This window comes from Neoarius graeffei, chromosome 1, assembly GCF_027579695.1.
Source record: "Neoarius graeffei isolate fNeoGra1 chromosome 1, fNeoGra1.pri, whole genome shotgun sequence".
In the NCBI taxonomy this organism is placed as follows: Eukaryota; Metazoa; Chordata; class Actinopteri; order Siluriformes; family Ariidae; genus Neoarius; species Neoarius graeffei.
This window is the reverse complement of record NC_083569.1, coordinates 124,070,292-124,142,380: the sequence shown is the minus strand read 5'-3', so window position 1 is coordinate 124,142,380 and position 72,089 is coordinate 124,070,292. Positions and strand designations below refer to the sequence as shown.

The window sequence follows — 72,089 nt, the reverse complement described above, 5'->3', positions numbered from 1 at the left end:
GTTGTTGTCTTGCTGCATGACCCACTTTCTCCTGAGAATCAGTTCATGGACAGATGTCCTGACATTTTCCTTTAGAATTCACTGGTATAATTCAGAATTCATTGTTCCATCAATGATGGCAAGCCGTCCTGGCCCAGATGCAGCAAAACAGGCCCAAACCATGATACTACCACCACCATGTTTCACAGATGGGATTAGGTTCTTATGCTGGAATGCAGTGTTTTCCTTTCTCCAAACATAACGCTTCTCATTTAAACCAAAAGGTTCTATTTTGGTCTCATCCATCCACAAAACTTTTTTCCAATAGCCTTCTGGCTTGTCCACATGATCTTTAGCAAACTGCAGATGAGCAGCAATGTTCTTTTTGGAGAGCAGTGGCTTTCTCCTTGCAACCCTGCCATGCACACCATTGTTGTTCAGTGTTCTCCTGATGATGGACTCATGAACATTAACATTAGCCAGTGTGAGAGAGGCCTTCAGTTGCTTAGAAGTTACCCTGGGGTCCTTTGTGACCTCGCCAACTATTACATGCCTTGCTCTTAGAGTGATCTTTGTTGGTCAACCACTCCTGGGGAGGGTAACAATGGTCTTGAATTTCCTCCATTTGTACACAATCTGTCTGACTGTGGATTGGTGGAGTCCAAACTCTTTAGAGATGGTTTTGTAACCTTTTCCAGCCTGATGAGCATCAACAATGCTTTTTCTGAGGTCCTCAGAAATCTCCTTTGTTCATGCCATGATACACTTCCACAAACATGTGTTGTGAAGATCAGACTTTGATAGATCCCTGTTCTTTAAATAAAACAGGGTGCCCACTCACACCTGATTGTCATCCCATTGATTGAAAACACCTGACTCTAATTTCACCTTCAAATTAACTGCTAATCCTAGAGGTTCACATACTTTTGCCACTCATAGATATGTAATATTGGATCATTTTCCTCAATAAATAAATGACCAAGTATAATATTTTTGTCTCATTTGTTTAACTGGGTTCTCTTTATCTACTTTAGGACTTTTGTGAAAATCTGATGATGTTTTAGGTCATATTTATGCAGAAATATAGAAAATTATAAAGGGTTCACAAACTTTCACGCACCACTGTAGATAGATAGATAGATAGATAGATAGAGAGAGAGAGAGAGAGAGAGAGAGAGTGTTTGTGTGTACTGAGTGATGGGGTGGTGTGGATTATTTTCCTATAACAGCATGTCCCCAAGTGTTTTCTTTTTCTTATCCACGCAATTACAACAGTTACACGAACATCATCATTTTTATCCACTTATAGTTACAACCTATAATAGTTGGAATTATACTAAAACAAGTTCATAAATATAAAACCATGATTTGAGCTGCTCATCTCATCTCATTATCTCTAGCCGCTTTATCCTTCTACAGGGTCGCAGGCAAGCTGGAGCCTATCCCAGCTGACTACGGGCGAAAGGCGGGGTACACCCTGGACAAGTCGCCAGGTCATCACAGGGCTGACACATAGACACAGACAACCATTCACACTCACATTCACACCTACGCTCAATTTAGAGTCACCAGTTAAGCTAACCTGCATGTCTTTGGACTGTGGGGGAAACCGGAGCACCCGGAGGAAACCCACGCGGACACGGGGAGAACATGCAAACTCCGCACAGAAAGGCCCTCACCGGCCACAGGGCTCGAACCCAGGACCTTCTTGCTGTGAGGCGACGGCGCTAACCACTACACCACCGTGCCGCCCGATTTGAGCTGCTGTTATACAAAAATAATCAACAACTTCTGATCACTCAGAATCCAGATCACAACAGCACTAAGACCTTAATGAATCATGATTAATGTGATCATATTAAACTCCTTTCCTCGTGTTACTGTTTGTGTCGGGTGTTTATATACAAGTAAATACCACAGGTGGCTAAAAGTATGTGCATCCCATGACCATTGCACTCATATGTTCTTGTTGAACGTCTCATTCCAGATTTATTCCCCTTTCCTGTTATAATAAGCCCCACTCTTCCAGGAAGGCTTTCCACTAGATTTCGGCTGTAGGGATTTGTGTTCATTCAGCTACAAGAGTATTAGTGAGATCAGACCCTGATGTTGAATGAGGAGGTCTGGGGTGCAATCGGTGTTCCAGTTCATCCCGAAGGTGTTCAGTGGGGTTGAGTTCAGTCAGGGCTCTGTGTAAGACACTCAAGTTCTTCACTCCAACCTTCAGACACGAGCTTGCTTGATAATTAAAAAAAAAATAACTCTCTCTCTCTCAGTCCAGGACACAGGGACCAAAATATAAAATATGGTCCAATAGCAGCTCAATCAGGCCAAAGTCAGTGGTGTTACTTGACTGAGCAGTGGGGAGAATCCTGCACATTTACCACAATCTGGTGTTTCTCAACAGTACAGTTCTTTATGCTCAGTGCATTTTATGGCATAAAATGTGAGAATAAATACAAACTAGAAGGGCACTCAGACTGTAGACCTCCTCCAAGGGCAATAATCAACTCTTCTATATTATGCAAATCTGCAACCACATCCACTGTATATGTCTTAATATATTCCCAATGGTGGTGTCATATTTCTACATTGGTTGTCACTATTGAACTTTACTGCCATCTACTGGATTTTAATATGTATGGTATTGTTGAGCGCAGACTTCCACCAAAGCCAATTGCTTTATCTCACAACATGAGCAAAAGACAAACTAAAGTTGTGGATCCACTCCGTGACTCTGATCCACTCCAAAATGTGATGGGTTCTTCCTTGGCCCATGCAACACCCTGCCTCCAAGTGTCATGGAAATCAGGTCAGTAGGTTTTGTACAATCCCAAACAAACTGTCCCAGAAACATAACCCCCTCGGCAGAGGTAATGAGCAAAACTAAAATAATGATGAGCAGCATGCTATAGATGCACAATGGTGTAACATAGGGAAAAAAAATAAAAATTCAGGTTTTGATTTTATGTAGGCGGCACGGTGGTGTAGTGGTTAGCGCTGTCGCCTCACAGCAAGAAGGTCCTGGGTTCGAGCCCCGGGGCCGGCGAGGGCCTTTCTGTGCGGAGTTTGCGTGTTCTCCCCGTGTCCGCGTGGGTTTCCTCCGGGTGCTCCGGTTTCCCCCACAGTCCAAAGACATGCAGGTTAGGTTAACTGGTGACTCTAAATTGACCGTAGGTGTGAATGTGAGTGTGAATGGTTGTCTGTGTCTATGTGTCAGCCCTGTGATGACCTGGCGACTTGTCCAGGGTGTACCCCGCCTTTCGCCCGTAGTCAGCTGGGATAGGCTCCAGCTTGCCTGCGACCCTGTAGAAGGATAAAGCGGCTAGAGATAATGAATGAATGAATGAATGAATGATTTTATGTACTGAAATAACTATTAGGCACAATTTTTACAATATCTAAATAAATTAGTTGTTTTTACCCATTTTAACCTTGAAATCAGCATTTTAATGATTACCCATAATGCATTGTTTATCGCGCTGAAACAAGCAAAAACGTCATAAGACAATGGAAATACTACCTTTACTACCTTCACGTGGCGTCTTTCTCGATCGCACGTGCCTAGAAGCGTACCTTCTAGAACATTCCTGGGTGGTCACGGACTGTCACGTAGCCTAGTTCGGTTGTGAAAGTCGCTAGGATGGAGTATTTTCACGAGTTTAGTGGCAAACTTTTGCGCCGCAATTTCTCTATTCTCGAAATTTGTAACCTGAAACCCTACAAGAAATGTTTCATAATGTTTGGGATTTTGAAAAATGCTTCTAGCAAGTTTATTTCGCTGTATTTTTCCGTGAAACTTGGCATAAATCATCCTTATGTGAGGAGCGTGACATTGTTATTTTGGTATGGGTCACGGAGTTAGTTGGAAGCGGGAGAAATGAGAGTTTCTCAACTACAGCAGCACTTCTCACCATAGATGGCTGGCGTGTTTCACAGCGTTTGGGATTTACTAAATCGACTAAATCTCTAGATCTACTGAAGCTACGAGGATATAAATCACCAGGATTCTAATTTACTGGCTGAGAAGTATTATATATATTTTTTGAAAGGTTTATTCGCATTACAAGTCCATGAAAGTTGGAATTGTTCGTGAAGGGGTTAGTTAGATTTTGGTAGCGTGACGCGCACAACAAGCAAAAGAAAAAACAAATTTTCTTCCGAATTTCCTTGCTTTATCAAAATTATTTTTTGATACATTAAAAGACTGTGTGTTTATAATATTTAAGCGATTTTTTTATTATAGAGAATATTTGATCAAAACTTTCAAAACAGCATTCAAAGTGATTTTTCATGGGTGTAAATGTTACGTGTGACGTCCATAATTACGTTAAATTTTAAGAACAAAAATTCTGTTAAAAATTCTAGATTTGTGCTATCATTCTGGGGTTTTGCTGAATAATACTTTAGGGAGTTCTCTTACAATGCTGAAAATTCAATGAGTTTTGGTGAAATTCTAGAAAAGTTATTTACATTTTAACGGTCCTGATAGCAATTGTGCTCACACAGCGTGCTACTCATAACTATGGTTCCAGTACATTCACTGCATGGACCTGAAATTATTACTATAAAGAGGAAACATTTAAGGTTTGTTCACTTCCAGAGAATTTGAATAAATCATAATTCTTAAGCAAAACACATGAAAAAAAACAAACAAACACGACAGCAAAAAAACATGGACATGAAATTAGTTCTCTCGATTACGTTCATTATGTCTTATATTAGATATGGTTAGTTTTTTTCTTTTTTATCAGACATCTAGTTTTAGGTTTGTTTACCTGACATGTTTCGACGTACGTAACTGTCGTCTTCCTCAGAGTGTCACCGGATGCTGTTGGTGACGCATCTTATCAGCTGATGTTTCCGAAGGCGTGACCTTCCTATCTGGTTTGACAGGTCGCTCACGTCTTCTGCTGTTCGTTCGTCCCCTGCAAGATGGCACTCCAGGTATGGGAGAGCATGTATGCTCCCTCATCCCGGTTGATGGTCCTCGGGCTTCGCTTTCGGATCTCCATGGCCTCCCTGATCCAGCGCTGATGTTTGTTATCTTCTGTGCGGATGACTCTGGCATTCCCCCAGTCCATAATGTGATTTTCTCTTTTGCAGTGGTCTGTTATGGCTGACTTGTAATTTTCCTGTTGTGCCTTTTCTTTTATTGTTCGGGTTTGTCTTATAGCTGTCTCCTTTTCGCACTCTTTCTTATGTTCATTTTTCCTTCTGGTGAAGCTCCTCCCTGTCTCCCCGATGTAGGTTTTATTGCATGATTGGCATGGAATCTGGACTTCCAAACACCCCATAATGCACAAATTGTCAGTAGTCAGAACATTACATGAACGCGCAACAATAATCACAGATCCACAGGACAAAGAACAGGAGGAACAACACATACAACACGCACTGAAGGCATGTCAATATCCACAGTGGGCAATATCCAAAGGGGCAGAACAAGTCAAGAACAACAAAACACAGAAGAAAGAGAAAAAACAAAGCAAAAAACAAGAACACAGGGGAGTAGTAATATTGCCATACATCAGAGGAATAACGGAACGCATCCAAAGAGTAATGAGGAAACACAACATCAACACACCTGTCAAACCACACACAACACTCCGTCAGATTCTGGTTCATCCCAAAGACAGAATACATCCGGAAAACAAACCATATATGAGATTCCATGCCAATCATGCAATAAAACCTACATCCGGGAGACAGGAAGGAGTTTCAACACAAGGAAAAATGAACATAAGAAAGAGTGCGAAAAGGAGACAGCTACAAGACAAACCTGAACAATAAAAGAAAAGGCACAACAGGAAAATTACAAGTCAGCCATAACAGACCACTGCAAAAGAGAAAATCACATTATGGACTGGGGGAATGCCAGAGTCATCCGCACAGAAGATAACAAACATCAGCGCTGGATCAGGGAGGCCATGGAGATCCGAAAGCGAAGCCCGAGGACCATCAACCGGGATGAGGGAGCATACATGCTCTCCCATACCTGGAGTGCCATCTTGCAGGGGACGAACGGACAGCAGAAGACGTGACTGACCTGTCAAACCAGACAGGAAGATCACGCCTTTGGAAACATCAGCTGATAAGATGCGTCACCAACAACATCCGGTGACACTCTGAGGAAGACGACAGTTACGTACGTCAAAACATGTCAGGTAAACAAACCTAAAACTAGATGTCTGATAAAAAAAAAAATAAATAACCATATGAAATTAGCGTTATTCAGTCAGCGACATTTCTGAGCAATTGTGGGGTGGAACTGAGATATGGGTTTACAGAGTCACTGCAGGAGAATAAACTGCACTGTGGACAGAAGTTCCACCCAGGTCAGGGGCAAGACTCGTGACTTGGACTGTCTGATGTTTTTCAGGAAGCTTTGTGCTGTCAGATAAAGTGAAGCACGTACAACAGATTTACAGAGTCTTAAACATCTGATGAATAATAGTGGAATTAACAGGCTTCAAAATTCATCAATTTATTTAATAAAAAATACAAATAATGTGATCAGGGATTAAGGAACTAGATAAAACACTCTCAGGAGAAAACTTCTACCTGGAAATGTGTATGAGTGCACCTTTAAAGTGACTGATATAAGAGAGATAAATAAGGGACAGAAATAAAGGTTTAAAGGAACATCAGGTAAAAGATACACACTAAAGGTGAGCAAATTAACGATAAGAAAATTAATGACAAGAAGTTAATACAGGAAGTAGAATTCTGGGAATAAATAAATAAAGTCCGCCCAACACACATGCACACTTTAATAGCGGTACATATTTTAGTATCTAAACATGTTTAATTTCTCTTTTTAATCATTCATCATTAATAATAAAGCTTAGTGACTTACACACTGTGCACCAGCATACAGTTTCTTTCCTGCAGAAAAACCTTTGATTGTTAAAAAAAATCAAAGCAGTTTTAATCTATTTTCTCTATAAATGCACCACAGGGAGCCTGAGGTTAACAGTATTTAAATGCACTGTACACTCATACATGGACATTGAACAATAATGCCGCTTTTCCACTACCAACGCGGCTGAGTCGGGCTGAGCCGTGCTGTGCTGAGTTGGGCTGAGTCGAGCTGAGTGGGGCTGTTGGCGTTGCATTTCGACTACAACCGCGCTGAACCGTGCTGGCTGGAAGTGGGTGGACACATTGGGTGGAGTTAGCGAAAGTGGGTGGACGTCACGTGATGTCGTTAGGCGGCGCAAACAGTGACATCAGTGATCTTTTAAGCGGTAGTCTCACGACCCGGATAGTAAACAATAAACATGGAGTTGTTAGTGTTGCTGGTCTTGGTGCTGTGGCTTGTTGTCACCGACAACGCCAACAGATACTGGCAAGAGCGTATAGATGAGGCGAGGCGCATAAGGCTTCAGAAATTCTCGTAATTCGTAATTATTCTTCTTCCGGGTTTACGGTGTTTACAGATCCCAGCGTGCTCGCGGGGCGTGTGGGCATGTGAGGACACTCCTCCTCACCAATCAGTGCACAGGGGAGTGTCTCCTCACGCCCCTAGCCCCACTCAGCTCGGTTTGGCTCGCTTCAGCCCCACTCCAAAACCGTGCGAGTTTTGGGTGCTGAGTAAGGCTGAAGCGAGCTGAATCGTGCTGCTCTGAGATAGTCGAAACGCGAGCCGTGTCGGGCTGAAGTGAGCTGGAAAAGGGCCATAACACTCTTTTAAACTCTGGTTGTGAAAGGAGTGCTCAGGGACTGTTTACAAAGTGTAACACTGAAAATAAATGCTACAAAACATCCAATAAGTTCACTTTTTAAGACAAATTGTGCTTTCAGCCACAGGATCAAGCTCCAGCACAGCATCTGGAGGTAATACCATAAAAGGAGCTTCCACAGCAGGGGTGGTGTAGTGGTTAGCACTGTTGCCTCCAGCAAGAAGGTTCTGGGCTCGAGCCCAGTGGCAGACTTTCTGTGTGGAGTTTGCATGTTCTCCCCGTGTCTGCGTGGGTTTCCTCCAGGTGCTCCAGTTTCCCACACAGTCCAAAGACATGTAGGTTAGGATAAGTGGTGGCTCTGAGAGCATGAATTGTTGTTTGTCTCTATGGGTGTTTTCACACCTGGTCCCCTTTAAAGGAACCAGACTCGGTCCTCTTTAATAAGTGGACCAAAAAGTGGACCAACAGAAAAAGAACTCAGTTCTTTTTGTGTTCACACTGTGAATTTATTACAAAGAGGACTGGGTTCTCTTTCTGGTCCAGTTAAGCTTTGATGGGGCCTCAGTCCTCTTTCTGTTCACACCAGGTCCTCTAGAGCCCTCAGACCCCCAGTGCATGGAATTCTGGGTAATTTTCTCTTGAATCAAAATGTCTGCTGCCATGCTTGCCCTGATGTATTCTTTGATCAAAATAGTGCGGATTAAGGAAAATACATTATATATATATATATATATATATATATATATATATATATATATATATATATATATTTTTTTTTTTTTAAGTTCGTTTCTTAGAGAAGGATTTTTTAAACTTGTTACCTTGTTAACAGTTTCGGCGAGAATCTTCCGCCTTCTTCAGAAACAGTCACCAGATGTCGAGTGGTGACGTGCCTTATCAGCTGATGTTGCGTTACGGAGGCGTGAACGTCCCGCCCAATTTGACAGGTAGTTCACGCCTCCTGCTGTCAGGTCGCTCCTCCAGGACGGTGCTCCAGGTGTGTGACAGCGCGTACGCTCCCTCGTCCCGGTTCATCGTCCTCTGCGCCCGCTTGCGTATCTCCACTGCTTCTAAAATCCAACGCTGGTATCTATTCTCTTCAGCGCGAATGACTCTGGCCTCTTCCCAATTCATTATATGATTCTGTCGTTTGCAGTGGTCTGAAATGGCTGATTTTAAGTTTTCTTGGCTTGCTTTTTCTTTTTTGGATCTTGTGAGTCTTTTTGTTGTTTCTTTTTCACACTCTATTTGGTGTTCTTTCCTTCGAGTATGGAAGCATCTGCCCATTTCACCAATATAGACTTTATTGCATGAACGGCAAGGGATTTCATAGATGACGTTGCTTTTATTGTCCAGGTGTATTTTATCTTTGGGGTGAACTAGCAGCTGTCGGAGGTTCTTGTATGGTTTGACCGGGGTTGATGTGGTATTTCCTCATGGATCGTTGGATGCGTTCTGTAACTCCTTTTATGTACGGTAGTGTGACAAAGCCCCGGTTTGTTTTTTCGGTGTCTTTTCTTGTTTGTTTGTTTTTTTCCTTTATTTGTGTTTGTAATTTCCCTTTTCGAATTGCCCACGGTGGATATTGGCAGTTTTTTAATGCCTGTTGGATGTGTTGTTCCTCCTCCTGTCTGTCTTTCTCCTCTGTGATGCTCTGTGCTCGGTCGTATAGTGTTCTGATTACTGACATTTTGTGTGCGATGGGATGTTCAGATGTCCAGAGAAGATATTGGTCGGTGTGTGTAGGTTTTCTGTATGTTGTAATTCTGATGTTCCCTTCTTCTGTGTGGTGTATTTTTAAGTCCAAAAAAGCTATTGTCTTGTCCGTTTCCTCTTCGTGTGTGAATTTGATGTTGCCTGTCTTGTCTATGGAGTTTAAATGATCCGTGAGTTGTTGTGTGTGGCCTGTTTTGGTTATTTCGAGAATGTCATCAACGTATCGTTTCCAGAAAATGGGTTTGCAGTCGCCCGGTGCTGTTTCTATGGCTCGGGTTGCCAGATCCTCCATAAAAAAGTTACATAGACTGGCAGATAGCAGGTCCCCCATTGCAAATCCCTCTTTTTGTCTGTAGATTATGCCTCTAAATTGGAAATATGTAGAAGTTGAAATGAAATGTAATAGTTTTGTTATGTCCTGTGCTGTAAGTTTTGTGCGTTTTTTCAGGGTTCTGTCTGCTTTTAACCGGTTTTCTACTATGTTGAGAGTGTTTGTGACCGGTGTTTTTGTAAAGAGGGATATGATGTCATGCGATACAAAAATTTCATCCTTTTTTATCTTGATTTCCTTTAGTTCTTTCGCCAGTTGTTTTGAGTTTTTGCAGTGGTATTCCGTAAGTCCAAGGAGTGGTTTGATTATGTCTGCCAGCGTCTTGGAAAGGTTGTAAGTAACCGATCCTATACTGTCTACTATGGGTCTTAGTGGTGCTCCGGGTTTATGACTTTTCGGTGTGCCGTATATCCGGGGGGTGATGTCTGCTGTGGGGATGAGGTGGTTGTATGTTTGTTTATCAATTTTGTTGTCGTCCAGTAACGGTTTGAGTAATAGCTTTAGTCTTTTTTTCTTTTCCTCCGTCGGGTCTTTTTTTAATACTTCATATGTGTTTGGGTCCGTGAGCATTTCATTCATTTGTTTTTCATATTGATTAGTGTCCAGGATAACCGTGGTCCTCCCTTTATCAGCCGGTAGTATTGTTATTTTCTTGTTCTCTGTGAGTGTTCTGATGGCTTCCATTTCCTGTTTAGTTGTGTTTCTGGGTGGCGGTTTAGCTGAGGTGAGGATGCCTGCTATTTCATTCCTTAATGCAGCCTTCTGTCCTTGGTCCTGTATCATATTGCACGCTAGTTCCGTGGCTAATATGAATTCTTCATGCGGGATTTTATTTGGTGTGATGGCATAGTTTAGTCCCCGTGAGAGTATAGTGCGTTCTGCTGTTGTTAGTGTGTGTTTAGACAGGTTGCAAATCCATTTTTCGTTTGTTTGCTTGTCCTTGCATTTATTTTGTTTCTTATTGATAAGTCTGTTCAGTTTTTTAATATGGCGTGTTTTTGTTTTTGAGAACTCTTGTTCTTGTATTGCATTCAGATGTTCTTCCATATTTTTTTCCATGTCACTGCTGAATTTGAACCGGCGTTTGAAATCTTGTGTTCTTTGTGCTATTTCTGTGTTTAAATTGTTGATTTTGTTAGTCGTGCATCTGATTCGTTCTCTTACCAGAGTCATTCGCGCTTTTTCGATGGTCCTTTCTGCGTTTCTTGTTGGAATTGGATTTTTAATGTAGAGTCTTGCTGGGATGATGCCTTCATCTCGGCAGCGGAGATTGAAATGGAGATGGTTTCTTTGTCGCGCCAATTTTTTCCCTAGCTTTTCTAGGTAGCGTACCTCTTTGGCACAATCTTCTCCATAACTTATTTTTAATATGTAGTGGAAGTTCATTATGTCTATCTATTATAGGGGAGAGCGGGGTAAGATGAGCCAGGGGGTAAGGCTACGTTTACATTAGACCGTATCTGTCTCGTTTTCTTCGCGGACGCACTGTCCGTTTACATTAACCCCCCTGAAAAAGCGGGGAAACGGGAATCCGCCAGCGTCCACGTATTCAATCTAGATCGTATCAGCTCCGGTGCTGTGTAAACATTGAGAATACGCGAATACGCTGTGCTGAGCTCTAGCTGGCGTCTCATTGGACAACGTCACTGTGACATCCACCTTCCTGATTCGCTGGCGTTGGTCATGTGACACGACTGCTGAAAAACGGCGCAGACTTCCGCCTTGTATCACCTTTCATTAAAGAGTATAAAAGTATGAAAATACTGCAAATACTGATGCAAATACTGCCCATTGTGTAGTTATGATTGTCTTTAGGCTTGCCATCCTTCCACTTGCAAGTAATAAGTGATCTGCGCTGGGATCACACACACAGCGGCTCAGTCCCGAATCGTGGCTTGTTCACTTCACTCGCGCGCTCTGTGAGCTGCGCAGGGCCGGAGTGCGCACCCTCCAGAGGGCACTCGCTGTTCAGGGCGGAGTGATTTGGAGCGCAGGATGCCTGCGGAGCCGAGCGTATCCGCGTATTGGTGTTGCTGTGTGCACGGCTAACGGTTTTAGTGTCAACGCGAATCGTTTTAAGAACGTTAATCTGATGATCCGCTGATTCGACGTAATGTAAACGTAGCCTAAGATGAGCCACCCCCTGTTTCTAAGAAACAGTAAACAAATGTGACCATGTGACCACATTCAAAGGGGGGCGGGACCATTTACTTACACTTGTGGAGAGGAGCACCACATGTCAAACTAGGTGAGGGACATATTTATAAAAATGTGTTTTTGTGCTTTCTAAGTCAATTCCATGTTTGTCCACAGTGAAGGTGATTTAGAGAAGACAAAAGTAGAATAATATTTAGACACATTAGGGTTAAGTTAGTGGCTTTCTAAGCTATGATATGAATGCTAATAAAAATAATTTTGATTAGCCTAATCCCCTTTATTAGCATTTTTCTACAAAATGGTGGCCACGGGGTAAGATGAGCCATTAGATGTGGGGCAAGTTGAGCCACTGGCTCAACTTACCCCATTGGTGGCTGAGCTTACCCAATATGGATGACACTTAAGTTTTCACATTTGCTGGTCATATATGACAACAACAACAAATAAACAAACAAATAAATAACATGTTAATATAAATAATATGTTTAAAACGTTTTTAATAAATAAAATAATGCCCTCTGTTATTACAGATGTGCATGATGCCACACTCATACAAAAGAAAAACAGACAGGGCCGCACAGTCCCGTGCAGTTTTGGAGAGAGCCGCAGAGGAAGTCAGGAAAGGCAGGCCTGTTCGGGATATGCATTTGGACAGGATGACTCTGACTAGGTTCATTGAAAAGATAAAGAATGGAGAGGTAGAGACAGGTTATACCAAGTTGGTGAAAGTGCATTTCTTCATTGGCCAGATAATCAAATTGGATGTCTTCGAAATAGAGGCAAGATTTCTCAAAAGAAGCCGGTCATGCCATGGCTCTGCAAGAAAGCCAACCTTTGTCTTCAAAGAGAAAGATGAGGCTGTCCTGTCAAGACAGGATATTGTGAAAAAATTGCCCCGCCCCTTTACTGTTGGGGGGACAGCACGGAGGGAGAGGCAAATGGTGTTCCCTTGCAATTTGAACGCTTGGAACAATGAATAATGATGAAATGATTGATGGAATGATTGCTGCATATTTTAGCAATGTTTTAACCTACTGAAAGAAATAAGATTTTTTGGCACTGTTCTACTGTTTTAGTAATTTCTATAATATAGTATATCTCTCATTCCCTCTCTAACCATCCCTCTTTCTATCTATCTACGCATATCTCTCTCTCTATCCATCTATCTATCCCTCCCTATCCCATCTTGTTCTATCACCTCTCTCTTCATCTCCCCTTCTCTATGCAACGGCCCTATCCCCCACTTGATTGACTTGACTTGATTCATTGATTGCATTTCTAATAATAAAAGTTGTTTACTTTGTTAACCTAACATGTTTTGTGTTGGCTCAGTTTACCCCACACAGTGGCTCATCTTACCCCGTGCATGGGGTAAGTTGAGCCACTTGACATTTTTTTTCAAGAGGTAATATCACTCTAACCATAAGAGCTTATCAATTGTTTTTTGCTCAGATAGTAACAGTACACTTTGAAATTTGGTATGGTGTGTAGACTGGAAGCAAAAATGGCTTTAACATGTAGTTATGATGAAAAATGTAAAAAGTGGCTCATCTTACCCCGCTCTCCCCTATATATATTTTTAAGTTCGTTTCTTAGAGAAAGATTTTTTAAACTTGTTACCTTGTTGACAGTTTCGGAGAGAATCTTCCGCCTTCTTCAGAAACAGTCACCAGATGTCGAGTGGTGACGTGCCTTATCAGCTGATGTTGCGGTACGGAGGCGTGAACGTCCCGCTCAATTTGACAGGTAGTTCACGCCTCCTGCTCTCAGGTCGCTCCTCCAGGACGGCGCTGAAGAGAATAGATACCAGCGTTGGATTTTAGAGGCAGTGGAGATACGCAAGTGGGCGCAGAGGACGATGAACCGGGATGAGGGAGCGTACGCGCTGTCGCACACCTGGAGCGCCGTCCTGGAGGAGCGACCTGACAGCAGGTTGTTGTTGTTGTTGTTGTTGTGGGATTTAGGGTCGCTCCCATCAAGTGATGCTATGGCGACCTGTAACAAAAATACTGAGGTCAAGACCTCACTAAGTGTTTCTATATACATTTGCAATATATAGTACTTATAGGTACTATCTGTATCAGTTATTTACACCACAAGTGTATTGAAACCAAACCCAACATAATATGGACCTCCATTAATGATTTCCCTATAATACAACTTTAACACCCTAATCTAAAAGTGCTTATCCTGAAATGGAAAATTGAAAAGTCCCAATCACCTTTTACTCTGGGCCGATTCAGAGTGAAACCAAGACAAAGTGGGCCTGTTAGTAAAGTAAGGCGAAATTGTGCACCTAAATCTAAATAAATTTTTTAGTTCCTAGCACATATTTCCATATTTTGTCATAATGACTTTTATTTCCTAATAGAGAAGTACTGTCGACTTTTAAAGATTTTGACATAAGCATATTAACAAGTTCCTCCTGCAAGTGCTGGAATTCAATACACTCTAGCAGGTAGTGCTGGACATTTTCTGGGAATTGACAGAAATCACAATTTCCATCAGGGTGCTTGCCTATTAAGCATCTTGTAGAATTTAACCAGCAATGACCAAACCTGATTCGAGTCATACACACCTCCTTCCTTCGGTTGGAGTCTGTATACTTCACCTTAAGAGACACTTTATTTTCAGACTTGAAATAAAATCTTCCCTTAACATCTTTATTCCAGCGATCCTGCCATAACCTCATGATAACCCCCTTCATGTCCTTTAAAATATCTGCCATTTCTGGGGAAATTGTCAATTCAACATTTTCATGAGAAAGAGCTTCTTTTGCCAACTGATCAGCAACCTCATTTCCTCTTAGACCCACATGACCAGGAATCCAAGCAAATTCCACATTGATACCTTTATTTTGCAGCATAAATATTTGATACCTAATCTCACAAACCAACTTACTTAATTTATCTCCTTCAATAGCTTGTAGAGCAGATAAGGAATCTGATAAAATTACAAACTGAAAAGGAGGATTCTCTGCTAACCAAGAAATGGCTAACAGAATAGCCACCAACTCAGATTCACACACACTTGTATTATCAGTTAATCTCATGCATTTTTTAAAGCCCATTTCTGGAACATAGAATGCACAACCTGTTTTATTCTCACTTTTAGAACCATCGGTGTATACCTTTACATGATTATTCCACTTTTGCAAATACTCCTTACTATGTGCTAAATTTATAACTGGAATATCCTTTTTAGAGATATTATTAGCTAAATCTAAGCAAACTTTTATGTCTCCACATTCCCAATAAGGAATATTATCAACTATTATTTCCTGACCCTCAATATTGAGATCTTTAGTGTACTCATTTACTTTATTAAATATACTGTTGAAAGAATCCTGGTATTTACCATCATAAGCTTCTTTAAAGCATGCACTAGTAGGATGATTAGGATTAAATTTATATTTAACCGCTAGTTTACATTGCAACCACAACCTTCGTAGATCTAAAGGCATATCACCACACTCAACCTGTAGTGCATTAATAGGTGTTGTCATTAATGCTCCACAGCATATTCTTAAACATTGAGCCTGAATTTTGTCCAACTTATTTTTATGAGTTTTAACTGAAGTGTCATAAACTTCACTCCCATAATCAATAACAGACCTAATTAGACCTTTATATACAGATGACAATACTTCTTTACTTGCACCCCACTTTGAACCAGAGATCACCTTTAGCAGATTTATCCTCTTTTTACATTTCTTAACTACATAGTCAATGTGATCTTTCCAAGTAAGTTTTTGATCAAAAATTAACCCTAAAAATTTAACTTGTTTTTCTTGCTCTAGCTTAGTACCTTGAAAATAAATATCTATAGGCTCTTTACACTTTTTCCTATGAAATAAAATCACTTTTGTTTTGGCCTTCGAAACCTTAAAGCCCCATTGATCACACCATGTTTCTAGATCATTGATAGCTCTCTGAACCTGTCTTTTTATATATTTAATGTTTCTTCCTGCTTTCCATATTGCAGTATCATCAGCAAATGTGGACACTTGCATACCACTTAAATTTAAATCATTGATAGCAATCAGAAAGAGAATAGGACTAATTACACTTCCTTGAGGAACACCATTTTGTACATTAAACTCATCTGATATTGCATCCCCAACCTTTACTTGTAAGACTCTATTATGTAGAAAACCATTTATCCAGTTAAACATATTACCATCTATACCTAGTTTATCTAGTTTGTATAGTAAACCTTTCTTCCAAATCATGTCATATGCTTTCTCAGTGTCCAGAAAGACACCTAAAACCACAGATTTATTAGCAATACTTTTTACAATATCATCACTTAACTTTATAAGCTGATCGATTGTAGACCTACGTTTTCTAAAACCAGATTGATTAACATTGAACAGATCATGTTTTTCCATAAACCAATTTAATCTATTAGTGATCATTCTCTCCATTAATTTACAAATATTAGATGTTAAAGCTATTGGTCTATACGAAAGAGTATCACTTTTAGCTTTACCTGGTTTAAGTAAGGGAATTATTAAAGCATGCCTCCAAGAACTAGGCACATACCCAGTACTCCATACCAAGTTATAAACCTTTAATATTACTTTACAACTTGTTTCAGACATATGCTTGAACATTTCATAACAAATCTGATCTTTTCCTGGAGATGTGTTTTTACATTTTTTTAAAGCTTTCTTAAATTCACTCATTTTAAAGGTTGCATTTAAAATAGAATCATTACTAGCCCTTTTATTAAACAAATTGTTATTGTTATTTTCAAATGACTCCTTATGCTTACTAAACTTTTCAGAATAGTTGGCATCACTACTCACTTTTGCAAAGGATTTACCTAACAGGTTTGCCTTATCTATATTTTCAGTAGCTACAATATCACCACTTTTAATAGTTGTTATTTTTTCACCAGAGTATGCATTATTCATCTTTTTAACTACTCTCCAGACAGAACTTAGGTTTGAGTTTCTATTTAGTGTAGAACAATAATCACGCCATTTTCTCCTTTTAGTAGATTTTATAACTTTAACAGCTATTGCCCTGTATTTTTTATACTCAATCCAATCTTTTGGGTCCCTAGTTCTTCTAACTTTATTTCGACACCTTTCCCTATTTTTAACTGCTATTTCACATTCCTCATTCCAAAATAAACCATTCTTTTTAACAGTTTTACCACCTTTAGACCTGGGAATATATTTTGAAGCTATATTAAATATACCATCAGATATGTAACTATTGACCTCCTCTAAATCAACCTCAAAGTTAACATTATCTAATACAGTATCACATTCCCTAGAGAAATTTTCCCAATCTGCTTTTTTAAAAGACCATCTTCCTAAATTCTCTTCTTCATATGCGGCTATAGATTGAATTTTAGTTATAATAACAGCATGATCACTCCCAAATGTATTATCAACCACATCCCAACTAGAAAGGGCTGCATACCTTGGAGATGTAAATGAGAGATCTATTGCACTTTCACCACCAGAATACATGTGTGCTTTTAGACCAGTATTTAATATAACCACATCATTAGTCTCTAATATATTTTCAATCATCTTTCCTCTGCTGTCAGTTTTACTATTGCCCCACAACTCACTTTTGGCATTAAAATCTCCACATACAAAAATATTATTTTTAGATAAAATGTCACTTAACTCATTTTCACTTACTATTACACTAGGAGATAAATACAAGTTAAAGATTTCTAAATCACCTATATTGGTTGTAACTTTTAGAGAGATTCCTTCTAAATTTTGTAATATATTAACATCTTTGTATTTTATACCTTTTTTGACAAAAACTGCATCACCACCTCTTCCATTCAAACCCTCCTTTCTAATAACTTCATAACCACTAAGACTATACTTAAGATCTGGTTTTAAATAGGTTTCCTGCACACAAATAACATCTGGTTGGCTTTCTAACTGAGATATGTAATTTTTAAATTCTAAACCATGAGCAATAATACTATTAGCATTCCACTGTACAATACACAATCCTAACCATAGTGACCTATTCATGAACTGTTGTATCCTTGGCCTTCATGTTAGTAGGAAGCTTTTTAAAAATTTGCTCTGCATTCAGCTCTTTTCCCACTATAGTCTCGATTTCTCTGGTTAGTATATGCACAATGTTTGACATTGTTTGCCCTTTAAACCTGTCAGAGGTTGCATAGAACCATAGCCTAATCATGAGTTCTGCCAGACTTTGGATATCCACATAAACTTTATCTGTATTTCCCTTTTCGCTATCCGTACTAGTACTTTGAGAAGGAGCTTCACTAATGTCTATTTTAGACCTTACCTCCTTGACTGCCTCAGAATAACTAAGCTTGTTTTGCACCTTTACAACCATGATTTCCCTTGCCTCAGTAAACTTTGGGCATTGTGTAAATGCTGCCGAGTGCTTACCACCACAGTTACAGCACACTGGATCCTCATGCTTAGAACACTCCTCATAATCATGATTTTCCCCACATGAAGGGCACCTCTTATTCCCATTACAAGATGTTGCAATATGTCCAAAACGTTGACACTTATAGCATCTGATTGGCCTGGGAATGAATAACTTTACTGTGTAACAATTGAAACCTATGTATACCCTTTCGGGCATGATTTCCCCCACAAAGGTCAATACTACAGACTCAGTCTTTTTGACTCCCCCTAGACGCTTAACATCTGAAATCTTTATCCCATTTTGTGTTTTAACATTGGCTAGAATAGACTGGTCGGATAAATCAGTACCTACCCCATGAATGATTCCTTTTGTGGACACATCTTTTCCTAGTCGCTTGGTTCTCAATTCTACACCTTGAAATTTTTTGGCTCTTGCCAATTGTTTTGCTTGATCTTTAGCACAATGAATTTGAATTCCCCCATCAAACAAAGGGACCACTTTCTCAACACTTTCTACAAATTTCTGTATTTCTTGTGCAACAATAATTGGGTTTGTTTTAGCAAGATTTATTGAGTCACACCTCCACACTACTATCTCAAGATCACCTTTTGTCCTTTTTTGACTACTATTGGGTTGTTCATATTCCCCAGAATTAGACCTTTTCCTACCACCTCCCTCACTATCCTTCCCCATTTCTCAACATTAACAGGTATAAAATATAGATAAGTATTAAAGATATGTAAATATATTGGAAATTATATAGAAACACTTAGCTTTATCAGAATACCGCCAACAATGCACCACACCTCCTTCTCCCTTCACCTCCCCTCGGCCTACGCCACCTCCCACCTTCCTAGATCACCTGACAGCAGGAGGTGTGAACTACCTGTCAAATTGGGCGGGACGTTCACGCCTCCGTAATGCAACATCAGCTGATAAGGCACGTCACCACCTGACATCTGGTGACTGTTTCTGAAGAAGGCGGAAGATTCTCGCCGAAACTGTCAACAAGGTAACAAGTTTAAAAAATCCTTCTCTAAGAAACAAACTTAAAAAATATCTATAATAGATAGACATAATGAACTTCCACTACATATAAACATATATATATACACACAATATTAATATATTTATATATATGTTTATATATATGTTTATTTATATATATATATATATATATATATATATATATATATATATATATATATATATATATATATTAATTATATAGTTATATTATTGTGGCCGACTCACCAGTCAGTAAGTTCAGAGAACTGTAAAGCGGCTGTGGTAAGTTCCAAAAGGAAGTTGAGTTTCCCTGCTACAGTCACGTGACCAACTACGGCAAACGAAGAAGGTTAAACTACAGTGAAAAAGCCGAAGTGAACCCGGTGCGCTTTTTGTTCACAATGCGCAGATTAGGTAGCCTGGGAAATCCCATGCTGCTTTGCACAATCGTTCCGATCTGAAAAGACAGCATGGAAACTATGGTCTAAAGACTCGCCTGAGTTAGGGAGCCAATCAGAGAGTGGGGAGGGGTGGAAAGACGGTGACGCATACTACTCGACAAACAGAAGCTTGTAGTTTATTTGTAGTTTATTTGCCTGAATATTGGCAAGTCTTTTTCAAGCCTGCTAATAACCGAGGAGCAATGCTGACAACACCTATTCGATTGCCCCAACTCCGGGACTACAATCACACCTCCTAACAGCGCTAACCTCTCGGATATGCTCGTTGGTTTTTTGGTCAAAAACATGTCTGTTGAATGTCCAAATACGGAGGGTCCAGCTTCTCTCATATTTGCTTGCACAAACGGCAGTAATAGTTCGGTGCCATTGTTTTCCTATTTTTGTTTTGCCTTCTCTGCCTCTTTCCTTCTCTTCTTCGCCTCTTCGTCTTCTTCGTCGCTCTAACTACGTCACTGGGTACAACTGCCATGATTGGCCATGGGCTACGTATACGCCAAATGATAGACATTCGCAACGTCCAATAAACGGCCGTTGACAATCGTAAACCACACCTCCCCTACGAGAAATTCAATAGGCGGATTCCAGACCATATTTCACTTGTGATATGGTCTGGTGTTAACCAGACTACAGATTAGGTGAACCGTACCGTTGATTTTTAGCGAACCATACTGAGACCACCTCCTGAGGTGGTCTCAGTTCGGTTCACTTTAAAGGGGTCTGGGTACGGTTGGAGTGTTCAAATATGCGCAAAAAATGCTGAGTCATCGATCTGAGTTTGGTTAGATGGCTGAAAGGGACCAAGTGTGAAAACACCCTGTGTGTCAGCCCTGTGATGATCTGGCGACTTGTCTAGGCTGTACCCTGTTTCTCACCCATAGTCAGCTGGGAGAGGCTCCAGCTTGCCCATGACCCTGCACAGGATAAGCGGTTATGGATAATGGACAGATTATTAATCACATGCTTTTTAAGTAAGTGATTACACATCTAAATAATAATAATAATAATAATAATAATAATAATAATAATAATAATAATTTATTTCTTAAAAAAAAATCATCATGCCACATGACACCCAGGACTAATCTTAACAACTACAGCAAAATGATTGTGATAATCAAGAAATTTTATATCTACTTTTTCTGTAAACAAATAGAAATAAAACTCAACTATTTTATTCACTCTATATAATATGTCAGAAAAGGCAGGCACTTATGGAAACAGATGCAGGGAACAACAGGTGCATTGCAAACTGGTTGTCAAATCCAAATCGTAATCCTATTAATAGTCAAAGGGATGCAAGGGGTTGAGCGAGATGCAGTCAGAATGTCACAGTCGAGGTGTGGAATCAAAGTCAAAAAGAAATGGAATAAAGGTCAGAGTCACAGTGTCACTGAGGGGCCGCTCCTCTCTCTCTTGCCGCTTTTCCACTACAAACGCGGCTGAGCCGTGCCGTGCTGAGTCGAGCTGAGTCGAGCTGAGCGGGGCTATTGAAGTTGCATTTCGACTACAACCGCGCTGAACTGTGCTGGCTGGAAGTGGGTGGACACATTGGGTGGAGTTAGCGAAAGTGGGTGGACGTCACGTGATGTCGTTAAGCAGCGCAAACAGTGACATCAGTGACAGTGGCGGAACAAGTCAGAGCCGGGCCGGGGGCGGGGCAAATGACCGGGCCCTTTATTAAAGCTTATCATAACATCATTTTAGGCTACAAAATGTCCGCAACTGCGGTGTTTACCAATTTCAACACTACCGGGTGCAACTATGTTATTTAGTACATCAAGTCCTTCAAACGAACATGTAACTCAGAAACAAAAAACATTAGGATACTGTACATGGCTCATAATAAAACATCAATAGCCTATACTGCGCACATTATTTGAAGGGCATACGAATGAGCGCTCAGAGGTTGCAACGGTGACAGGAAGAGTCAGAAATAAAAGGAGGGCGGTGCAAACCTCACTGAATGCACTGTTTACCAATTTCAACACTCCGGGGTGCAACTATGTTATTTTGTACATTAAGTCCTTCAAACGAACATGTAACTCAAACAAAAAAACATTCGGCGACATACTGTACATGGCTCATAATAAAACATCAATAGCCTACTGCGCGCATTATTTGAAGGGCATACGACGAGCCTTGCGCTCCGCGAACTCGTCCACGATGCTCTGTATGTCACTGATTCAGTGAGCTTTTAAGTGGTAGTCTCACGACCCGAATAGTAAACAATAAACATCGAGGACATGGAGTCGTTAGTGTTGCTGGTCTTGGTGCTGTGGCTTGTTGTCACCGACAACGCGGACAGATACTGGCAAGAGCGTATAGATGAGGCGAGGTGCATAAGGCTTCAGAAATTCTCGTAATTCGTAATTCTTCTTCTTCCGGGTTTGCGGTGTTTACAGATCCCAGCGCGCTCGCGGGGCGTGTGTGGGCATGTGAGGACACTCCTCCTCACCAATCAGTGCACAGGGGAGTGTCTGCTCACGCCCCCAACCTCAGTCGGCACGGCTTGGCTCGCTTCAGCCCCACTCCAAAACGGTGCGAGTTTTAGGGGCTAAGCAGGGCTGAAACGAGCTGAGTCGTGCTGGTTTTTGGTAGTCGAAACGCGAGCCGTGTCGGGCTGAAGTGAGCTGAAGCGAGCTGAAGTGAGCTGAAAAAGGGTAGTGGAAAAGGGCCATCTGTGTGTCAGGATTTGGGACTTTTCTCATGTTGCTGTACCTCTCTTCTACCACTAGATGGACTCATTTTAACCATTTGTGTTTATTTTGCTATTGCTTACACCTGTGTCTTGTTAGCATGGAGGTATATATTGTGTGCCTAGCTTGGTGCTCTTTGCTGAGTTCTACAGTCTGCTGTGCTCCTGAGAATGTAAGCCTCAAGTTTGTGGTCGGTTGTCTGCTATTTTTTGACACTATGCCTAAATTTTTTAGTGTTCCTTTTTCCTGCTATCAGTTTTTTTGGGAAACTCTTCTAGATCATTTTTTGGACCATCTGTGTTTTACCTTGGACCTGTTTTTGCCCTGGTTTTTGCTTTTTGAACTGTTTTCTTGCTGCCTATTTGGACTTCCTTTTGTGAACTCTCTGTTACTGAGACCTTGTATAGAACCTGTTTATTGCAAAACTTGCATCATTTGGAATTTGCCAGATCTAAAGTAAAGTTCTGCAGCTACTTTCTCGTTGTTGTGTGTCTCTGCACTTGGGGACAGTTCATCCATTTTGGTGGCTCATGGAATCTTACACCATCTCTCCATCTGGCAACCTGGGTTCAAATCCCCATCCACCTGACAGAAGAACTCTGCTATCATGGACCCAGCAGAGAGCCCAAGCCCTCTTGAGCACAGTTACTCATCTTGGACTGTCTGACCAGATTAAAGATGAGTTAATTTCTTGAGAAGAGAGGATTTGAAGACTTTGATAGCCCAGGCCATTCATCTGGACAATTGTCTTCATCATCTTCAGGAGAGGTCCCTAGCTAAGGGCTTCAAAAGGACCAGTCCTCAGGTTCCCCTAGATCTGGCTGCCTTTATGGTGGAAAATGGCCCTGAGCCAATGCAAGTGTGTGTGTGTGTGTGTGTGTGTGTTGGGGGGGGGGGACTTGGCTTTCCCAGACTGAATGTGACAGATGGATGAGGGAACGTTGCTGCCTCTATTGCAGTGCACCAGACCATTTCTGAAGTTCCTGCCCAGAGTTAGTGGGAAAAGCCAAATCTCATCCAGCTTCAGGAGGGCTGTGATGGGGGTGACCTCCTCTACTGATCTACCTGTTGCTGGTCTCTTCCTTACAATTTCTATTGCCTGGCATGGTTAGGAGCACTCTCTTAGAGCTTTTGTGGATTCAGGGGCAACAAGTAATTTTATGGACTTTTCTCTTGCTGAGCATCTGTCAATCCTTACCACCAGCCTGGATTATCCCCTTCCTGTAGCAACCTTGGATGGTTGACCCCTGGGTGATGGCTGTTTGTCAGAGAACTGTTTCATTAAGAGTCCTGATTGATAATCATTGTGAAGAGATGTCCTTCCACCTCATCATGTCCCCAGAGTATCCAGTGTTAGGATTTCCTTGGTTAAAACTCCATAACCCACACCTAGACTGGTCTACATGTTCTGTAATTGAGTGGGGCCCTGCTTGTCACACTTCCTGCCTCTTGCGTCAACCTTTTCAGTGCTCCAAACCTTTGCCACCTCCCAAGTTATCCTGAGTTCCCCCTCAGTACCATGACTTGCAAGAAGAGAACTACGGCCCTCCCACCCCATAGGCCCTATGACTGTGTCATTGATCTGCTGCTAGGTACCTCCCTTCCTAGAGACCACATCTTTTCTTTGTCTGCCCCTGAGTGACAGGCTATGGACAGTTACATCAAGGAGGCTCTGGCGTCAGGTTTTATCCATCTCCCATCTTCACCTGCTGGGGCTGGCTTCTTTTTTGTAGGGAAGAAAGATGGAGATCTTCAGCCTTGCATAGATTATTGAGGTCTAAACAAGATCACTATCTGGAACTGATACCCACTATCCCTCATGGCCTCTGCTTTTGAACTTCTTGAAGGTGCCACTATCTTTACAAATTTGGACTTGCATAACACCTACCATCTGGTATGAATCTGACAAAGCGACTAGTGGAAGACAGCCTTTAACACACCTACTGGGCACTACGAATACCAGCTAATGCCCTTTGGCCTCACCAATGCACCAGCTGTCATCATTAAATCAGTATGTCTTTGTGTACCTTGATGACATTTTGATCTTTTCCAAGAACTTACACAAGCATGTCCAACATGTTCACCAGGTCTTGAGCCACTTATTGAATGGTCTATTTGTAAAGCCAGAGAAATGTGACTTTCCTGTCAAGGAGGTGGCCTTCCTTGGGTTCATCATTTCTGAAGGTAGCGTTTGGATGGATCCTGGGAAAGTCCAAGCTGTTTGAGACTGGCCAACCCTGAGTTCAGTTAAGGAGACCCAAAGGTTCCTGGGCTTTGCAAATTTTTATCATTTTATTTGGGGTTTTAGTTCCATTGCCGCTCCTGTTTCTCCCTTGACACAAAATGATAAGGCACCCTTTTCTTGGTCCTCTGAGGCAGACAAGGCCTTTAACATCCTCCAACAGAAGTTCCCCACGGCTCCCATTCTCTGTCTGCCTGAGCCAGATCAAGGTGGATGCTTCTGATGTGGGAGTAGAAGCAGTTTTCACACAGACAGCAAGTGATGGGAGACTGCATCCCTGTGCATTCTTCTTCCACAAGCTCACAGCCACAGAGAGAAATTATGATTTAATGGAACCAGGAATTACTAGCTGTAAAATTGGTGTTGGAGTAGTGGAGGCATTGGTTGGAAGGAGCCCAGCATCCTTTCTTAGTCTGGACTGATCACAAAAATCTTGAATACATCCAACAGGCCAAATGGATCAGTCTTAGACAGGCACGCTGGGCTCCATTCTTCACCCTCTCCTACAGTCCAGGGACCAAGAATCAGAAGCCCAATGCCCTCTCCTGACAGTTTCTCTTGGGTTCTCCTGAGATCCAGCCTGAAACCCATTCTACCCGGATCCAGATAGGCTAGTGACAATGGCCCCAAAATTTTGAGATACCCTTACCGGAGGTAGAACTAAACCCAACAATGTTTTTCTTCATCTTTAAGGTCTCCCATATATGAAATGGATTCTTGGATGAAAATATTTTGCTGCTGCAAAGACTGTTAAATTGATAGATGTTATTATACACTCCAAAACTAAAAAAGACCTAAAATATGGCCTGGCCGTATGGGACTTAAGACACATAAACTGCTGTAGAGAAGTAACACAAGCAATGTGACCATGGTCACATTGATTACAATGATCTGTTGCATATTTATTTGTGCATACCATCATTTTATGAACATATCAGCATTTACTTATCTAACAACAGAATACAGCATTGTTGTTGTATCAAAAAATGTAATTTATATTTGAATGTGGAGGCATGGTGGTGTAGTGGTTAGCACTGTCACCTCACAGCAAGAAGGTTCTGGGTTCAAGCCCAGTGGCCGACGGGGGCCTTTCTGTGTGGAGTTTGCATGTTCTCCCCATGTCCGTGTGGGTTTCCTCTGGGTGCTCCGGTTTCCCCCAGAGTCTAAAGACATGCAGGTTAGGATAACTGGTGGCACTAAATTGACCGTAGCTGTGAATGGTTGTGTGTCTCTGTGTGTCAGGCCTGCAATGATCTGGCGACTTGTCCAGGGTGAACCCCGCCTCTCACCTATAGTCAGCTAGGCTCCAGCTTGCCTGCAACCCTGTAGAACAGGATAAGTAGTTATGGATGATGGATGGATAATTGAATGCAACATTGTTTATTTATGTAACATCAGAATTTATCTATTTATTCTTGGATAATGGAAGACTGTAACATTACTCATGATATATTGTTGTTGATACATTTTTTGATACAACAACAATGTAATTTATATTTGAATGTGGAGGCATGGTGGTGTAGTGGTTAGCACTGTCACCTCACAGCAAGAAGGTTCTGGGTTCAAGCCCAGTGGCCGACGGGGGCCTTTCTGTGTGGAGTTTGCATATAAGCTGGAGCCTAGCTGACTATAGGTGAGAGGCAGGGTTCACCCTGGACAAGTCGCCAGATCATCGCAGGCCTGACACACAGAGACACACAACCATTCACAGCTACGGTCAATTTAGTGCCACCAGTTATCCTAACCTGCATGTCTTTAGACTCTGGGGGAAACCGGAGCACCCAGAGGAAACCCACACGGACATGGGGAGAACATGCAAACTCCACACAGAAAGGCCCCCGTCGGCCACTGGGCTTGAACCCAGAACCTTCTTGCTGTGAGGTGACAGTGCTAACCACTACACCACCATGCCTCCACATTCAAATATAAATTACATTTTTTGATACAACAACAATGCTGTATTCTGTTGTTAGATAAGTAAATGCTGATATGTTCATAAAATGATGGTATGCACAAATAAATATGCAACAGATCATTGTAATCAATGTGACCATGGTCACATTGCTTGTGTTACTTCTCTACAGCAGTTTATGTCACAAATAATGAAGCACTGCTTATTTTATACCTTTTTTTTATTCTAATTCTCAGTGTATAAGAATATTATGTTATTGTAGGCAATAGTTGTTGTTTTTTTTCATTTAAATACTGAAATATGTGGTGAGATTTGAGTTCTTTAATTGTCGAGTGTAAATGTAAAGTCTGCATGATCACAAAGCAGCACTATTCATGGTGTAATGTCGCCACTTAGTGGCCACACACACACACACACACACACACACACACACTTTTTGTACTTCTGTAGTAAACTGTAAAATGTAATCAAAACGTGTTGAATATTTATATTGATTTTTATTGTGATTTTAATGTTTATATACTCAGTATATGCACCTCACTATTATGTACTATACACTGCTCAGATTTCCACTCCACCCTGTAATCACGTCACATGGTCTGTTCCTGTCCAACTGAAACCGAAAGTGCCTTTACTTCTGAGGATGTTGGCTGTCTTAATTCTGCTATTGAACACACACATGGTGAGTTTCATAAACTGCACAGCGATTTCTTGACCAAATATCTTTTCACTCTACCTTACATTATAGACCTGTGTTAATCCAGAGATCATAAATGAAACTTCTGTGAAGCTTAACAATACTTTATGACTACAAGCAAAAGTCTCTAGCAAATTAGGATGTTGTTACTTCAATGAAATAGCAGATTTAATTCAATAAATTACAATGATATAGTTTTAGTCAAACCCTTTAAAGTACACCATTCTTTTGTCATGTGGGAAATGAGCATAATTAGCATTTCAGGATGAACTTGAATGTTGAGCTGTGCTGATTGTTTTGAACACCGAGCTACGTGCTGCCTTCAATTCTGCAAACTTTAATTCATATATTAATGATGGATAATTGTACTCTGTCTCAAATCCTGTGACATACAATACCAGTCAAAAGTTTGTACACCCCTACTCATAGGTTTTCTTTTGAATTTTGACTATTTTCTACATTGTAGAGCAATAATGAAGCTATCAAAGCTATGAAATAACAAATGGAACATGTATGGAATTATGTGATAAACAAAAAAGTGTTGAAAAACAAAATATGTTTCATATTTTAGATTCTTGAGAGTATCCAGCGTTTCCCTTGATGACACTTTGCACCCTATTGGCATTATCTTAACCAGCTTCATGAGGCAGCCACCTGGAATGCTTTTTAGTTTACAGGGCAGGTGTGCCTCGTCCAAAGGTAATGAGTGGAGTTTCTTGCCTTCTTTTGACTGACACTGTGTATTTACCTTTCTATTCATTCATTGCATTCCAACCCCACCCTTCTTTTAGCTTAACAACTAAGTACAAAAGCTGGTGTGTGTGTGTGTGTGTGTGTGCACACGTGCATGCACCACACCCACAAGTACAAGTTATTTTTGGCAATTATTAAAAGCACCTGTGTGTAGTTCATACATCTAGGGTTGGCAGATTTTTCTCGAGTAGACGCATGTTTGTTTATTAGTTTTTTGACAATAAAATACAATACAGTTTAATAAAAGCATTAAGATACAATGCAAAAATGAAAATAAAAGGCTAATATGATATAGGAATGAGAATATGGTGAATCTAACAGTGGTCTACTGTAGTAGGTCACGAATATACCACTTCATGGATAATGCTAGTGTTTAATTTCACATTAATCACTGCAAGTTTGGTTTAACAATATGGTTTCCACATGTCACGACCCGAAGGTCGCAGGTGCAGATTAGGGCTTAATGAGCAGCTATGGAGATCACAAGAAAGAGACTGAGATGTACCTGGAGAGTGAAGGGGTGAGGCAGTAAGGAAGAACACAGGCTAGAAGCCATCATAGCAACACAGTCAATATTCTCCTGGGTGAAAATCCAAGGGTGGTGGGGCAGAAACAGAATACAAGGTTAATTAATCCCAGCACAGCCAGCAACTAGTAAGCCAGAAACAGAGTCCAGAGTCAAAGTAAAAAAAATCTGAAAACATATCATGGGCCAAATGGCCATAGAAGCTGGCTAGACTCAATAAGCAGACTCACCTGTACAGGAGTTGAAGAAAAAAAATCTTTCAAGTCAAGTTTAGTTTTATAACACTTTTAACAATAGACATTGTCGCAAAGCAGCTTTACAGAATTTGAATGACTTTAAACATGAGCTAATTTTATCCCTAGTCTATCCCCAATGGTCAACCTGTGGTGACGGTGGCAAAGAAAAACTCCCTCAGACAACATGAGGAAGAAACCTCAAGAGGAACCAGACTCAGAAGGGAACCCATCCTCATTTGGGTGATATCAGACAATGTGATAATAAAATTTTTACTAGTTTTAACATGAAGTCAGTTTTGCTGATGTTATAACTCTTAATTGATAGAAACTTGAGTGCAAAACTGTTCATAACAACTGCAGTCCTAAAGTTAGCAAGTCAACTGTAGTCCTCAGCCAAAAAAGCATGACTGTAAGAGTCCAGAGCATCTTCCAAGTGTGACTTTCAACTGTCCATATGGGGCCGTCCTCCACAGGAGGGATGTGATGAGACTCCGGCCAGATGTAGGGCATCAGGATGGATCAGGCAGGTCAGAGGAGCAGAAGAGGTCAGCATCTCAATCTCAGCATTGACATGTAACTCAGAGTGGGGGGAGGGGAGAAAGAGAGAGAAAACACAGGTTGTTAGGTATGCCCAATGTCACCTGATGAGTAGGAACAGTACACATTTTGCGCTGAGTGTAAGCAGGGACTCTGACAAAACTAACTATGACAGCATAACTAAAAGGGGAGAGCCAGAAGGTAACACAGGCATGAGGGAGCCCCGGGACATAAAGCAGCCACTACACTGTCAACAAACTTGAGTGAGCAAGTGAGTGGGGGACTGACAGCATCCATACATCCCAGTTTACCAAAACACTCTGTCTGAGAACCCTCCAGATCTACACCTTTAACTCATAAACACCATTAACAAAAGGCTTGACTAAACAGATATGTTTTCAGCCAAGACTTAAACGCTGAGACTGTGTCTGATTCCCGAACACTACTTGGAAGGCTGTTCCATAACTGTGGGGCTTTGTAAGAAAAGGCTCTATTTCCTGATGTAGCCTTCACTATACGAGGTACCAGCAGATAGCCTGAACCTTTTGATCTAAGTAGACATGGCAGATCATAAAGGACCAGAAGTTCACTCAGGTACTGTGGTGTGAGACCATTTAGTGCTTTAAAGGTCAATAGTAGTATTTTATAAACAATATGAAATTTGATTGGGAGCCAATGCAGTGTGGATAAGACAGGGGTGATGGGGTCATATTTTCTAGTTCTAGTAAGGACTCTTGATGCTGCATTTTGAACTAACTGGAGCTTATTTACGCACTTATTGGAACATCCAGACAGTAAGGCATTACAATAATCCAACCTGGAGGTAATGAAAGCATGAACTAGTTTTTCTCCATCATGTAGTGACATCAAATTTCTTATCTTAGCGATATTTCTGAGATGAAAGAAAGCTATCCGGGTAATGTTATCAATGTGAGTTTCAAATGAAAGACTGGGGTCAATAATCACTCCGAGGTCTTTTACTGCTGCACGTGAAGAAACAGAAAGGCCATCCAGGGTTACTGTGGAATCAGAAAACTTACTTCTAGCTGCATGTGGTCCGAGTACAAGTACTTCAGTCTTGTCAGAGTTCAGCAGAAGGAAATTAATAAACATCCAGTGTCTAATGTCCTTTACACATTCCTCAATTCTGTTAAGCTGGTGTCTCTCATCAGGTTTTGCAGAGACATACAACTGTGTGTCATCAGCATAACAGTGGGAACTAATACAATGCTTTAATATCACCCAGACGTAACATATATAAAGAAAAAAGCAGTGGGCCTAAGACAGAACCTTGTGGAACACCAAACTTTATCTCAATATGTCTAGAAAAATCACCATTTACATCAACATACTGATAGCAATCAATTAAATAAGAGCTGAGCCAGGAGAGGGCCGTTCCCTTAACTCCCACAACATTTTCTAGTCTATCCAGAAGAATGGAATGATCAATGGTATCAAATGCTGCACTAAGGTCAAGCAACACAAGCAGCGAGACACAGCCCTGATCAGACACCAACAGTAGGTCGTTTACTACTTTAGCCAGAGCTGTCTCTGTGCTATGATGAGGTCTAAATCCTGACTGATACATTTCATGGATGTTATTCCTGTGTAAATATGAGCATAACTGCTGTGCAACAGCTTTCTCTAGGATCTTGGAGATAAAGGGGAGGTTTGATATTGGCCGATAATTGGACAGCTGACAAGGATCAAGGTCAGGTTTTTTTAATCAGGGGTTTGATAACTGCAAATTTAAAGGATTTGGGTACATACAGTAGCTAATCCTAAGAGAAGAATTGTTTTTAGAAGTGGTTCAATTACTTCTGGTATTATCTGTTTGAATAGACGTGTAGGTAAGGGATCTATGATGCAGAGATTAATGAAAGTAGTTTGATTTCTCTAAGGGGAGTAAAACATTCTAATTGCTGATCTGATAGTTATATTGTTAACTACAAGGTTACTTAAATTGTCACTTAAATTGTCTGACCTTAAATTAGTAGTTTGAATTTTTTGTCGAATATTTTCAATTTTGTCATTGAAGAAATTAATGAAGTTGTTGCTACTACATACTGCAGGTGTGCATGTGTCTATAGTGGACTTATTCCTGGTTAATTTTGCTACAGTATTAAATAGGAATCTAGGATTATTTTTGTTATCTTCTATTAGGGAGGAGAGATGTTGATCTAGCAGCACTAAGAGCTTTTCTATACTTCAGGAAGCTCTCCTTCCACGCTAATTTGAATGCTACCAATTTTGTTTGACACCATTTATGTTCCAATTTTCGAGTGGTCTGTTTTAAAGTGCGAGTGTCATCGTTATACTATGGTGCAAATTTTTTCTCTCATCATTTTCCTTTTAAGTGGAGCTACATTATTTAAAGTATAGCAGAATGTTGACTCTAAGCATTCAGTTGCCTGATTAAGTTCTGCAGGGGCTGACAGTGACCCAATCAAAGTTGGTAACTCTGGGAGATCATTTATAAAGCTCTGTGCAGTAGTTGACATGAATGTACATTTAATACAGTAGCGTGGTGAGGTGCATATATTATTACTCAGACATATTTTGAATGAGATGAGAACTTCAGACTATGGAAGTGTGACTATATTTTTTATGTTTAACCCGAATGTTAGTATTCGGGTTAGTGACGACTCTGTGCAACTAGCAGACAGTTTGTTTAGCCTGTTTGTCTGCTCCCTGGCCTTGGCTCTGGATTGTCAGAAATTAACTAGGCCTGTTCTGAGACTATGACCTATGCTGCAAGAAATGAGAGCAGCACCTTCCTGAGTTGGATGGGTACCATCCCGCCCTAACAAGCCAGCAGTGCCCTCAAAATTAGTCCAATTATCTACAGTATAAAGCCCACACTGTTTTCAGAGCACCACCTGGATAACCACCAGTTCAGCGACCATAACCTGCTGTAAGCTACAGTACATCACCACATCACATTGGAATGGGGCCAGAACATACTACAGCATCGGACATCGCCTTCGCTAATTTAAACACCTCTACAAAGTTACTCTTAGTAACCTCAGACTGACAAAGGCGTATATCATTAGCTCTTACATGGATAACTATCTTTGAGAACCTGTGCTTGCCCAGGACCCTAAGATTACCTGCTATGCCCGGCACCCTGGCTCCCAGTATACACTTGACTAAAGCTGCTGGTGCCCTTAAAGGCCTAGCTAATTTCACATGTATCTTTGCTCTTTCAAACACAAAGCACTGGAAGCAAGGAGCAGCAGCCAGCAAAAATCTGAAAAAAAAAAAAATTAGGGGGAGAACTAGCTCAGAAAATAAGTGCCAGAGCCAGCACCAGAGCCAGAGCAAGTGCCTGAACCAGTGCCAGAGCTGGAGCCAGAGTCAGTGCCAGAGCCAAGGCCAGAGCTGGCACCAGAGCCAGAGCAAGCACCCGAGCCAATGCCACTGCCAGAGCAAGAACCAATGCCTCAGCCTTTGCCATGCTGCTAGTTCATGTGCCAGTGCCAGAGGCCGATGGGGCGACCTCTGTCCCAGACTACATTGAAGATATCATCATCTTGCTGCCACCCGGCTGTGAAGACATCATTGTCCCGCCACTGCCCATCCTTGACGTTATCGTCCTGCCACCATCTGGCCATGAAGACATCGTTCCACCACTGGGTCATGAGGACATCACTGCTGCACAGCCAGGTTTCAACAAGGATAAGAGCGGTGCTCTTATCTAGAATGCAAGTCCTATCCAGAGCCTGGGCCCTGTCCAGAGCTTGAGTCCATGTCCAGTCTGGAGCCCAGGTCCTGTCCAGAGCCTGAGCTCATGCTCGAGTCTAGGTCCAGTCAGTAGCCCAAGCCCTGTCCAGAGCTTGAGTCCATGTCCAATCTGGAGTCCAAGTCCTGTCCAGAGCCCAAACCCATGCTTGAGCCTTGTCCAAAGTCCAGGTCCTGTCCAGAGCCCAAACCCATGCTTGAGCCTTGTCCAAAGTCCAGGTCCTGTCCAGAGCCCGAGCCCAAACCCCCACCTGAGTCGAGAATCTGGTGCTTCATCTGCACAGGACAAAGCACCGATGGCACAATGTTCAGTGCCAGGCCCTCATCCCCGGGGCCACTGAAGATGGGTTTAAGCTCCCGGCAGGAGCTCTTTGGGGGGCTCTGTCACACCCATGCACATTGGCATGTGCAACTGGCTCTCTCCAAAACCCACTCTGGACAGCACATACAAAGAACTGATTCTAGTGTGCACTCAGAACAGTGCATGCTGCTAATGACTCACACCAACAGCTGATTAAGACGAAATCAGCACACATATATAAGGATGCTAAAGACTGACTTGGTTTGCTAAGTATTGTATTGTTGTGATACATTACTGAGCTGTGTTTGCATACTGTTCTCCCGGTTTCCTGATTCCTGTTCCTGGTCTTTGATTCTGCTTTTTTCTGTGATAGTTTGTGTCTTGCCTGACCTATTGCTTGTTCATGGTTTATGATTTACACCTGCTGTATTGGATTGTTTGCCTGATTCCTATTTTTATAATAAAACCCTTCTGCACCTACATCCATCTCTACCACCCATCCCTGACAATAACTTTTTGGGCATAATTGTATATCTTTGATATAAAAACAAGACAGCTCACCCAGAGGACACCATAACCATAGTGAAGCATGGTGGTGGCAGCATCATACTATGTTTCTGCTTCTATACAGCTGGGACTGGGGCTCTAGTCATGATAGAGGGAATCATGGATATCTCAAAATACCAATCTATTTGAGCATAAAACCTGCAGGCATCTGTTAGACAGCTGAAGATGAAGAAAATTTTCCCCTTCCAGTATAATAACAACCCAAAACATAAATCCAAGTGAACAATGGAACAGCTTCAGAGAAAGCTAATCAGTGTTTTGAATATCACTCAGAAACCAATGGAATGACTTGAAGAGGGCTGTGTACAGGAGATCTCCTGACTAGCTAATTGCTGTGGAGCATTTTGTAAGGAAGATCAGAACAAATTAATTACTAAATAAAGATGTGTCAAGTTGGTAGACTGTTTCTTTTCTTTTTCCCCAAAAACATTTCTAATTCTTTTTCAATTCTATTTTTGTTGTATCACGTTAAAGGTGGACAAAGCTCTGACATGATTTATCATAAAAAAACTGCAATTTTAACAGGGGTGTGCAGACTTTTTATATCCAGTGTGCTTATGCACACAATTTAATGAAGCCACAAGACACTAAACTGGGGGAGACTGTGGTCTTCTCCTCAAAATAAGCAATGACTCTAGTTGAGATAGCATCTTTTCTGATGGGGGAAAAAAAACTGTTTAATGCACTTTATATTTCACCTCTCTGGTCACAAGAAATCTTGGAAAAGGTATAAATATAAAACTTAAAAATATATGTATAAATATAATAAATTCACAACTTATCATGGATACTGAAAGATAACAAAACATCTTTCACACAAATGTAATGATTTTATCACATGATTCATAATACTTTCAGAAAAATTGTTAAAAAAAATTGTAAAATTGTTGACAGATAAACATCTGTAACCTTCCATTTCAGAATGGGGTTCCTGGGAGGAGAAATAATTGTTGACAATCGCACCCCCTACAAATGGACTGTATGTATCGAGACCCGGACGCCATGGCTATTTCCTGACAGATACAATATAGTAATGTATACACAATCATTACATCAATCAGAGAAATTCTTTTAAATGTCTGAAACTGGTTTCGGAATACATATGCTCCACCTCTTTGTATATACAATATACAACTTTAGATACACAATGTGCAGTTTTCTGTAACAGCTCAGACGCAAATGTTGGATTCATTTTATACTACAGCAATTTAACAATGACTAAAATGTTTATTAATTAGAGAACAACATTTTATCCTTTTTATCCATTATTATGAGAGTGAGTCAAATGAAAACATTAATAGTGGAACATTGAAAAACAGACAGGTTATTTTTTTTCTGGTGGAATCAAACACTCATTAAAAAATATTTTGAAAAACATATACACTTTTTCAGCTTTCCAGATGTCTCTATCTTGGGCTTTCCATTCTCACTGGCTCCAAGTATAGCCCATGGTTTTAGTGTCTGCATTGAGGTCCCAGTGTTAGGTGTTTTAGCAGCTGTGCTCTCTTTTGTTTGCCCTGAGGGTTCCAGGTCAAGTATTGTCTGGTGATGTTCACAGCAGACTTGTGACTTGTGGAGTGTGTGGCCGATCCAGCTCAATCACCTTCTAGAGACTTCATCTTCTACTATCAACTGAGTTGTTCTCTGTCAGAGTTTGCTGTTGCTTCATTTTTATTTTATTAGTGTCTCCATAATGTAAAATAAATACAGTAAATATAATAATTATAATAATAATAATTATAAAAGGACATTGCTGGGTGGCTGCAACAGCAGAGCCAATTACTGTGGTGCCAAGTTAAAAAAAAAAAAATTTTATATATATATATATATATATATATATATATATATATATATATATATATATATAAATTAATAATAATAATAATAGTCATAAATATCTTAGGAGGCAGCAAGTTATTCAAAAAGGTTAGTGTTCAAGAAGTACTGTATAAAAACTTAAAACAACAAGTGATAGGATAAATAAGACTGTATGACAAATAATGTTTCAAACAGATAGTGTTGAAAGCTATTGGGGTGTTAACGTCATCAGTGCTTTTTAAAGATTCAGTATTATAAATAAGTAAAACTTTCTTAAAGTCCTTCAATTTGTCCATTCTTAAATCTAAGTCATCAGCCAGTATATTCCTAATTCTACTTCTTTGGTAGGAGGTGGTCTTACATTTCACCATGCAGTATTTGCTGATGTGCACGTTGGATGAAGATCTTGTGCATCTTGTTTGATTTCACACCAAAGGAGCAATAGTTGGGTCCACGACCACTAATCCATGAGTGATTTTGAAGAACAGTAACATGTCCAAGTATTCATACCAGTGACTAAGTGGAAGTAAATAGAGGGACTGCAACTGGGCAACATAACTATCTGAGCAGGAGAATGGTAGATGGAGTATGCATTTTATTGCAGGTCTCTGAACCCTTTCCAGTTTAGATATGAGTTTGATAGAATGTGGCACCCAGATCTGTGTAGCATAATCTACAAGAGGTCTTACTAGAGTTATATAAATTAATTTCCTCACAGAAGTACTTTGGATATGCTGTGTGTGCCTTCTAATAAAACCAAGCAGCTTGTTTGCACAAGAACATTGCTCCAAGACTTGCCTATTCCAAGTTAGTTTACTAGAGACCAAGATATCAAGATCGTGCTCTTAATTTTTTTTTCAAGAGCAGTACCCTTCGTGTTGTATGTGCTAATGATAGGCTTGGTTTTATGTGTGAAGGACTGAGAATAACATTTGGTCTCATTAAATTTTGAGCCAGAAGCAGTGGACCAGATTTCTAAGTTAGATAAATCCTCCTAAAGGGCTAATGCATCTTCGGTTGATCTAATTCCCTTAAAAACTTCTGTGTCATCTGCAAATATTGTGACTTTGCTGTGAGTAACTGTGTCAGGAAGATCATTCTTGTCGAGTAGAAATAATACTGGGCCAAGAACTGACCCCTGGGGGACACCTGATGTAACAGGTAATGTGTCTGATGTAGCCCATGATTTCACACCAAAGGAAATGTAGGACATGATGTAGGACAGTGGCATGTTGATGATGGTCTGTAAGATAGAAGTGGAACCACTGAACAAGTTACCTCCAAAACCAAAACCACAGAGTTTTAGAATAAGTAGTTCATGGTTTACTTTGTTGAAGGCCTTGAACATGTCTAAATACATTATATCTATTTGACCTCCACTATCTAACAGGTGTCCAATGTCATCCACAGTTTCAAGAAAGTTGGTAACACAGGATTTTCCAGTTATGAAAGCTTGCCTGCAACCCTGCACAAGATAAACGGTTATGGATAATGGATGGATGGATGAATGGATGGAGCTAATGTGCAAAGAGCACTTTTCTTAATTTTATTCAGGATAGATCCATTAATCCCGGGCTATTCAATTGGCGGCCCCCGGGCCGGGTCCGGCCCCTAAGGAATTTTGTACCGGCCCTTAGAGTGTACTGTAATTATTACATATGGATAGTCTCATATAGCACATGCGGTATGCGCACACATTTAAGTCATGGTGGAAAAACAGGTAAAATATAGCTGTTTTAGCCAGACATATATTTTGGGGGACCTCACGACTTCCGCGAATGGCTATTTTTGATTGGTCATTTAAATGACCAATCAAAAATAGCCATTCGCGGCGTGGTCTAGTGCAACGCTCTGACCGCCCTGACTTTCTTTCAAGCAAGAAGACAAGCTAACGAGACAAAATGTCTCTCTCTACCTTAAAGAAAAGAAAAACTGACTCAGAGAACAGGCACTTCAACAATGAATGGACGGAGAAATACATGTTTATTGCTGTCGATGCGAAGCCTGTGTGCTTAATCTGCAATGAGTGCCTCACCATGTGTAAAGAGTATAATTTGAGAAGACATTTCAACACAACGTATGCTAACTTTAACACTACTTTCCCGCCGGGCTCTGCCGCTCGGAAGCAGAAGATATCGGGGCTTACATTTTGTTATGAGCAAAGACTTCGGCTATTGTTCTGGACTTGTACGGATCAAGAGAGCAACGGCGGCATCGTTACGAGTGGCATGGATATTGGGGAAAAAAGAAAAAGCCGTTTACAGACTCGGAGACAGTCAAGGAGTGTATGCTGGCATCCATTGATGAGGTGGTAACAGATGAGAAAACATGAAAAAGCGTTACGGAGTCGATCAAGCAAATTCCAATATCTGACACGTCAAATATGAGGAGAGTCGAGTTCCTTGCATCAGATGTTTTCGAGACGCTTTTGGACAAACTGAGGTGATGTCTTTGGCCGTGGATGAGTCGACAGATAACAGTGATGTTGCGCAGCTGTGTCTCTATGTGCGATTTTTTGATGGAGAATGTTTTCGTGAGGATCTGCTTGGTTTAATTCCCCTGGAGGGGCAGACCACCGGTGAGATTTTATACACCAAAATTTCTGCATTCTTTGAGGAGAACAACTTGGATTTGGCGCGCGTCAACATGCTGGTGATGGATGGTGTGCCCTCCATTGTGGGCAGGGATCAGGGGCTGGCCGCGAGGATGGCAGCCACGGCTCCACAGATGAGATTGCTACATTGCCTTATCCACCAAAGCCTCCTGTGTGCCAAACTCAGTGGTGAATTAAAAGAGACCATGGACTCTGTCATGGCAGTTTGGTTTTCTATTTGTTGATGCATTTGGAATTTAAGTTGTTTAAGTTGTCAGTTAAATTAATGAAAATGTAAACAACTGATATGGCTCACCTAAACTGGGTGCAATTTGAAATATATTGCCTTGATAAAATACCACGCACTGTTATGTTGTTATCATTCTTTTCTGTACCATACTACAGTATGCACTTTGGTTTTATTTTTGTTGGTGGAGATAAATTTGATGGTGCCTCTCACTTAAACGAGTGCAATCTTAAGTATCTGTGATATGACTGACCTAGACTGATAGACTGTTATGATGTCTGATTTATGTTCTAGCCGCTTTATCCTGTTCTACAGGGTCGCAGGCGAGCTGGAGCCTATCCCAGCTGACTACGGGCGAAAGGCGGGGTACACCCTGGACAAGTCGCCAGGTCATCACAGGGCTGACAAACAGACACAGACAACCATTCACATTCACACCTACGGTCAATTTAGAGTCACCAGTTAACCTAACCTGCATGTCTTTGGACTGTGGGGGAAACCGGAGCACCCGGAGGAAACCCACGCGGACACGGGGAGAACATGCAAACTCCGCACAGAAAGGCCCTCGCCGGCCATGGGACTCGAACCCAGACCTTCTTGCTGTGAGGCAACAGCACTAACCACTACACCACCGTGCCGCCCATATGTTGTTCTGCATTTATAAAATATATTGAGTCCTTCAGTATGTTGTTGTAATTTCTTTATTTGTTACTGTGATTACTTATATTCTCCGGCCCCTTATTTTGCCTCAGATTCATGAACTGGCCCCAATTCCAAATTATTTGAATAGCCCTGCATTAATCCATGGTAATAAATTACAATCCTTAAGCCTTTTAACAGGAATATAGTCTGAAACTGCAACCAGAAATGAATCTTTCCAATGTTGCTGGTCATCACTGATGTTATCATTACCTCATCATGATGAAAGGTTTAATGGGGGGGCAGCATGGTGGTGTAGTGGTTAGCGCTGTCGCCTCATAGCAAGAAGGTTCTGGGTTCAAGCCCAGTGGGCGATGGGGTGCTTTCTGTGTGGAGTTTGCATGTTATCCCCATGTCTGTGTGGGTTTCCTCTGGGTGCTCCAGTTTCCCCCACAGTCCAAAGACAGGCAGGGCAAGTTAAGTTAATTAGTGGCTCTAAATTGACCGTGAGTGTGAATTGTTCTTTGTCTCTATGTGTCAGCTCTGCAATGATTTACAGCATAATCCTGAAAAATCACCCTTCTCATAATTGTAGACAAATGTTTGGGTTTTTGATATAGCCTTAACAAAGGCAAAAAATTCAAAGGACAATACACTGTGGTCTGTAAAAATACCAGCATTTTGAGGAAATAAAACCTCAGTAAAGGTAACGTTGTCTGGCATGCTTGTTAGAATGAGGTCTCATACTTTATTCCTGCATGTTGGAGCGTTATTGTGACAGTGTTCGTTTAGCATTTCAACAAAGGCTTCTTCATTGACACCACTGGCATTAGATTGTGAATCCTACAGGATTTTTGGTAAGTTAAAATCACCTGTGTTTAAGACATTCTCAAAACCGTCACAAGCTTGATTCAAGAAATTATTAAATTTATCCATCCTCTCTAGCTCAGCATCAGGTGGTTGATAACAGCAGCAGAAGAATAATTTATAATTTTTATAATAAATTACTTTGGCTGACACAAGCTCCAGATCCTGTAACACTTGTGATGCTGGGTGATATTCCTTGATTAACTTAAAGGAGGATAATCTGGAGGATTATTCTCATGCAGGTGTTGATGAAGCACTTCATGATCTTCAATTTCTTATTAAGTGAGGTTTCTCAAACACTGACCAAGTCAGAGTTATCAGCGTACACTAGATCTTGGACTCCATGTAAGTTACTAATGGTTATGTTGTTTGTGTTATCCTTGTGCATACTCATCAGGCTTCTTGCCTTAAGAGAGAGACACTTGATTGAAATAGCACCACTGTGCCCTAGAGGTCCTGGATTTGAAGAGATATCTCTAGATAAAAGTACTAAGCTGGCCCCCAAAACAAGTTTGAATAAATTTACTGATAATTCTAGCTTGCTACTTAGCAAAATTGCTGGAGCTGACAACATGACTTCTTCATGTTCAGAGTTGATTTAATACTGACACTTGAGACATCTCTAGCAGCAACTTATATTTCCAGATTGGACTAATCCTTGTTAAATGGAACATTCAAATCCTTGTCTAGGAGTTAACCAATTAAAAGGAAAAGTAACACAGAGTACTGTCATTTGACAAAGACACACAATGGTGATGATGATGGTCCAGAGTATCTGGAGGATTATTCTCATACAGGTGTTGATGAAGATCTGTACTTTCTTCATGGTTGTCATTGTCATCCTGCATGTTTCATATCCAGGATAGACTTGACATTGCTTTTGAAAAGCTTGAGCTTGGTTTGAAGAAACAGTTCCCTGGATCTCCAGGTGTTCTTCAGCTACAGAAAAGCTGCTCTTGCTTTGTTGATCCATGATCTCATATCTACATCTGTTCCACCCTACTTTTTGATGATGGTGCCAAAGTAAATGAAGGTATCTACTTCTTCCAGTGCATTTCCCACCAGGCTGATTGGATATGTTCTGACTGTGTTGACTTTCATGATCTTGGTCTTCATTGATGTGGAGGCCTACTTGTGCTAAGGTGGTAGCCACTTTGTTGGTTTTGTCCTGCATCTACCAACGGGTATGGGACAGTAGTACTAAATCACTGGGAATGTCCAGGTCATCAAGCTGTGTAAAGGGTATCCACTGGATTCCCATCCTGGTCTGTGGATGGCATCATAATCCAGTCAATTGCCATAAGGAAGAGGAAAGGGGGGGGAGTAGACAACTTTGATGAACTCCTGTCCTTATTTTGAAGGCATTCATGACCCACCCTCCATGCATTACTCTGCAGTTTGTATGAGTTCTAGATGATAGTGACCATCTTGAGCATTTGGGGGTTAGGTGCTGTTCTCAAGGGCACTTCAGCCATTCTTGCTAGTCCAGGGACTCAAACCAGCAACCTTTTGGTCCCAAAACTGCTTCCCTAACTATTGGGCTATAACTTCTCTGGTGGGCACTGATATTATTCTTGACAGCCTTGTTTGTTTCTGTGTATGCCTCTTGTACCCTTGTCTCCTTAGTTCTTGTCCTGCTGATATTTACCACATATTTCTTCTCTTTCCTCTCTCAGATCTGATGTTCCTGATGGTTAATGTAACTGCCTCCTTGAGCTTTTTCCACTTGCTGTCTATGGTTTTCACCTCATCTCCCTTAATTCTTGCAGTACATAAAACTTGTTGGTAAGGGTCGCTCTGTACTCCTCCACCCTATGTGTGTCTTTTATAAAGGTTTTTTACTTCTGGTATTATGCTGCACTTTCTGTTCGGTCTTTCTTCAGCTTCAGCCAAGTTACCATGAGGTCAGATTCACCAAGGTCGGATTCTATGCCTGATCCTCGTTTCACTCTCATGCCCTGTAGAGATCTATCTGGTTCTCAGTGAAATGGTCTGGTGACACCCAAGTTGCCTTGTGTATCCTTCTGTGAAGAAAAATACTGCCACTGATGACTAGGTTATTCAAGGCACACAGGTCTGTAAGCCTCTCACTACTTTCATTCATCTCACCAAGACCTTGGCACCTCATGACTTCTTCATATCTGGTGTTATTTTCCCTGAGCTTGATGTTAAAGTCCCTGATTAGGATGGTGACATCTCTTTCTGGGTATTTCTCTAGGATGGACTGGAGCCTACTGTAGAACTGGTCTTTGGTCTCCAAGTCACTGTCATTTTTTTCTTCTCCATGCTCTCACGGAAGGCAGTCGCATTTCTCTGCCTCTCCCTTCCCTTATCTTTCCTGCTTCTGCTTCTGCTGTCTCGTCTGTCTATTGTCTATACTTTTGAGAGACTGTCTCTGCACTGCTCTCCAAACTAAAAATCATGGAATTGGTAAATTGGTCTCTTCACGCAATTGACACAATCTTCTCGATGAGAAGCCTGGGTTCGGGGAAACCGGCCTGTTCTGCCGGAACGTTTGCAGCTGGCTACACGATGGATGCGTGGGAGAAGTGGCGGGTTGTGTGCCTGGCGGTTCTTTCTGTGGAGGACATTGACGACATCTACCTATTCGGAACCATGATTACAGGACTTTTGTTGATTGGATTAGGCATTACCCTGGTTTATCGAGGAAATCAGATAATGGTGACAGCTGCCCAAAGCCCATAAAGCTGCCTGACATGATTGAAGTGGTGGGCAGAGCTGTCGGCACTCAGACTGTGGCTATTCAGAACTTGAACCGCAAAATGGATAACATCATGGATAAGCTTTTGGCTTTGCAAAGGAAAATGGATTGATTCAGAGACCAGAATGTACAAACAGAGTAGTAGTGTAAAGGAATGCATCTACTCGCCCCAAGACCAAACAATCCCAATCTTATCTGCTTTTGGCTCCCTCAGACAGCACTGGCCTTGGCCAAGGCCATTGCTGGGACAATAACTCCCCCCTGGAGATCACTGCTGCTGTTAGACTCTCTCGTATTCCTTCCCCCACTTCCCACGGTCGTCGCTTTTACCCCCAGTGTGACAAGTGGGTAAGTGCCGTCTTCGGCTGCAGGACCAGACTGCTTGTTTGCGCTGGGTTACCTATACCTCTGCCCCTCCCCCCTTACCCCCTCCCATGATCGCCCCCTCCCTCACCCCATCCCCCCCCCCCCCGAGTCCCGAGTCATGTGTAAAGTGTACTGTGTTATTTTTGTGCTTATGTGCTGAGGTGTTTTTTTAATGTTCCCACACTATACTCCCCACAGGAGCATAGTGTGGGGGTTGTTTTTTTCTCCTCCTCTCCCCTCATGTTACTCTGTATTTTTCATCCCTGTCTTCCTGTCCTGTCTACTCCCCCTGTGTCAATTGTATATATGTGTATATGTACGGATGGGTTGACGGTTAATTTCGCTGGTACTTGTGACTAAGTGACAATAAAGGATTCATTCATTCATTCATTCATTTGTTGGTACATAGCACTGGATGATGTTGAGGGTGATCATCTTGGTACAAAAGGCTGCTCTGATGATCCTTAGTTCATTGGCTTCCAATCCTATGAGTGCTTTCTGCACTTTGGGGACAGCATCAGTGCTACTCCCTGTGTATGAGGAGCACTGTCATCATCATGTCCAGAATACAGCAGCATCTCCTCTGGCATTTCTTTTCTGTCCTGACTGTGTCCATCAGATCTCACCTATACTGAGCAGGGTGAGTTTGTAGTTTCTCATCTTTCCTGTTACTGGCACTGTCTTTCCTGATTTGTACATGGTCCTCACATTCCATGTTTTGATGTTGATTGTCCTGGATGAGAGAAGGGTTGCCGGCCTTGTCACTTCCAGATACTTCCAGCTTTCACCACACTGCATCACAAATCTTTTAGATGAAGACCCATTTCTTCCCTGGGTTAAGTTGTCTATAGTTGCTTTTGTTACAGTTTCTGTAGCTAGCTTCTCACCCAACCTTCCTTTGTTCTCAGCCAGGCTTAGGATCATCCATGGTGGAGTTATACCTTTGTGACACCTTTTTGTAAAAAAAAAAAAGCAAATCACACAAACAAAAAAAAAGTTTTCATTTGAGTCACCTTCATTGTTCCATTCAGTGTTGTGGAATGTCTATGAATCAAGTTAGTTCCTGTTCTCCCTTACATTATAGCACCTATAAACAATCATTCCCTTACCAGCCTCTCTGTTTTCTCTCTGTTCAAGTTAATAAAACAAAAAAAGCAGTTTGTCATGTTACCAAGAAGCCACAAATATGTGAAAACTCCTTTGTCCTGAAGATGTCAGAAAACCTAGTTACAGCTTCACCTCTGACTGTTACAAAGCACTGACACTGGAGACTCCTGACATAAATATTAAATAATGAATGTCAACTCACAGAAATCATCACTGTCAGTCTGCAGGTACTTACGGGTGCAACTGCAGGGGAGAGCGGGTGCATCGCACACTGCAAACTGAACCAAATTGGGAAACTAGAATTGTAGTCAGGGATGGGCGGAGGTCAGTCGATCAGTAAACAGGACAATGTAGGAAAAATGAGAAGACAAAGTCGAAACTAACGTAAACAGGGATCTTAACAGGAAGTCAGGCAGAAGTCAAACTGGCTCGGTAAAGTCAGATACAGGGAAACAGAACGATACTTTGCACTGACTGCATGTGAGAACTGAGTATATATAGGCTTGGTAATTGCAGGTAGATTGGTGACAGGTGATGTAATTAGAATTCTGGTGACGGGGGGCACTGTGGCTCTTCGGAAGTGTAGTCCGGAGCAGCTATATTTGGAGGCTGCTCCGAACTCAGGCTTTTAGCGTCATTACTAACAGTCACCATATCGATTACAATGCTTTTTAATCCATGAATGTGGAGCATCCACCGTACACATTCCTAGGAACAACCTGTTACAATGGAAATGATTAGATTAGATTAGATTAGATTAGATTAGATTAGATTAGATTAGATAAACCTGTGATTTGCAGCTGCACTACCATCAGAGCTGCTGTTACAGAAAATTAATCACCACCTTCTGACCAATCACAATCTAGAAATCAGTAGTGCAGTGGTATGTGGAAAAAGACATCCCTTATCAAAAAGAAGTATACTTCAAGTTAATTTTATTAAGTATACTTAAGTAAAGTTAAAGTATATTTCCTTAAGTATACTTTTGTGTACCAAGTATACTGATATCAATGTACTTACAGTATACTTGTAAGTAAACTAATCTAATACTTCTTGGAACTAAATTGGCCCACTTTTAGTTTATAAAAAGTATACTTTAAGTCTCAGAGAAGTAAACTCTGAGTATACAACTAGTATTTTTTATTTTGTACTGCAAGTATACCACAAGTAAACTTGTATACTAATAGTTTACTAGTTCTATACTTGTAGTCCACTCTTTAGTTTACAAAAGCATACTTCATAGTATACTGGAAATATACTATGAGTTTACTTGTTTTATACTTCTAGTCCACTTTTTAGCTTATTAAAGTATACTTTGTAGTGTACTGGAAATATACTATTGGTTCACTCGTTACACACTTCTAGTCCACTTTTTAGTTCATAAAAGTATTCTTCATAGCATATTGGAAATATACTATTGGTTACTGCTTATATACATCGAGTCCACATTTTAGTTTTGAAGTTTACTGCAATTACCCTTCTAGCTATACCAGTAGTTTTCTAGCCCTAACCCTTACATCATGCACACTACCAGTAGACAACTTAAGTGTTTTGTACCTGAAGTTACAATGAAGTTATAAAGGTAAGAATTCACAAAATAACAAATACTCAGGATTAAGAACATATTCATTTTCTTTAAAAATCAAAATTTAAAGCAACATTGGATTAAATGCCAAAGTATAAAAACATGGCAATGACAACTGAAATTGACATCCAAGCTCTAAAGAAAAATAAATAAATAAATAAATAAATAAATATCCCACTCAGGAGAAATTGAAAAAAAAAAACCTTATATGGAATCACAGACATACCTAAGAGTCAACAATGCTGAAGCACAACTACAGGGCGAGTACACTTAAACATAAGGCACAAATATTTTAATACTTTATTGCACTTTTGTTAAGTATATCTTGATCAAAAGTTTAAGTATAAGCTTAATATACTTAGACTTTTCTATATACTGTTCAGTATAAGCCAAGTATACTTATGTATAACTTTAAGTATATCTCTGATAAGTAAATAAAGAGTAAACTGAAAGGATGCGCTCTTATTTTTAGTTTAAAAGAAGTACACTAGAAGCACACTTGAATAAACTTCTTTTTTGTAAGGGATACATGCACCCAATCATTGGTTATTTTTGCATTTGAGCAATTCCAGCGTTATGGACGTGACACTTGAACTCAAACTGGCAACAAATGACCCAGTGCATGTTTTATTGTCTCCCAGTATTTAAACAGGTGTTGCATATTTTAAGGCTGTACCATACTGGAGAAGTGATAGAACAAGAACAATTCCCATAGTACATCTAGGGCATGCCAGAAAACGCCAATAAAAGATGCGTTACGGATGTGACAGAAAAAGTATCACTTTTCTTGGGTGACTGTACATTTTTATCAAACTCTGTGAAATTGTAAACCTAATGTCGAAATGGAGAGATCCATTTGATAGAGGGGTCCAAGGTGAATATTAAAAAAAAAATCTTCGTTTAAAATATTTTGTATTTCATGCAGAGTTTCGGAAGGAAAAGTCAGCGTTATGGATGTGACGAAATTCCGTTATGGATGTGACGCGTCTGAAATAGACATGGCGTATGTTTAGAAAATCAGCAATTTAACCACCATAACCCTTTGAAAAACTCTCTAAATATCAGCTAAAACTATCAAAGTTCTTAAATAATATTTAGGATGGCTATTGTTTTGCTGTTTTGTGGATTTTTGCATACATTTCTGTGGCTTGTGGCAATAATATAGAATTGTACATGATCAAAGTTGATTTTAGCTTGGGTTTTACATTATAAGAAAGAAAGACTGACAGTGACACATTAGGTTGGTTACAAACTGGTTCAACTTATTCACATCTGTAAAATACAGGCCTAGGTGATATCTCTGGGAGTGGTTTTGATGTATTACATGTTGCTTTATTTTTGCATGGTGAGGTTGACATTTACATGGAATTGCCCATTTTCTTTTTTTAAAGAATAATAATTTTGAGTGCAGTTGGAGGCTCTGATAGTACATTTATGTTTCAGCAAATCCAATTAAGTAATTAATTGATACAATAAAAAACATTAAAACAGATTTTTTTAAAATTTGAATTTACGTATTATAATTTTTTGTCAGTAGTATCTGTTAAGGTTTTCTGACCATGTTTCTGACATGACTGACCATGTTTCTGTATATATTTAGTTTGATGTTGAACCTTACAAAAAAACACAACAAAGCAAGACACTTTTTACCAAATGGGGCCAAACCATCTACTTGAAAGTGAAATATGGACGATGTTCAGTGACAGAATGCTGCAACGAGCCAGATTTGTGGTACATATTCGATCCAAGAGATGACCCCCGTTTCACAATTCGAGAGAGTGGTGACCACTGTCAAATACATCTGGACTGCAGTGTAAATTATGAGGAAAAAAAATCAGCTTGCCCAAATTATGGTATGTCGCTTATTTACTCAAAGAGTTTAATCAAATTTAATGAATTATAATGGCACTGCTAATGAGGTAGCTCTGTCTCTAATTCATTATTTGTGGAACAGCCCATCAATGTCATTCACGTCATTAAATTATTTTGTATTTTACTTATTTTTATAGAATAAATGCATACACTGCTGTAACACTTCCATTTCCCAGACAGAATCAACAGTTTGTGTTTTCTTTCATAATTGCTAAGTCATCATGTTTAATATATTCCTATCATGAACCAAGTAATGTGTGTTTAATATGTTTTTACAATTACCAGAGAAAATTGAAGATGATGCACGAGAGGAAGATGAAAAGCGCAGACGAGATGAAGAGCAGCGGCGTCAGGCCCAGCTTGAACGTGAAAAAAGAATTGAGGAACAGATTAAAAGGGAAAGTGAGCTCGCTGCTAAGAAGCTTTCACAAGCCACAGAGACACTGAAGCAGAAACAGAGGCTGAGAGGTCATGAATTTCATCACCAAACTCATATAATGCAACAGCCACTGGATGCTGAAATAGAAAGAGATGAGGTACAATCTCCAATTTATTTATTTTTTATTTAAATGTTATTAAATATTTTTGTTGAAATACAGTGGTGCTTGAAAGTTTGTGAACCCTTTAGAATTTTCTATATTTCTGAATAAATATGACCTAAAACATCAACAGATTTTCACACACGTCCTAAAAGTAGATAAAGAGAACCCAGTTAAACAAATGAGACAAAAATATTATATTTGGCCACTTATTTATTGAGGAAATGATCCAATATTACATATCTGTGAGTGGCAAAAGTATGTGAACCTCTAGGATTAGCAGTTAATTTGAAGGTGAAATTAGAGTCAGGTGTTTTCAATCAATGGGATGACAATCAGGTGTGAGTGGGCACCCTGTTTTATTTAAAGAACAGGGATCTATCAAAGTCTGATCTTCACAACACATGTTTGTGGAAGTGTGTCATAGCATGAAGAAAGGAGATTTCTGAGGACCTCAGAAAATGCATTGTTGATGCTCATCAGGCTGGAAAAGTTGAAAAAAACATCTCTAAAGAGTTTGGACTCCACCAATCCACAGTCAGACAGATTGTGTACAAATGGAGGAAATTCAAGACCATTGTTACCCTCCCCAGGAGTGGTCGACCAACAAAGATCACTCCAAGAGCAAGGCATCTAATAATCGCCGAGTTTATAAAGGACCCCAGGGCAACTTCTAAGCAACTGAAGGCCTCTCTCACATTGGCTAATGTTAATGTTCATGAATCCACCATCAGGAGAACACTGAACAACAATGGTGTGCATGGCAAGGTTGCAAGGAGAAAGCCACTGCTCTCCAAAAAGAATATTGCTGCTCGTCTGCAGTTTGCTAAAGATCATGTGGACAATCCAGAAGGCTATTGGAAAAAAAGTTTTGTGGATGGATGAGACAAAAATAGAATATTTTGGTTTAAATGAGAAGTGTTATGTTTGGAGAAAGGAAAACACTGCATTCCAGCATAAGAACCTTATCCCATCTGTGAAACATGGTGGCAGTAGTATCACGGTTTGGACTTGTTTTGCTGCATCTGGTCCAGGACGGCTTGCCATCGTTGATGGAACAATGAATTCTGAATTATACCAGCGAATTCTCAAGGAAAATGTCAGGACATCTGTCCATGAACTGAATCTCAAAAGAAGGTGGTTCATGCAGCAAGACAACAACCCTAAGCACACAAGTCGTTCTACCAAAGAATGGTTAAAGAAGAATAAAGTTAATGTTTTGGAATGGCCAAGTCAAAGTCCTGATCTTAATCCATTCGAAATGTTGTGGAAGGACCTGAAGCAAGCAGTTCATGCGAGGAAACCCACCAACATCCCAGAGTTGAAGCTGTTCTGTATGGAGGAATGGGCTAAAATTCCTCCAAGCCAGTGTGCAGGACTGATCAACAGTTACCGCAAATGTTTAGTTGCAGTTATTGCTGCACAAGGGGGTCACACCAGATACTGAAAGCAAAGGTTCACATACTTTTGCCACTCACAGATATGCATTATTGGATCATTTTCTTCAATAAATAAATGACCAAGTACAATATTTTTTGTCTCATTTGTTTAACTGGGTTCTCTTTATCTACTTTTAGGACTCGTGTGAAAATCTGATGATGTTTTAGGTCATATTTATGCAGAAATATAGAAAATTCTAAAGGGTTCACAAACTTTCAAGCACCACTGTATTTACTATTACATGGTATTTCTTTCTCTACAGGCTCCAGAAATACAGAAGAAATTTATGGACCTCATGTTTGAATATCAAATCTTTAAAGATGAAGACTCAGAGGAGATGTTACCAGACAGAATGAAAAGTCTGCAAAATGAGTTATTGGTGGAGTACTGTAAGAAACACAACCTGTCCAGTAGCTGTGTGTTTTCTTTCGACACTGCAGTCGGTTATGAGACTCTGCCTCTACATGATAGACTAACAGTCCTTGAGGCAGTAATGCATTTAGTTTTCGAAGAGAATGAGGACAACCAGACACAAAAACATGACCGCAATGTCCTCTTGGATCTGCTTGAACTGTTGCAAGATAATCATCCATCACTTGCATTTAATCTTTTACAGAGCGTACTTCAAACTGATATGCAACTGTCTGCATGGAGTAATGAAATTCTGTGTCAGATTGCATTCAATAACACATGGAAACTGGCAGAAATAACAGACTTCTTGCGTTACACTGTTGGGAAAGACAAAGAACAAGTGCAGTCAGTCCTTCACATTGCACAGACCTACAAGCTGGAGTATGGGAAAATCATTACTGCCTTGAATTCACCTGATCCCCTCAGATGGATAAAAAGCTATGTTGACAAAGAGAGAGACAAAACTGCTGATGATATTATTAGTGAAATGCGCAAAGCAAACTATCCTGAGAATGTCCTGACAATACTAAAGGATGTTCTAAAATATCTGGAAATAGAACTTCCAAAACACAAACGAACTGACCTCTGTAAAAAAGAAATGCAAAATATAAAGAAAATGGTCAAAGAACTGGACTTTAACAACCCAGACAGACAAGTTCTCAAAAGTGTACTAGTTGGAATGTCAGTCGCCATAAAAATGTGCTCTGCACTCACTATTCAAAACGGTCGCCATGAAATAGTCATTGAAGGATATCTCCCCAGATTAACTCAACTTGCAACCTTGGTCATTTTTCTGCTTCCAAAATCAAAAACCAATACAGGTTGTCTCCTTGAAATTGGGACAGGTGAAGGAAAATCTTGTATCTTAGCCATGCTTGCTGCAATCCATGCCATTCGGGGTGTAAAGGTGGACATTGTGACGAGCTCCCCAGTTCTTGCCTTTCGTGATTTAGAGGAATGGAGCAGACTGTACAAGATGTTTGGCATCACATCATCTACCGTTCCTCCAATGCTGAATGATGTTTCATCTGAAAAACAAGATGAACTGACTGAGGAAGCATACAAACAACAAATAATTTACAGTACTGTTGGGACTTTTGCAGCGGATACACTGAAACAAGAATTTGAGAAGAAAACAACTCGAGGAGACAGGAGGTTCGAGCTGGTCCTTGTAGATGAGGTTGACTACATGACCTTGGATAATGGAGTTCAAATAACATTTCTGTCCCATGAGTCCAGTGGCCTCCAACATTTGGAGCAAGTCCTTGCAGGCATCTGGGCCATGATATCCGCATGTCGACCAATTGAGATACAAGAAACTGGAGAGACCATGTGGACAACAAGAGTCCAGAATTTTCACACAGCTGCACTAATAGCAACGATTGGTTCAGTCAAAAGTGATACATTTTCACCACTGGAAATTTTGTTGCCAGGCATTGAATTAGGCTTTTACTCAGAGGAAGATTTTGAAAATTTAAATGGCTCTATCAATAATGACAGAGAAAACCAACATGTCACTTTGGAAAATGAGGCATGGAAGACCATTATGGCCAAAACAGGAATAGAACAACAGTACGATTTGCTCAGTGTTCTTGAGATGGGCATGGAACACAAGGTGGCATTTAACTGTTATATATATCAGTCAGATACTGGAAAAGTGATTCAGTTTGGAGAGCAAAAGCCAAAAACTGACCTCAACATCAATATGTTGCTACTCGAGAATGGAAAAGCTTGTGAGATCTTGTCTGAAAATGTACTTGTTGAAGCCACTGTTCATGAGTTGAAATCCAAGATTAAATATTCTAAACAATGCAGTTCAAAAGAAGAAAAAGACGCTCTTGTAATCCCTTCTTTCTTAGAGAAATACTTGGAAAATCAGCTGCCAGTGTTTGTTGAGAATGCGTTGAAGGCCATTCAGATGACCAAAGGCAGAGAGTACATGATCGAGAGATCTCTTAGTGCTCAGGGAGTAGATGTTAGTGAAGAAGATCAACACATGTACCATGCAATAATTCCAGTGGACTTTCAGGCTAGTGGAATGTTGGAGAAAAGAAAACGGTGGGGTGATGGACTACAACAATTTCTGGAGATGAAGCATCAGTTAACTTTATCACCATTATCAAATGTGACAAACTACATGTCAAATTCAAATTTCTTTAAAAGATATCTCAGTGGAAAAGGGATATTTGGTGTCTCTGGAACACTGGGGGGAGATGCAGACAAGGGTTTCCTGGCAAGACATTACAAAACGGACAGCTATGTCATACCAGCTCATCAGCGTCAAAAGGTTACTGAGCTTCCTGCAGTCCAGGTGAGAGGAGGTACAGAAGAATGGATCCAGACTCTTTGTGCCACGGTCTCAAAAGTGTCTAACAGAGGACAGGTCGTGTTAGTTGTGTGTGAAGACGTCAACACAGCAAATACGCTCAATGACAAAATTACAGCAGAAACCAAACATTCGGTTACCATGTACACGATGAGTGAGAGTCACAACATTGAGAACCAGAAGTTCAACAAAGGGCAGATCATTATTACCACTAACCTTGGAGGGCGTGGAACAGACATTAAGGTTACAGAGGAGGTTAATCACTGTGGTGGTCTCTGTGTGTTACTCACGTACTTCCCCAATAACCGAAGAGTCGAGAAACAGGTCTTTGGACGAACAGGTCGAAAAGGCACCCCGGGAATGGTACAGTTAATACTGAACCATGATCGTCTCGCTGTGGCTTACCGAGGCCATTCTATTGAAGTCATGAGGGAACTCAGAGAAGAGTATGAGGTTAATCGAATAAAAGACATGGAGAAGGAGAAACTAGCTGAAATTGAAATGAAGGAAGAACTGTTCTCCACATTTTGCCAGTTCCTTAGTGACTTTGACAAGCATTATAGTACAGAAGAGAAGACAGACCTCTTTGAAGTGAAAGTAAAAGATGTACCTCATTACTTTGAGTCCTTTCACAGTAAGATGGACTATCACCCAGCACTGAATGCTTTGAAGGAGTCATGGGGTATGTGGCTGATCCTTCACACAGAGCAGATTAACATGGAGAATGACCTCCCTGAATTGAAAGAAGACCTCATCCAGCATTTACAGGATACAAGTAACAAACTTTTACAAGGTCAGAGTGAAAACTTTTATGATCACATACAGCAGGCTTTAGGAAGAACTGCTTTGCACTTTCAAAACAAAACCAAATGTGACTATGGAGTGAAAACTTACTGGGAAAAAGCCTCTGACTCAGACAATTACTACAGAGCTGTTGCACTGTATAACCAGGCCTACATTACCATTAACATGGCCAAAGAGGGCTACAAAAGTGAAGCACGCTCCTTACTCGAGGAGGCGGAGAAAGCCATTGATGTTTATGTCTTAGAAATGACCAAAACACTATACTTCTGTTCCTTGTCTATTACTCAAGATTTTGAACCACATCAAAGTGGCAGCTGTAACTTCCAAACACAAATGCAAGCAAGGATGACTATATTTAACTCATGGAAGCGAAATATCAGAAAAATATGTGAACTGCTTGTGTCTGCGAAAGGAGATTTCAAAACTGTGGACTTGACACTTTACAGTTTACTGACTGCTGAGGATTTTGTGTCTTCTAGTGAACTTGGTCTCTTTCGTAATTACGGCCTTGCAGTTTTGTTTGAAGTGAAGAAAAAGCCCAAGTTCTCATTTGATGGCCTGATTTGTTGTTTTCTTGGTGTGGTTCAGGTTGTAGCAGGAGTTTTGATATGCACCCTGTCAGCTGGTTCTATGTCCTCATTTAGTCTTGGTTTGATCTCCGAAGGTGTGTCTGATATGATCTATGGGATCATGGGTGCAATAAATGGTACATTTGATTGGGCATCATGGGCGATATCTAAAGCAATGAACATAGGAATTTCTTTAGCCTGTGCGGGTTTCAGTGTTCTCAAAAGCTCACTCTCCTCTGTGAAAAATGCAGCAAATGGGATCCTTAATGGCACTAAATCTCTAAAAGACATTGCATGGAGTGCTGTCCAATCAGGAAGAAACCTGTTTATGTCCTCTTCTACAACAGTCAAATCATCAGCATCATCACTATGGATAAAGAACATCACATCAGACATGGCCAAACTGAACTTAAAAAAAGCCAGTGCATATGCTGTTCAGGAACTGGCTATTCAGGGAGTAAACACTGCTTTGAACATTGATACTACAGTTCAAAAAACCTTCAGACAAGGATTTCAACATACTTTCAAGAAATCTGTTATTTCAGCACTGCAACAAAATAAACAATTTGTCAGACTGCTCTTAAGTTTCATTAGTTCAGGAATCCCAAAGGCAGCCTTGAATAAAGAGTCTGGCTACAAAATTAGCAAAAGCTTGGAGAAGCAAATTATTGACCATGTTGCTCTGAATACACAACTCATCATTAATGGCCTTATAATAAACTCTAACCAAATGCAAAAGATCATTCAAAGACTGTCAAATGTGTGGGACAAATCAGCAGAGTTTGTTGCAAAAAGCTTTCATACCTGTATCAAGAAACTTCTGACTACTGCAAACATGTCCGCCAAAATTTATGAAATGTATTCCTCCATTCCTACTAAACGGACCATTGATGATAATTTTGTTCCTGCATTTTTGAAGTCCATGAACAAGAATCCATTACTTGGGACATATGACAATGATGGAAGGGACAAACTGGAAGATGTGAAACGTCTTAAAGATGAGCTCATTGACTTGGTTTCAGATATTATTTCCCAGACCATGGTGGAGAGTTTTTCTGGGTTTGCCACGTCCATTTTTACAAAAACATTCACTCAAAAACTAAACTCTGTTAGTGGAAAAGTAGTTGGTAATTTGCTAGGGAGGCATGAAACCCAAAGTTTCTTTGTGTGTCAGCAGTATCATTATGATCTGAAATCAACCAGTGAATGCAAGGAAAGGCCTTTGACTGAGGAAGAAATGAATGAGCTCAAGTGCTACGCTAATAATATAACTGATGAACAAAAGCCAGCAACAGCTTTAGAGGCTCATGTCCTCACAAAGAGTAATTTACTGGAAGGAAAAGGAATTTGTATATCTGTAGTAGATGATCAAGGAAAACTTCTGACACAGGAGACTTACCTAGGAACTGATCCAGCAGCTGGTACTATCAAACTCTTGCTTACAAAGACACCACTGACTTCTCCAGGGTGAGCCTCTGAAACATTTATGATCTTATTTATAACTTCTTGTTGATGCTCACAGATTGTAGATATTACTTTTGTTACTTTTTGATCATGTAAATGCATTCCTGTATGTCACTGCCTTTTACAGAAATGAAGGAATATTGACAAAACTGAAACGTAACATTAAGGCTGAAAACATTCTGCAGAGTGGCCGTATTGATATTATACGCTCTGATGGATCACGAGAAACTGTGAAGTCATCAAATCAGAACTGTCTTTTTCATGCTCTCATCCAAGCAACAACTAACAACCCAAACAGTGTTGTGCTAGAAAAAGCTAAAGAGCTCCGTAGGAAAGTCGGCGAGGAGGTAACTAAGAATATGTTGTCTAAGTTTAGTGATCTGGCTTGATGCTGAGGATTTCAGGGCTGCATTCAGAGTCAGTGACTTAAATCAGTAATTTCTGCATGGTCAAGTTCACACACACAGAAGTGCGCAGTCATCTCTGAAATGGTGTTAGAAGCCATTTGGAAAGATGGCTAGCTGTTTAGTGCAATACACACTTGAGTGTCCCAGTGCAATAGCATGTGATCTGTCTACAGCAAGCCTAGAGGTCTAAAATACAATGGTAAAAGCTAAAGTGAACCTGGGGTGCTTTGTGTTCATAATGAACAGGTTAAGCAAACCACAACACGGACACCTCCCAAGGTGGTCTCAGTTTATTTCATTTCAGAGGGGCAAATTTGTTTGCAGCATTCACATATATGCAGAAATACTGACTAATCACTCCTAGGGGTGTGATTACTTCTGAAGAATTCTGAGGGCTGAAAGGGACCAAGTGTGAAAACACCCTAAGACCACATGTGATTTTTATTACATCTTTGAAGATATTTTTCAGTTCACTTGGTAATTTGACTGGTTATTAAGCAAACTGGAACTGGCAATGAAAACACAGGTAAAAAAAAATGGGCAAAATGTACAGTAGCAGTCAAAAGTTTGCATACCCTTACTATTCATATGTTTTTCTGTATTTTTGCAATTTTGTACATTGCAAAACAAAACTGAAGACATCAACACTATGAAATAACATATGGAACATACATGGGATTATGTGGTAAACAAAAAAAGTGTTCTCTCTGATTCGCCACCTTATCGTGGTGGAGAGGATTGTGTGTTCCATTGATCCTAGAAGTTAAGTTGTTGGGGGTAATTGCCTCTGGTAGGGTCTCCTAAGGCAAAATGGTTCTAGGTGAGGGACCAGACAAAGAGTGATTCAGAAGATCTTCATGAGGAAAAATAGAAACAAGGACACAGATACCTTGCCTGGAACAAAGATCCTGGGGCCCCACTCTGAAGCCAGGTCTGGGGTGGGGCTTGTAGTTGAGTACCTGGTGGCTGGGCCTTTACCCATGGGGCCTGACTAGACACAACCCAAAAGACCATAATGGGTCTGTCCTCTTGTGGGCTTACCACCAGCAGGGGGAACCGTAAGGGTCTGGTGCAATGTGGATTGGGTGGCAGTATGCAGTGGGTGCCTTGGTGGTCTGATCCCTGGCTGACAAAACTGACTCTTGGAACATGAAACATAACCTCTATGGCAGGAAAGGAGCCTGAGCTGGTGCAGGAGGTTGAAATGTACAGACTAGATATAGTCAGGCTCACCTCAATCTATGATATGGGCTCCAGAACCAATCTCCTGGAGAGAGGCTGGACTCTATACTGCAGTTGCCTTCAGTGAGAGGCAAAGAGCAGGTGTGGGTTTTGTCATAGCCCCCCCCCCCAATTTGATGCCAGTATGTTGGAGTTCATCCTGGTGGATGAGAGAGTTGCCTCCCTTAGACTTCAAGTTGGGGCACATGTGCTGACTATTGTCCATGCTTATGCACCAAACACCATTTCAAAGAATTCAGCCTTCTTGGAGGACTTGGGTGGATTGCTGGAAGACACCTCTTTGGGTGACCTGGAAGGAGTCATTCTGCTAAGGGACTTTAACACTCATGTGGACAATGACAGTAACACCTGGAAGGGTGTGAATGGGAGGAACAGCCCACCCACTCTGAACCCGAGTGGTGTTCTGTTATTGGACTTCCATGCTAGGCATAGTCTGTCCATAATGAACACCACGTTTGAGCACAAGGGTGTTCATAAGTACATTTGGTACCAAAAAACCTGAGGTTATAGGTTGATATAAATTTTGCAGTTGTATCATCAGACCTGTGACTGTATGTCTTGGACACACAGTTCAGAGAGATCTTCAACTTCTCCCACATTCTGAGAGAGGCTAGGGACATTGAGTCCAAAAGGACCATGTTCCATGCCTCCTTTGCTGAAGTGGCTGTACAGAGCTGTGGTCACAAGGTTGTTGGTACCAGTCATGGTGGCAATCCCCAAACCCTGTGGTGGACACCAGTGGTAAAAGGAGTTGTCAAGTTGAAGAAGGAGGCTTTCCAATCCTGGTTAGCTTGTGGACCTCCTGAAACAACTAACAGGGACTGACGGGTCAAGCAGAGCACAGTTGTGCAAGCAAAACCCTGAGTGTGGATGGAGTTTGGTGAGGTCATGGAAAAAGACTTTCAGTCAACTTTGAAGAGATTCTGGCAAGCCATCAGGTGACTCAGGAGGGGAAAGCAGTGATTTGCCCATGCTTTTTACAGCAGGGATGGAGTGCTGTTTAGCTCAACTGGGGATATAGTTGGGTGGTAGAAGGAATACTCTGAGGATCTCCTGAACTCATCTAACATGCCTTCCATAGAGGAGGCAGAATGGGAGGACTTGCCCATAACTAGAGCTAAGGTAATTGAGGTAGTTAAAAAAATCCTCAGTTTCAGGGCTCCAGGAGTGGATGAGATTCATCCTGAGTTCTTGAAGGCTTTTGATGTTGTTGGGCTGTCTTAGGCCCTGTCCACATGGCAACGGATTCAGGTGAATCCGATACAATTGTTTATCGTTTCGGCCTGACGTCCACACGGCACCGGTGTTTTGGGTGCCCCAAAATGCAATCTTTTGAGAACGGGTTCCAGAGTGGAAAGATCTGGCAACGTTGCCATTGTGAAGTCATCTGGATGAGTAGAACAGATTTGTTTACGATGACGTCACAACCACATGACTGTGAGTGCTTCATGCCGGGTAGAAGTGTAACGAACTCGATGCGAGTTGTCAACAAATCCTATAACTTGGTTCATGAAACACGCTTACAAAATATTTTCACTGTGAATATTGTGTAATGGTGCAAAGTGAGAGAGAGAGAGAGAGAGAGAGAGAGAGAGAGAATATAGCCCTTAGGGCAGAGTCAATCCCGCCAGCAAAAATAGGGAAAAAAAGGAGCGATCTCACCTCTTCAGATGTTGGTTTAAGTCCTACAATACATTCCTCAAAAAGTGCGTAGAAGAACAAATTAATCCATCAACGTGTAGCATTCAATTTATTCCAGACCATTAAAGACGCCGCCTTCCGCATAGAATCATACGTCATCCTCGCCTCCATATTTGATGGGTCAAAGCGGAGAATAAAGATGCCTCATTCACGTGCTGCATTTAACTGTACCAACAGGTTTACCATTCAAACGAGATCACATGGGATTACCTTTCACAGGTGAGACTGGAAAAATACTTTTCATTGTATTTGGTCATTATAATGTAATTTTACGAACAGATTTTTCTGACTTTGTGGCTAATATGAAGTCTCGTGCATAATAGTTTATGCGCATGCGTCCTTACTACTTCTATTGTTCTGGTGTCTCCGAAGGGACCGTCTTACAGCGCCCCTAGAGGTGTGGCATGTGTATTGCATCATTTTCAGCAAGCGTTGCGTTGCCATATGGACCTGATATTTTACTGATCGTTGCCCATGTGGACGCGATATTTTTTTAAATAACATCTCGTTGCCATTGTCGTGTGGATGTAGCCTTAGTTGACATGTCTCTTCAACAATGTGTGGAGCTTCATGACAGTGCCTCTGGACTGGAAGACTGGGGTGGTGATTCCCATCTTTACAAAGGGGGACTAAAGGGGAACTGGAGGGTGTGCTCCAACTTTAGGGGAATCACACTCATCAGCCTCCCGGGGAAGGTCTATGCCAGGGTACTAGAAAGGAGTATCCATTCCATTAGGATGTCCATTAATTGAACCTCAGATTTAGGAGGAACTATGCGGGTTTCATCCTGGCTGTGGAATACTTGACCAGCTCTTTATCCTCTCAAGGATACTGGAGGGTTTATGGCAGTGTGCCCAACCAGTCCATATGAGCTTTGTGGACTTGGAAAAGGCATACAACCATGTCCCTTGGACAGTCTTGTGGGAGGTGCTCCAGGAGTATGGGGTTCTAGGCCCATTGATATGGGACATTAAGTCCCTGTATGAATGGAGCGAGAGCTTGGTTCACATTGCCAGCAGTAAGTCAGACTTGTTCTCAATGGGCACTGGACTCCCCCAGGGCTGCCCTTTGTCACCAATTCTGTTCAAAATTTTTTGGACAGGATTTCTAGTTGCAGTCAGGGGGTGGAAGGTGTCTGGTTTGGGGACACCAGGACTGCGTCATTACTTTTTGCAGATCATGTGGTCTTTTTGGCTTCATCTAGCTGTGACCTCCATTACATTGCATTATTATTGACATTTAGCAGACACTCTTCAGAGCAATGTACAACAAACCAGAGCAGTTGGGGGTTAAATGCCTTGCTCAAGGGTACTTCAGCCATTGCTGGTCCAAGGAATTGAACCGGTGACCTTTTGGTCCCAAAGCTCCTTCTCTATCCATTAGGATGGCTCCCATCCATGCATGCTTGGCACCTCCAGTATGCCCTGGGACAGTTTACAGCTGAATATGAAGTGGCTGGGATGAGAATCAACACCTCTAAATCAGAGGCCATGCTCCTCAACCAGGAAAGGGTGGAATGGCCTTTTCAGGTTGGGGGTAGGTCACTGCTTCAAGTGGAGAAGTTTAAGAATCTTGGGATCTTGTTCATGAGCAAGGGAAAAAAAAGAACAGGAGCTTGATAAGCAGATTGGTGCAGTGTCAGCAGTCATGCAGATGTTCTACCAATCTGTCGTGGTGAAGAGGGCACTGAGCCAAAAGCTGAAGCTATTGATTTACCAGGCAATCTACGTTCCTACCCTCACCTACTGTCATGAGCTCTGGGCAATGACCGAAAGACTGAGACTGTGGATACAAGCGGCAGAAATAAGCTTCCTCTGGAGGATGTCTGGGCTCAGTCTTAGAGATAGGGTGAGGAGCTTGGACATTCAGGAGGGGTTCAAAGTACAGCCACTGTTCCTTAAGGAGCCAGCTGAGGTGGTTCGGGCATCTGGTGAGGATGCCTCCTGGATGCCTCCCAGAGGAGGTATTTTGGGTATGTCCAATTGGAAGGAGACCTCAGGGCAGACCCAGGATATGCTGGAGGGATTACATTTCACAGCTGTCATGGGAACACTTTAGTATCTTCCTGGAGGAGCTACAGGAGGTGGCTGGGGAGAGGGAGGTTTGGGCATCAATTCTGAGACTGCTGCCCCCACGACCCAGATGGATAAGCAGGAGAAAATGGATGGATGGGTGTACAAAAAAGTGTTAAAAAATAAAATATGTTTGTTTTAGATTCTTCACAGTAGCCACCGCTTACCTTGATGACAGCTTTGCACACTATTGGCATTATCTTAACCAGTTTCATGAGGTAGTCACCTGGAATGCTTTTCAGTTAACAGGTGTGCTTTGTCAGAAGTTAACTGGTGGAATTTCCTGCCTCCTTAATGCACTTGACATCCAACAGTAAATAGTAAATAATAAAAATACAGTAAACCGCCCTATTCCACAACTGTAGTAATCCATTTTATCAAGTCAAGTCAAGTGAACTTTATTGTCAAATATGCTATACATGCTCGACATACAGCACAGATGAAATTTCAGTCCTCTCTGACCCACGGGGCAAACAGGCAATGCAATAAATAAAAAACAGAATAATTGAAATAAAACAATATAAACAGTATAAACACTCTAGATAAGAAATAGACATAGACTAAACACTCATACATACACACACACACACACACACATAAATTGGAACAAAAGGACATAAACAGTCAAGGGCACTTGAGGTATAGCAGGTAAACATGAAATAACCAGTATAAACAATAAACTAATAGCTGTTAAGGTGAGGTAGTGCGGAATAGTACAAATGAGCGAGGTAAAGTGAAATGTGCAGTCCCTGAGTTCAGTGTGCGAATGAATGTTGAGAGTGTGTGTGTTGGGGGGGGGGGGGACTGTGAGGGTGACATGTCAGATGCTGAAGGGGGGGCAGGGGGGTGTGCGGGCAGAATCTGTGGCAGGGGGCAGAGGGGGGAGGAGGGGCAGAACAGGGAGGGAGTTGAGCCTCCTGACCGCCTGGTGAAAGAAACTGTCCTTGAGCCTGCTGGTTTTGGCCCGGAGACTCCACAGTCTCCTCTCCGACGGCAGCAGGCTGAAGAGGCTGTGAGATGGGTGGGTGGGGTCACCTGCAATCCTGATGGCTTTGCGGGTGAGGCGGGAGTTATAGATTTCCATAAGAGAAGGGATAGAGACACCAATGATCCTCTCAGCTGCTCTCACGCATAATGTCTCCTGCATTATTTCAAGAACCGCTCAACTAAGTAAAGAGAAATAACAATCCATCCTTACTTTAAGACATGAAGTGTCTTTTAATTAATAAAAATAAAGAAAAATCATTGAATTAGAAGGTGTGTCCAAACTTTTGACTGGTACTGTATTGGTTCCTTTTTTATTCAGTCAGTGTATTTGGTAATTATTAATAGGTCAGTATATCATTCAATCTTACTCTAGATTTCAAACTTGGTTGGTATTGTGAAATTACTAAAATACCATACATGTACATATCCCATTTTAGCAGCCTGTAAACAAGACTATTTATACCCACTGTTTGGATATAAATTCTTTAACAGGGACCCAATGCAAGAACTTGATTTTGTTTCTGCTACAGATTCTTTTAAACCCAAATAAGTATGTAGATGCTGTGAAGATCCACAACATGTTCAACATGACAAACAGGTGGAATAAATTTACAATCCAAACTGGAGTGAGGGAATGTGATCTGGAGCAGTACACCAAGTACACTAAAGACAAGACACCCAAACAAATTATTGATGAGTACGAACTTGGAAAAGTAGGCAACTGCAAGTGGTAATTTCTTTTTAAATTTATGTTGTTTATACATGTTTGCCTTAGGCATCCTATTTTAAGAAGTAGTACTGGTTTGACCATAGTGTACAATGCAACATATGGTTATAAATGCATTGCTGTATTCATTACAGAAATCAAATCTAGTGAATTAGTGATAATACTAAATAATCATCTTGTGTGTAATACTATGAAGCCTTTTAGACACAAAGAAGCCTACAGCAGGAGTGGTGGAGGCACAGCACATTCCACCAAAAAGCACATGGAGCTCAGTCCTTCACCTCATCCAAACAAACCCTGACATTTCTTCTTCATTAGACAGAAAAAACAAGGAAGCGTTCTACTTAATGATGAAAATGAAACATGACCCAAATGGAAAAATGCAGCTTTGCATAAACACGCTGTATTCTGATCAGCGCCATGCACTGAGCAGTGGAAACAGTGCTGAATCCAGAGCATGCAGGTCTGATCTCAGTGTCTGCTTTTGTCTCAAGCACTGCAATAATTTATTGTCTTAGTACTGATCCATATGCTCGTTTCATTTTCATGTTCCTCAGACATTTCCTGACAAGTACCTTTTGCAGTGGAGATACAGAGAAAGCATTGAAGCTGTCCTTAATGATGGCCCACCCTCAATGTTCCAACCACATCTGGAATGATCTCGGTAGATGTTTATATTTAAATATAGTTTAGATTATGTGCTCTGGCTAAACTAGTCCAAATGATCACTGTTCTATTTAATCTGCAGGTATCAGTCATCATTTCAGGACATGTGATTCTGGACTTGGAACAATTGACAGGAATGACTACTACAAGAGAGGATTTAAGGACATCTTGAAAAAATACAGCAAATGGGATCTGATCGACCTACAACAAACCATCCGACTAATAAACTGGGTGCAGAAAGATTTATTTCTGGACACATCTACAGTAGAATATGAAGAAATAATTAATGTGATAAAAGATGCAAAAAAGAAGTGAAGCATCTGAGCAGAAAGAAATTACTTTTTACCCTTAAATCACATTGGGGCTTTTACAATGCCATGTCCTGACTAATGTATCAGGAGAAAGGAAAAATTTGAGCTTGGCGAAAAAAATTCCACATTTGATCACTGTAGTAAAAGTGTTTAAATTAGACAGAATGAGAAGTAGCATTTCTTTTAACTCAAAGGAAAGTGAGTTAATTCTGATTGTTTGTTTTAAAATGTCCAAGTCACACGATTCTAAATGACAACAGTTGGATATAGTGGTGCAGGTTTCAGGTGTTAAGTTTGGTGGACACATAGCTAGTGAAATCTGATTAAAGTTTTATACTTAAGATTATATTTGCCCTTTATTTGTATTACATCTTGAATATGTTGACAATAAAACACATATGTTTTGTAACTGTGATGTTTAACTTTATTTAGCCTTTTATAGCCACAAACCATCTCACCAAAGCAGAGGGTATTGATGGCTCATTGGGTCACTAGTCAAACTGCTACTGCTGGACCTTTGAGCAAAGCCCTTAACCCTCAACTGCTCAGAAGACACTTTGGATAAAAGTGTCAGCCAAATGGGGTGGACATCAGTCAGTACGTTTACATGCACATCCAAATCGAGCTACTGTCGGTAATCGAGCAAAGGGTCCCAGCAGGGGTGCCAGAGAAATCCAATCCTACATGCAACTGTGAAATCGAGCTATTCTGTGAGGTGCATCGTGCACCCGAGCCACAGGTGGCGCTACACGCCCCATCGTGTTGGTACACTTCCGGTTGTCGTCATGAAGAAGAGCTATTCAAGAGTTTAAACAAAGTTATCAGCAGTGTTGCCAGATACTGCTGACGTTTTCCAGCCCAAAACATGTTCAAATCCGCCAAAATGCACTTAAAACCGCCCAATCTGGCAACACTGGCAGTTCCGTGCTCAAGCTGTTAGGCTTGCTCTAACAGACTGTATGGCTACAAACTGTCCTGCACAGACCACTGTTTTGTAAGACAACTTATTTTGCACAATTGTATATTTTTCTAAAGTCCATTTTTTTGCTTACAAAAAAATTTTTTTTTGCTTACAATTTAACTTATGTCTTAATAAACACACAAAAAGTTCAATTGTTTTGTTTTTATTGACATTCTTCAGATGTTGGACACACACACACACACATATATATATACACACAAATACAATGACTTGTGGGCGGCACGGTGGTGTAGTAGTTAGCGCTGTCGCCTCACAGCAAGAAGGTCCTGGGTTCGAGCCCCGGAGCCGGCGAGGGCCTTTCTGTGTGGAGTTTGCATGTTCTCCCCGTGTCTGCGTGGGTTTCCTCCGGGTGCTCCGGTTTCCCCCACAGTCCAAAGACATGCAGGTTAGGTTAACTGGTGACTCTAAATTGACCGTAGGTGTGAATGTGAATGGTTGTCTGTGTCTATGTGTCAGCCCTGTGATGACCTGGTGTACCCCGCCTTTTGCCCGTAGTCAGCTGGGATAGGCTCCAGCTTGCCTGCGACCCTGTAGAAGGATAAAGCGGCTAGAGATAATGAGATGAGATGAGACAATGACTTGTTTATGTACACAATTCACAGCTATGCAACAGATGTATTTGGTGATACAGTAAGTAAGCTAAATTTTAACAGTGCAAACAATGCCACAAAAAGAAAAGATTCATGCCGTTGTCATGATTCGTTGTCATGCCGACCGAGGCTGTTGTGTTTCCCGCTTGTGGTCTCGTCACTCGTCACTTCCGGACGGGGCAGCGCTGAAGTAAGTAGCTCGAATACGTAGCTCGATAGGGTTTACATGCACTAAGTAGCTCGGCTACAATCGCATAATCTAGGTCGTGTAGCTCGATTGCGAGAAATCCAGTTCGGTTCGATTTCAGCCGAGCTAAGGTGTTTCCATGGCATTTAGAACTTCGATTTCAGTCGAGCAACGGCAGAAATTCGATTTTCTCTATGTGCATGTAAACGCACTGAGTGTTGTAGTCAAGTCACTAAAACTCGAGTTTGAGTCCAGTCTCGAGTCTACAGTGTTCAAGTCCAAGTCAAGTCCAAGTTATTCAAAAAAATTTCAAGTCGAGAACAAGACTCCAACCGCACCATTTGACAATGGCTGTTTCAGCACCATTAACATTAGTTTGTTCGTGAATTTGACATATGAACAGGTGAATGTGCTTCTCTTTGTCAGGGAGTATGAAGTATTCTGTCAGAGATGGTTGGGAGACAGATGTAAGTGCAGAAGGTGTGTTTATTAATACAAGTGGAGACAGGTAAACAATCCAGAATGGCAGGCAAAATCATAAAACAGTGAAACAGGTGATAGGTCGAGTGAGGCACAAACAGGCTATCGTAGACTTGGCAGAATCAAAGACCAGAAACAGGAAATCAGGGATCAGGAAACCAAACAAGGAAATAAAGCTTGGAAACATGTCAGCAATGCAATTCAATACTTCACAAAGTAAGTGTGTTTTCACAGTTTTTATATAGGTGAGCTGATTGTGCCATAATCCTGTGCAGGTGCAAGTCATTTATGGTGTGCACAAGAGTCTGCTTGGTATGCACGCTGTCCGGAGTACGCCCAAGAGTCTATCTGATGCATGCACCAAGGCATGCAGGTGTGACACTCTTGCATGAAATTAGTATAAAAATTAATGTAGATATAAATATCTTGTGCCAAATTATTATGGGCATGTTACAAAAAATAAAGAAAAAATCTGAGTCTTCGTCTCCAATTTCTGAGTCCAAATGCAGTTAATGCACGAGTCCAAGTCTGAGTCATCAGTGCTCAAGTTCAAGTCCTGGACTCGAGTACTACAAGCCTGGTGGATATGAATGTAACTTTAGCAACAGAACCATCCTGATGTGATTAATTGGAGTCAATGCTGGTATGCAGGCTCTTTGGACTAAAATCTTGTCATGCAACCAAAGTGTTTGGAGAAAAGGAGGGAATATACTGTAGATAGAGGAGGGTGAGACACCATCAGCTGAAACACCATCATTTGCTCCAGGGTGGTACTCATGCTTTTTCTGTGGCAGGAAAAGAGGAGCAACTGTGAAGAATTCATCCAAATTCAAACTCTGGGGTATGAATGTGGAATGATATGTTCAGTGTAGACTACTGGGCTTAACCCTTCACTGTGCTGATTTTCCACACAGTTAATAAGATGATTCAGTTCCTGGCACAGGACCAGAGTTCACCCTTTAGTTAGAAAATCTGAGCCAATTATTTCTGACACAAGTCAGACTTCACATGAGGAAGAGCAGAAGCAGAAGCTAAAAGGGGACAAAACATCCACATCTCCTGCCACAGCAATTACAGGTCCACAGAAATGAAACATAACCAAACACAAAAAAAGATTGGTTTTTTTTTCTAAAGCTATTTTCATTGTCAGTCTGCCATTTCTGTGATTCTCACTAGCATTAGACTCTGCTACGAGGCGTGGCCTGAGGTTTCAGAACCCACAAACAACACATACAAAGTGGCTAATAATTGCAACCCCGATTCCAAAAAAGTTGGGACAAAGTACAAATTGTAAATAAAAACGGAATACAATAATTTACAAATCTCAAAAACTGATATTGTATTCACAATAGAACATAGACAACATATCAAATGTCGAAAGTGAGACATTTTGAAATTTCATGCCAAATATTGGCTCATTTGAAATTTCATGACAGCAACACATCTCAAAAAAGTTGGGAGGGGGCAATAAGAGGCTGGAAAAGTTAAAGGTACAAAAAAGGAACAGCTGGAGGACCAAATTTCAACTCATTAGGTCAATTGGCGGCGGCACGGTGGTGTAGTGGTTAGCGCTGTCGCCTCACAGCAAGAAGGTCCAGGTTTGAGCCCCGTGGCCGGTGAGGGCCTTTCTGTGTGGAGTTTGCATGTTCTCCCCGTGTCCGCGTGGGTTTCCTCCGGGTGCTCCGGTTTCCCCCACAGTCCAAAGACATGCAGGTTAGGTTAACTGGTGACTCTAAATTGACCGTAGGTGTGAATGTGAGTGTGAATGGTTGTCTGTGTCTATGTGTCAGCCCTGTGATGACCTGGCGACTTGTCCAGGGTGTACCCCGCCTTTCACCCGTAGTCAGCTGGGATAGGCTCCAGCTTGCCTGCGACCCTGTAGAACAGGATAAAGCGGCTAGAGATGATGAGATGAGATGAAGTCAATTGGCAATAGGTCATTAACATGACTGGGTATAAAAAGAGCATCTTGGAGTGGCAGCAGCTCTCAGAAGTAAAGATGGGAAGAGGATCACCAATCCCCCTAATTCTGCACCGACAAATGTAACGGGGGAAATGTTATACATGAGACAATGGGGAGGCGGGGCAGTCTGTGTATGTTTGTGGGGTGTGTTTGGTGTTGTGCTTGTGGTATATTTTCTCTTCAGGTGTTCCCGATATCGGCGTTGATTAGCTGCCAGCAGGGATTGGTGGAAAGCCTCTTTAAAAGGAAGCTCTGGAGATTCACTGATGCGCACCTGACTACTGATGCCTGAGAAGAGAAGAGAAAGGAGCTGAGCAGAACCGACGTCCTTTTTTCACCCCAGTTGCAACCCGCTAGAGCGAGTATACAACACACTCGACCCTTCTACTAAAGGGAAGTAATTATGTTTTTACTGTGCATGTGTGTGAGTATGGTTTCTCTAACTGCTGTAGCTGACTGGTGCTGATTGTGTTCTTCCCCTCCTGCACTTCACAGCCCCGGAAGAAGTGGACACTTCTGTGACGGGCAACCCGGCAGATAATTTTTTTTACGCACTCAATTCATCTTATAAAGTTTGGACGCAGCGGCCAACGTTACCGAGAGGGCGCGTAGGCGTAGTCAAGCGACCTGCGCGTTCAGTGCAACGTTTCCCCTTGGACTGCCGAAGGAGACTGTGGGTGGGGCCGTGAGTAAATGTGGACTGTGATAGGCTCTTGGAGCCATCCCTTTCTTCACAATGAGTGTTAAGTGTAGTTTTTTTTTTCTTTTTTTTGATCTGTACTTTGTTGAGGTTTTATAGTGGCAACTTTCTTAATTGTTTGTGTAGGAGTATTACTCTGTCTAAGTGATAAGCCTAGTCCACTGACGAATTATAGCGTGGTGTTTCGTTTGTAGTGGCTTTCTTTGTGTGGTGTGTGGATTTTTGAAATTGGTGTGAAAACGAATGCACAAGTTTTATTATTCAGTGTTCACTGGGCTTGTCCTTGGCTTATAGTATCTCCTACCTGCTAATTTGGTCGGCCTACGGGCTTCTATTGCAGTGGTTTGATCTGCCCTCATGACTGTGTGTAATTGTATTATTACACTTATTGTCTACATGTTTGTAATTTGTACATATTGAGTGTTTTTTTTTGCAGTGGTGTGGTATCTATCTCGTTCGCATGTTACTTGTACTGTGTCTTTCCCAAGTTGCTTTTGCTGCTTAGGCTTTTGCATGCTTGTGTGTAGTGTGTGTTGTCAATTTGCACTTGCTGCATAGCCCATGTGAATTGGTTTCATAGGGCAGATCAACCATTAGTTAATTTTGACCTTTTTGATTTGTTCTAACTTTTTTTTTAAACTAGTGCCACTTATTTAAATTTGATAGTTGTTGTTTTTATTGTTTGTTTTTTATTATTAGTGTTTAAGTTTTCAGTAGTGTTTTTTTTCTGTTTTAGATATTGTCAATTGAATAAAAGAGGAAAAATATAAATATTGTTTGTGCTCGCGTCCTTGTGTTGTGTATTTCAAGGGTCAAGTATTCCAACCTGTAATGGCTACAACAAATAGTGGAGCAATATCAGAAAGGAGTTCGACAGTGTAAAATTGCAAAGAGTTTGAACATATCATCATCTACAGTGCATAATATCATCAAAAGATTCAGAGAATCTGGAAGAATCTCTGTGCGTAAGGGTCAAGGCCGGAAAACCATACTGGGTGCCCGTGATCTTCGGGCCCTTAGATGGTGCTGCATCACATTCAGGCATGCTTCTGTATTGGAAATCACAAAATGGGCTCAGGAATATTTCCAGAGAACATTATCTGTGAACACAATTCACCGTGCCATCCGCCGTTGCCAGCTAAAACTCTATAGTTCAAAGAAGAAGCCGTATCTAAACACGATCCAGAAGCACATACGTCTTCTCTGGGCCAAGGCTCATTTAAAATGGACTGTGGCAAAGTGGAAAACTGTTCTGTGGTCAGACGAATCAAAATTTGAAGTTCTTTATGGAAATCAGGGACGCCGTGTCATTCGGATTAAAGAGGAGAAGGATGACCCGAGTTGTTATCAGCACTCAGTTCAGAAGCCTGCATCTCTGATGGTATGGGGTTGCATTAGTGCGTGTGGCATGGGCAGCTTACACATCTGGAAAGACACCATCAATGCTGAAAGGTATATCCAGGTTCTAGAGCAACATATGCTCCCATCCAGATGACGTCTCTTTCAGGGAAGACCTTGCATTTTCCAACATGACAATGCCAAACCACATACTGCATCAATTACAGCATCATGGCTGTGTAGAAGAAGGGTCCGGGTACTGAACTGGCCAGCCTGCAGTCCGGATCTTTCACCCATAGAAAACATTTGGCGCATCATAAAACGGAAGATACGACAAAAAAGACCTAAGACAGTTGAGCAACTAGAATCCTACATTAGACAAGAATGGGTTAACATTCCTATCCCTAAACTTGAGCAACTTGTCTCCTCAGTCCCCAGACGTTTACAGACTGTTGTAAAGAGAAAAGGGGATGTCTCACAGTGGGAAACATGGCCTTGTCCCAACTTTTTTGAGATGTGTTGTTGTCATGAAATTTAAAATCACCTAATTTTTCTCTTTAAATGATACATTTTCTCAGTTTAAACATTTGATGTCATCTATGTTCTATTCTGAATAAAATATGGAATTTTGAAACTTCCACATCATTGCATTCCATTTTTATTTACAATTTGTACTTTGTCCCAACTTTTTTGGAATTGGGGTTGTACCTTGGATCCATTACTCATATTACCAAAACTGTCCATGTTTCATTAATATAATTTGCTCTAATTGAATAATTACACTTTTTTGCAATTTATAGATTATTTGTTTCATTTTAAATATTTCCTCACTCACAGGAGCACTGATGAGGCAGAAGGTTGAACTTGTGAACTTTTGCCTGAGATACCTTATTTACTTTGATGCTGTAAAGTTCCCATCAATGCTCTTTAATATTTGTTTTACGCATGACGTAACATCTGCACATTTCAATAAAGACTTGAGTTGCACCTGGCTGTGGATCTCGTTTCACCAAACAAAGTGTTCAGACTCCACCCCTCCACTTCAACACAGGAACACACTGACTACAGTTAAAGGGATTCATTTATTACCTCACCCACGGCGGAGTACGCGGGGTGAGGTATTGTAATCAATGCGGTTTGTTTGTTTGTGTGTCTGTCTTTTAACAAGCTAGTCTCTAGATGGTTGCACCGATTGACTTAAAATTTTCAGGGTAGGTGGGCAATGGTCAGTAGATTACCTGATTAAATTTTGGGCGTAATTGGGTCAAGGTGAAGGTCAAGGTCACCAGAAAGGTCAAAATCTTTTTTTTTTGCGATAACTTTCTTCAAATTAATCATTTTGACTTCAAACCCAAACCTAAATGTGCATCTTTCAATTCTGATTCAAACCATATGCTGCATAATGGGGTAGCTTGGACAGTCTCTGTCGTGGTTGGGGGTTAAAAGTCAGGGGGTCAAGGTCATCGGTCAAAATAACATTTTCCATTATAACTCAAACGGTTGCCGATAGACAGATGTTTACTATTATAAGCATATTGGAAGTCCCATATGGCCCTTCATTTGGCACCATGATCTTTGACCTTAAGTGATCTTGAAAGGTCATACTCAAGGTCATGGGTTTTCAAAGGGCTATAACTTTAAAATGGTTCATGATAGCCAGATGTTTATCATTATCAACATATAAGAAGTCCCATATGGGCTTTCGGTTGCAGCCACGACCTTTGACCTTGAATGACTTTGAAATGTCAAACTCAAGGTCATGGATTTTCATAGGACTATAACCTGACAGCTGATGATTGAGAAATATTATCATTATCAACTGCATTTTCAAGGAATGTTAATGCAGTGCCCTAAGATTGCAGCTCAGGAGTTTGCTAGTTGTGCAACAACAGAGCAGCAGAGAACCTGGAAGTGTTATGAACTGCTACACAGTGGAGCAGACTGTCTCGACTGGATAAGGAGATGTGGATCTGTGTCGGCATTCACAGGAGAAAAGAGAAAGCTGAAAAGAACAAGCATCACACGATTATGCAATCATGTGCATGAAGTGGCTCAAGTTTCCCTTTTTGTTCAACGTTTACTCTGATTAATATTTATGAAATTTTAGTTTCGCTTCCCCTTATCTTGTTAATGTTGCTTTGATTAAAGCGAGATGTGGTCATTGTGATATATGTTTATTCCTGTAATATCTCACAAAATATCAGGTCATTCTGTGGCTGGGAAGTTATTTAATTTGAGGGGATTAAAGCAAATAATGTGCATGAAATCACTCGCTTGGCACAGTCAAGCAGACAGAGGAAGTCTGTGTGCGCATGCGCAGGTTTACCTTCTTCTTTTGGGTTTTACAGCAGCTGGCATCCACAGTGTTGCATTACTGCCATCTACAGGTTTCCCTTTGAGCATGCACTGACACAGTTCCATCATTCTGTCGCT

The 72,089-nt window shown here is 41.0% G+C and overlaps 1 protein-coding gene across 5 annotated transcripts; it reads left to right on the top strand.

Moving 5' to 3' along the window:
- The first annotated feature begins 19,252 nt into the window (after positions 1-19,252).
- Positions 19,253-63,825, top strand: LOC132883159 (uncharacterized). 5 transcript variants are annotated; one of them, XM_060916429.1, is made up of 13 exons: positions 19,253-19,269; positions 27,142-27,258; positions 27,845-27,972; positions 28,915-29,028; positions 34,856-34,964; positions 47,479-47,731; positions 48,036-48,286; positions 49,992-55,306; positions 55,431-55,650; positions 62,243-62,442; positions 62,636-62,902; positions 62,997-63,103; positions 63,188-63,825. In XM_060916429.1, exons 4-13 carry the CDS (start codon positions 28,973-28,975, stop codon positions 63,418-63,420), a joined length of 7,011 nt encoding a protein of 2,336 aa, XP_060772412.1. In that variant the 5' UTR covers positions 19,253-19,269; positions 27,142-27,258; positions 27,845-27,972; positions 28,915-28,972; the 3' UTR covers positions 63,421-63,825. The 5 variants fall into 5 exon arrangements, with proteins under 5 accessions (XP_060772412.1, XP_060772421.1, XP_060772429.1 ...); XM_060916438.1 differs by lacking the exon at positions 28,915-29,028; XM_060916446.1 differs by lacking the exons at positions 19,253-19,269; positions 27,142-27,258; positions 27,845-27,972 and having other exon boundaries at positions 28,958-29,043.
- Positions 63,826-72,089: the final 8,264 nt, after the last annotated feature.

What these genes read in the sequence shown, in the direction of transcription:
- LOC132883159 (XM_060916421.1), top strand. Translation starts at nt 43,602, where the DNA reads ATGATGTTGAGGGTGATCATCTTGGTACAAAAGGCTGCTCTGATGATC. An exon ending in ACACCACTGACTTCTCCAGG is followed by an intron (nt 55,307 to 55,430) that starts GTGAGCCTCTGA and finishes TGCCTTTTACAG; the next exon opens with AAATGAAGGAATATTGACAA. An exon ending in GCTGAATCCAGAGCATGCAG is followed by an intron (nt 62,903 to 62,996) that starts GTCTGATCTCAG and finishes CATGTTCCTCAG; the next exon opens with ACATTTCCTGACAAGTACCT.